We start from the raw sequence: 72,089 nt of genomic DNA on the forward strand, positions 1-72,089 counted from the left end.
GAATTGTAATAAAAAATATTTTTGGGGCCCCTATATGGATGAGATTGATGATGTTTCGAGAGTTTTAGTGTGGCTAGAAAGAGAATCCTAGAGTGAAAATCCTAGAGAGGGAAAACTAGAGAGATCCCCTACTTTTAGGGCCAAAAGTAGGCGTCATTATGAGGTTTGTCTCCTTAAGCCTCAATAAAATTAGTCTTAATTCCTTCAAATTAGGGATCCTTAATTACAAGGCCCTTTTTATGTTCAAATGCCCCCTAATGGTTATAAATGGTTTTTTATAACATTCCAACTGAGAGTAGATTCTTTGTTAAGAGGACTAAAGAAAAAAAAAATGTCATCATTTTATACATTGGCGACATGTTGCTCACATGTCCTAATGATGAGGAGAACATTTCAACCTCCAAGGCTGAATTACACGTGTGATTTGAGATGACATATTTAGGCTCATTGCATTATTATTTGAGGATACAATTTATGTAGCGTGATGGTGGTATTGTGATGCTGTAGTTGGCTAGCGAAACCATGTGAACCTACAGAGTAACCTACATGATAGTGAAAAAAATCTCATAAATAACCGTTGGTCAAAAGATAGCCCCGGCTATTTTTCTCGTTGTACAAGGGTGAAAAAACATGTGCAGCCAAGGTGTTATAAGAGAAAGTACATGAGATTTCTTATCCACCTCAATTGGATTCCACGATATATCCAAGTTGTATATATGCGCTTTAAAGAACCTTAGGCCATGTAAACCACGTTTGAGTATGCTTTGTTATATCACTACAAGACAATGCTGCCATACACGCGTTCCATACACGCGATAAATTACGGGCACGTGTATGGTTGCGCATGTATTTGACTAGTATCGGGCGCGTGTATATTAGCATTTAAATTCGCGTGTATATTGGCATTTATCAGCACGTGTATAAGCGCGTGTATATACACGCAATTATACACGCATTAATACACACATCAATACATGCATCAATACACGCTTTATTAAGAAAAACTAAATTCACCATCTCATAGTAAATTACAATATATATCATTACACAATCCCACTACATGCATTTACAACAATGAAATATATTCAAAAATAAATCATGAGATAATTAAAAGACAACATATACAATAGAAATGTCATCAATTTAGAACGATACAGTGATGGATTGGTTAGGGTTCGATCTCATCTTCAATAAGATCCATCCTTGCCAAACGATCAACATCAATATCCATTTGATCAATTTGTAAGGCTATGATTAAATTTATTCCACTATTGATATTCTGTCCATTGATAATGGTATCGATGTCCTGATCATCCTCGTCAACATCACCATCATCCTCAATGGTAGGGTCATTCTCATGATCATGAGAAATGGCACGCTTATCCTCATTATCATGATCATCTCTTATTTCTTGATCATCGATCACAACATCTTCATTGGCATGTTCGACATCATCTTCATTGTGGCTTGTTACATCCTCCATATGCTCCATATCAGTGAATGTATTATACATCACTTTGGAACGTGGTGCAATAGGGATGACGTACCACCATTTAATGTCATGCACCATTGGCAGATAGATAACCTACTTAAATACATATACTGCAGTACTTAATTAGCATATCAAAAATCAAGGGGTACGCGAGCTTAGATATCTATGTACATGAAACACATTAGTAAAAAAATGCATACCTGCTCACATTGTTGTGGCAATACGAGCCTATCTTTCTTTGTTTGCCAAAACTTTGTATAGTCAATAGTTACATAGCCACTTGCATGGCGTTTTATCGTTGCATTAGGCTTTTTTTCCACCACGTTCATTTGCCATTTGACATCCAAAATATACACAAAGAAGCAACGAAAGTCAAGCCTAAATATGTCTTGGATTGTGCCACAATAATCATCCATTTTTCCATTAGCTCCCTCAAAGCTACTAATGACACCGCAATCTTGTGTATTCCTCTTTTCATCAATTCTTTGTGTTCGAAAATGCTTGCCTTCATACCATATAGCATTGAACATAGTGCACTGGACCAAAATAGAAGCAATATTTGTGTAAGCAATGTGAATAAATATTAAAAGCAAATCACTTACAACTAATGCAAAACATTAGTTCTATGTACCTTTAACATGCATCCTCGTGCATACTCCCATTCTTCCGCCGTGATATGCAGCCCCTCGTCTCGCTCTCTGCTCTCTCCATTTCCTCATGCAACCAATCAACATGGATATCATTTGAAAGTGTTGCTAGATACTTAGGGTACGTCTTACGAGAGCCATGTTACCTCCAAAAGAGAGCTTTCTGCTTGCCTTTTTGTCTTTGCATCCTCATATCTTGTAACCCATCTGCTCATCACATCACTATTAAGGATGCAAGTGAAATTGAGATCATCAATCAATGTTCTGTCAATTACTTTACTCTGTCCTTTTCCTTGAGGCACAATAGAGGTCATCCTCAAGTCCTCTTCATTGCTCCATAGTCATGGCAAAGAGCTATCCACTTGACCAAGAAATTCTGAAATATATACAAGAGACTCTTGTATCAACCAACCCTCGGCCATGCTTCCTTCGGGCCTTGCACTTTGCCTCACAAAGTCTTTTAAGGTCTTCATGAAGCGCTCTAGGAAGAACATCCAACGTGCATGCACAATGCCACATAAAGCAATTTCGTCCACTAAATGCACAATGAGATATAGTTGACTTGTGAGAATGGTTCGCGGAAAAGTCTCCTCTACCAAACAAACCACCTCCACATAACATGCGCATCATCCAACATGGCTGGATCAATTGCTTTGGAACTAACATATCTGAAAAATAAATGAATAGTACGTTATACCTCATGCACGTTCATTTTGCAAGGTATAATGAAGGGTGATTTGACATGGGTTTTACATATCTCACAAGCTCGCCCATCTTATAAATACATTTTTTAAAACTCTTATTTGCACAATAGTCGATGCTAGTAGTAGGTAGTATGAACTGTGTACATAAGAGCACATGTACGTATGGTTTATGGCATTACAAAATTTAATTTCAACATACAAGACTTGGAAAACACTTACTTGGAGCATTTTGTGCCAATCGTGGGACTTCAACCCATATAGTTGCTCAACACCTCTTTTCTTAGTGGGTGTAAAGGCTCCCTTCAATGATCTCATGCATCCACCAGTGGGAGTACACAAAGTGGTGATGGCCTGCTTTACCTGCTTCTCCTCTTTCTTTGATATAGGCGGAAGACGAACGTGCCCACCCTCCTCTCGTGGCCAAGCTTGACGCATACGTCCTGTGACTCGCAAGTCCTCCCGTACGCTAACATTGTCTCGTTTACCAATAACATGTTCCCAAAATACCAGATCCCACGTTCTTGAAGATGTGCATGGGATCAAGAAGATGGTTGATCTTAAGATGGGTCCAATATGGTAGCCGAAAAAAAATGGAGTACCTACACAAGGGATTGCTCTATGTGACCTTTAATCCAATTAGAGACTACACAAAACAAGATTGAAAAACATTACTATACCTATTCTTACTAGCAGCATATTTAGGATGATCTGACGAGAGAAATCGATGATGATTATCGAATATGGTCTTACACAAACTGTCAGCATACTCATGTACTAACGAAGGGCCACATGCATGTTTACCCGATGTTTTCAAACCTGTTAAAATATAAATAAAAGTTAGAATAATAAAGTCAATATTTATAATTAATATAGCCAATAGTATTAGAGGAGGGAGGTAATTAGAATTATTACCTGAATAATCGTTGTATCCTGGAAAGTCAATAATGCGTCAAGACTTGCGTTGCTCCATCCATAAACTGTTTGTATATTGAGTAGTTCAAGTGAAGCACGTAAAATAGAGAATGTGCACCCTTCAAAAACCGGTGTCGATGAAGCCTTGTAAAGATGCTCTGGTTCCATATCATCGTCGTCCCCATACCTTTGGGATCATCCTTAAAAAGATACCGCACCATATCATCAAACACTTCCTCTTCCACAACTTCGTGGGGTGCAGGGCTATTGTCATCCCTTTCCCACTTATCTCTGACAATAGATCCCGAAGCTCTAGCATCATCTCGTCGACGCTTTGCGTGCTCTCATCGCACGTAGGGCACCATGTTAGGGTGTGGTACTGCATCCTGCTTCAATTAGAGTATATATATTACAACTCCATTAATTTAATTTGGATACCATGAGTCATTTGAATGCTATCAATTTACATCTACTCACCTCAATTTGGATACCATGAGTCACTATCAATTTACATCTACTCACCTCAAAACCTCTTTGATTCCATTCTCCATACATGGAGATGTGATTCAAGGTAATTTGACGTGCTCGTACAATGCATCCTTGACATCGATTACACATACACTTGATCTTTTGTCCCAACCACACAAACACCATATTGGGGAATATGGGAATTTCCCACAAGTTTGGGACACGTGGTCAAAAGTTTGGATTAACCATAACTTGAACACCACTAATCCAAAATGAGCGCTTTATAGCTCTTTAGATTCCATTTTTCAAGCGCTTTCCAATGATAGGTCATATGATAGGGTTTTGAGAAACTAAAAAACATGTTATCCATGTCCCCTTTTTTAAGTATTCAAAAATGGGAATTGGGAAATTCCCAAATTCACTAATATGGTGTTCACATCGCAATTATGATGACGCATTGTCTCATCCTCACCAGAACTGCTTGAGGAGGTTGATGACATCCTATGTACAAACCAGAAAACACAAAATCATAATTAGTTTTTAATGAAAGTGTAAAAATCGCGTGTATTAACGCGGCTAGATCCTAAAAATTACGTGTATTAACGTGGCTACATCCTAAAAATCGCATGTATCAACGCGGCTACATCCTAAAAATCGCGTGTATAAACACGGCTATCCTAAAAATCACGTGTATAAACGCGGCTATCCTAAAAATCACGTGTATAAATGTGGCTGATTTATTATACACGCAAAAATACACGCGATGACCTGTTCAATCTAAAAATAACCCGCCTTCCCCAAATAAACATTTTCAAAAAATAGATCTGCTCACCTTCGTCATCGCCTCTTCCAACAGAGCACTAAACCTAAGTGCAAGGAGCAGCCAAGGAGCACACACGGGTGAAGGAAATCGACGAAGGTGAGTCAGTTTGTCCTTTGCCCTGTCTCTTTTCTTAGATTTCTTTATGCTATTGTCTCTTGCCTTTATGGGTTTGTCTCCGTCCTTCTCCTTCTCTGGTTGCCATCTGGTGAACGATTGTGAGACAGGGGCGACAGTGGGCCTTTTATAAGGACGATTTGTCGGAGGTCGGTCGCTTTCAAAAAAAAAAATTGCAGGACGCATGTACGAACGCGTGTATGTCTGCGTGTACCCTGTCTGCACAGACTGTTCACGTGCATATACATGCATTTTTGGACGGGTGTATACACGCATTTCTGGATGGGTGTATACACGCGACTATGTTTTCCCATTCTATGGTCTTAGAGCTGATAGGTGGCTTGGATGATGGTGTTTGTGTGAGTCAAGAGATAGCCCATGATGTACATGAGGATGGTGAGTCATGCATGCAATAATGTGTGTGCAACCTTTGAAGATAACCACACAAGATGGATGTTGTGGTGATAATGATGTAGTTTTTGAGAAGAGTTGTAGGAGGATAACTCTATAGTTCTGAGTGTTGTTGAAGATGTGAATTCTCTAGATAGCGATGTCAGTTTGATGGTGGAAAGTCATATGTGCGCCTAGCTTGCATTTGTGCTTTGATGCAATCATGTATATACTTTTATTTTTGCAGATTCTTTATGGATATTCCAAGTTCTTCATCCGATCCATTTGCGTACAGCAATTGGCTGATGGAGATGCTAAATCATTTTGGGTGCCATCCTGGTCCAGTTGAGCTTACAGAGTACATGTATGCCCATCCCCCTCCTTCCATGCCTGGTGTCTATACCCCTACCGCGAGTATCCAGGGCACTCCACTGCCGTCTATGCCTACGAGTCCGACGAGACGGCATGCAGCTTCTCCTCTTCCACACCCACCGAGGAGACATACCTCGTCTCCCAGACACACTCACGCACACCCTCCCAAGCACCGTCACGTCAGGGCTCACAGCCACCATCACGTACTCCCTCAGAGCCACCGTCATGTCACGGCTCACAGCCATCGTCACGTAGACAATCCCCCAGTCGTGACTCCACCCGCAGCAGTAGGAAGAGTGGGAGTGGAGGATGCGGCGGGTGCTTTGGTGGGGGAGGTAGTAGGGCATGCGGTGAGAGAGGAGATAGAGGGAGAAGAGTTAGAGGAGACAGTTCGGATGAGGAGGAGATGAGAGAGGTGGAGGGAGTGATCTGCTACGATGTGATGGATAGGGGCGGGATAGTGATGGATGCGAGGAGGAAAGAGGTAATGGAGTACATGCATGGGGTAGTATCAAACTTGTATAGAAATTGTTTTATTAAATTTAAAGATCAAAATAGCCGATTAGTTGGGGAGGTGATAGAGGCTGTACATAGTCCGTACCCCAATCCCCCACATGCTACATTCTCGGATGTATGGGGAAGGACGCGAATAAGGGAGATCTTAAGTAATAAAAGATCTCACCTTAAAAAACTCGTGTACGATGATGGGCTAAATGTAGCTGCGGGTGGCTATCTTGCCGAGAAACCTGCCACCACCACTGCGCACAAACGCGAGTGGAAGGAGGTAAAGAAACGAGCAGAGGGTGGCGTGAAGAGAAAGCAGCATGTGGAGGCACGACAGATCCAGATGGAGACCATTGGATCTTCGCATTTCGGATCTGGAGGCGTCGAGTCATGGGAGACAGAGTTCGTAAGTATCTTGCCACTTTATTTAATTGTTTACTTAATTCATTGATTCTATGATTGTTTTAATCTTACAAATTGTGTTGATTATGATACAGCGACGGGTTACCGGGAGGAAGCCCACAGCCCACGATACTGGGTATGCTCGCCGACATAACAGACGTGACACGTGGGCCATCTTCAGAGCCGAGGGACATATTACGGACGCGCAGTTTGAGATGGCCATGAGACCATACGGTCGACAGGTACTTGAAAACTCTAAACGAATGATTTTGGTTTATTGAATTACATATATATATATACTTATATACTATATATTACTTGAACAGGCACAAGCTGCTGATGATCCACCCGCCGCCACTGCAGAGGGTGGACGTGAGCACTACTCATCGGACATTCTGACCGATGTGAGCTCATCTGAGCATGGAGGGAGCACCGAGTCATCATCTGGGTCTAAGTAGCACTCAGACTTATAGTATCACATTCCATATTGAGGATGTGGTTGTATATATATTTTTGTAACTGAAGCCATGGGCTACTTCGACATATGGACTCCCTTTTATATATGTGTACACATAAAATTTTGATAGTAATATTGAATCGTGAATCGATAGTATTGCATTCATGTCTGTCTTGAATCGTGTATTGACAATGTATGCATTCATGTCGTTCTTGTCTTAATCTTCCTCGTGGATGGTCCAATGCACCCAAAAAAAATTCCAGAGAGTGTTATTGGGTGCTGGAATGCTGGAACAACATTCAGGTACCAAATAGCACTCTCTGGTTTTTTTTTTTTGGCTCTCTATTCGCGTATATAAACTCGTCAGATCTGTAAAAAGTTACGTGTATATACGTGGATAATCTGTAAAACACACGTGTATAGATGCGTCAAATCTGTGAAATACGCATGTATAAGCGCACCTAACCTGACAAAACACGTGTATAGACGCGACTATGAGCACATCTAAGCGCAGCTGAACTGACAAAATGCGTGTATACGCCTGTGTATCAGCGCGTCTGAACGGTCCTATACACGCGCTTTTACACGCATGTCTGTGGCCGCGATTATACACGCGCTGATACATGGGTCCGCTACTTTTTTTCACGTCATTTTTAGCGGCTAGGAGCGTGGGTATGAGCCCGATCCCTTGTAGTGTATACGTGCTCAAATAGAGTTTATGCAATCACATCGCTACAAGTTTGTTTTGTGCTTTGATATGTTACACATGATGATTACTGGCTATATGATTGTGCCTCTCCAACCTGAGGAGTTCATGTGCATACTGTTATGGTAATGGAAAGCATCATGAGAGGGAGCATGTTATCAAGGCGAACCTTCTAAATCATCATCACTGGAGTTGTTCTTTGGGAATGGTGTGTGCTCATTTAACATGTTCCAATATTGTTATTATGAGGAGACGAGATGGCCACCAGGATGTCGCCATACACCAAAGCCAAATTAATTTAAGGCCGAAATGCTAATTACACAAATAAATGCTAATTTAAGGATGAAATGCTAATTACTCAAATATATAAAATCTAAAGGGAGAAGAGCAAATATATATATATATATTCTCAACAACAACGATGAGAGTAATAAGCCTTGCATAATATAATATGAGGATGTACTATTATTATAATACGACGGCGAAGAATAAGACACCATATCAACTTGGTACTTGACAAAGAATATTGCACATAAAGAAGTATTCTTCTTAAAGCTCTACGTGCAAAAGGAAAGAAGCATGTAGATTTCTAGGTTCAGGGAGGTCTATTCCCTCTTGACCCATCAACTGGTAAGCCTCCATCATTTAGCACTTTGCATGATCTTGTTCGATTCATTGGGGATGGTAGAGGGCACATACACATGCACTAAAAATATCAACACACACACATGGCTAAAAATATTCTTGGTGTAACAAGCAATCTATTAAAGGGCTAGAAGACATTGTGATCTCAGGAATTCAGTGTCTAAATCACTTAGAAAAAATACTTCGAAGTGGTAAGGGAGCTTAGACAAACTAAATTTTTTTTAGAGAAAGATGCACTCCAAAAAACCCATTTAAAAAGCACTCTTTTTAGGCTAATGCACTTGGGATAAGGAAAGGACAGCCATGCCGGTGTCGAAGAGTATGCCAAAATGGTTGGTGCAAACATTGCGAGATAGCAAATCAATACTCCTTTACCCTCTAGGAGGACACGTGCATAGCTTCCCTTTTGTTGATGATGCTCTCATTGCCAGTATATGTAATGAAGAGGGATCTAATTATTTTGAGGAAGCATAAGAAAGTGATCCATTGCATGCAAGCCAAGTAGGATGAGGAGAGGACAAGTAAGACTCAATCTTCAAAAATGACAGTTGGTATTTAGCAGATCTACCTTATGGTAAAAAGGCCATTGTTGTTGGTACAAAGTGGGTATATGAGCCTAAGTACGAAGTTGATGGTAATGTCGAGATCACTACAAGACAAGGCTTGCGACAAAGTGTTACGCTCAAGGGTTAAGGGTATAGATTTTGATGAGACCTTTGCATCCACATCTTGTATGACTACAATTAGGTGCATTATTACGTTGGCATCCCATCATGGTTTGAATGCACATCATTTGGATATCCACTCTGTCTTCTTGAATGGTGACTTGCATGAGGACGTTTATGTATCTCAACCTCATGGTTTTGTTGAGAGCAGGTAGAAATCTAAAGTATGCAAGTTAAGGTATGAGAAAATAAATGCATACTTGGTTATAAATGGTTTTTATAACATTCCAACTCAGAGTAACCTCTTTGCTAAAAATGAGGAGAAGATTTTAACCTCCAAGACTGAATTACACATGTGTGATTTGAGATGACATATTCAGGCTCATTGAATTATTATTTGAGGATACAATTTATGTAGCGTGATGGTGGTATTGTGATGCTCTAGTTGGCTAGCGAAACCATGTGAACCTACAGAGTAACCTACATAATAGTGAAAAAAATCTCATAAGTAACCATTGGTCGAAAGATAGCCCGGGCTATTTTTCTCGTTGTACAAGGGTGAGAAAACATGTGCAGCCAAGGTGCTAAGAGGAAGTACATGAGATTTCTTATCCACCGCAATTGGATTCCACGATATATCCAGGTTGTATATATGAGCTCTAAAGAACCCTGGGCCATGTAAACCAGGTTTGAGTATGCTTTGTTATATACGTGCTCAAATACGGTTTATGCGATCACATTGCTCTGCAAGTTTGTTTTGTGCTTCGATTTGTTGCACACATGATGATTAGTTGCTATATGATTGTGTCTCCCCAACATGAGGAGTATAATGTTATGGTAGTGGAAAGCATCGTGAGAGGGCAGCATGTTATCAAGGTGAACCTTCTAAATCATCGTCCCTGGAGTTGCTCTTTGGGAATGGTGTGTGCTCATTTAACATGTTCCAATTGATTGTTATAAGGAGAGGAGGTGGCCACCACGAGGATCAAAGCCAAATTATTTTAGGGCCGAAACGCTAATTACACAATTATAGGAAGTTTAAAGGGCGAAGACATATAGATATATATGTATATATATATATATATATTTTTTCTCAACAACGATGAGAGTAATAAGCCTTGCATAATATAATACGAGGATGCACCGTTATTATAATATGAGGGCGAAGAGCGATTCAACAACAACGATGAAAGTATGCACCTCCTCTACCCTACATAATATATGTATGAGGGCGCACCATGTTATTATATTGCAACATCATGTCCCGAGCGATGATGTTTTAAACAGCTGATGAGCTGAGGTATGAGTCAAGAGATTTGCAGATTCTCTCAAGTTCCTCCTTGATGAAGTCGTGGAAGGTGTGTTGTCCTATGTCCTGGTACTCCACGGTGAAGTGCGTGACGCAGGAGGAGCCATGATCAGAGCAAGGCAGGATCTGGAAGGAGTAGGCCAAGTGTGCGAAGTGTTTTCCGAGGGCGCCTCCAGCCACGAGCGTACACTTGAAGCAATGCTTGTCGTGGTCCATCTCGTCCCACCGCAGCTTGATGTAGCGATAGTGAGGGACGGCTATAAATAATACATATGAAACAACACAAAAACACGACATTATATATATTATATTATGTTTTGAGCTGCTTTTACAACAAGAGAGAATCGTCAAAGTGCAAGTGTGTGTGTGTGTGTGTGTGTTTATTATAGTAATGGTACTCACAAGGATGATATGTTGCTAGCAGGACTCCTCCCTTCGCCAGAGGCGGCCCTTCAAGGTACTCCACCTTGTCGAAGTGCCCAGAGAAAACAAGGGATGGCGCGTTCTGAAGGTTCTTCACATAAGTCTGCCACACCAAAGACGCCGGATGCTTGATGGCCACCTCCACATCGAAGGTTTGTATCTTTTGGGAGCCCATGATCTCAGTAGTAGTAGTTGTTGTTGTTGGCGCCGAACCTTGGGCTTTTAAAAACTCATATCGATGGGGGAAGGGCCTGTGCAGTGTCGGTGCTACGACGTCCAATCGTCTTACCAACACACGTTGACATTGTTGGTGCTTGCAATTCTAAATAAGACCCACCACCACCACGAGGGGAAAAATTATTACATGATGCCGTGCCGTAGATGAGATCGTTGAGCGAGAGTGAGGGTGCTACTTTTCAAATCACCAACCAATCTATCTAGCAAATTCATGTTAATATTGTGAGATATGGTACTCTGAAATTACAATGCCATCACATAGCACCTCTTGGGAGCTATCACATCGTACCTCTTGGGAGCTGGGTAGAGATTTTAACATACTACCTCTTGTTAGAATTGACGGTCGCCCTATTCACGTACAAAGATGTATAAACCCACCATGAGGGGTAGTGAGAGTGAGAGTGGGACGTTAAACAATGCCATCACCTTTAGATATATGGTACTCTGAAATTACAATGCCATCACATAGCACCTCTTGGGAGCTATCACAGCGTACCTCTTGGGAGCTGGGTAGAGATTTTAACATACTACCTCTTGTTAGAATTGACGGTCGCCCTATTCACGTACAAAGATGTATAAACCCACCATGAGGGATAGTGAGAGTGAGAGTGGGACGTTAAACAATGCCATCACCTTTAGAGGGACTTTCCATCGCTAGATTACAATACCATCACCTTTACATTGTGGCTCCTTTACAATACGTCCATCACCTTTACATTGTGACTTTACAAGGAAGCATATCTATGTGTAGATTAGTACCTCAAGACATGCACAGCTATACTTTTCACATGTGCATGTCTCCACTCACATATCTATGTGTATCTACATTAGTACCTCTAGACATGCACAACTATTGAGCAAGATATCATAGCTTCACTTTACAATCTATTGCTTAGTATTTAGGTGAAATTTCAAGTTGGATATCAATGCCCCACCCTCTTATTATATGACCAAGGCTTCGGCTAGCTCATGTTTGTATGGCCCTCATAACACTCCACACATCGAGTAAGTAGGTTTTTTTACTCTTGAACACCCTGTCTTGACATTACGAGGCCTGAACGGGGCCCAACATGAGCCCAATAGTTGGTTGTGTCTACATTGCACCTAGCCATGATTGTGCGCAAGTATACTTTTTTTCTCTCATAAGGGCACCCTGCCCGGACATTGCGGGCTCCGAACACGAGGCCTAAGATGAGCCCCATTGGCCATGTCTACACTACTACAAAGGGTGGCTCTGGCTATGATTATGAACCTATGCAGTCATGTCATGGGGCCATCTCACTTATACATGCCTATAGAGATACGCAGCCAACCCCTTCTCCACTCACATCAATGTGGCTTTTACTATGAACTTCTACTAGACAACCTCAATCTTAGCAATTCAAGATTAGCCATCGAAGCCTGTTGTTGAAACTCCCTTCAGAAGACCAATGATTGTGGAGCTTTGTCATCTATTATATCATACATTATTCTTCTCTACTAGGTAACTAGGTTTTTTACTCTTGGAAACCCTATCTTAACATTACGGGTCCCAAGATGAGCCCAGTAGTTGGCCATGTCTACATTACACATGATGGCCCTAGCCATGATTGTGAGCAAGTAGGATTTTTACTCTTAGATACCCTGCCTTGACATTGTGAGCCCCGAACACAAGGACTAAGATGAGCCTTATCGACCATGTCTGCACTACAACAAAGGGTGGCTGTGGCTATGATTATGAACCTATGCGGTCATGTCATGGCCATATCACTTATACATGCCTATATAGATACGTAGCCAACCCCTTCTCCACCCACATCACTGTGAGTTTTACTCCGAACTTCTACTATACAACCTCAATCTTGACAATTCCAGATTAGCCATCGAAACCAGTTGTCGAACCTCCCTTCACAAGAGAAACGATCATGGGACTTTGCCATCCATTGTATCATACATTATTATTCTCTAACTTTGTTATTATTTAATTTGAGTTTTAAGCATTTGGGATATGAAAGATCTTACTTCTTGTGAGTGTTCTCTTGTATACACTGCACTTTATATCCTCTTACAATTTATAAATAGTTGATGAGAGATGCACAACTTACATACAATTTCAAGGGTTTTATTAAAAATATATATATGATGTTACACCACATGCACAAGATACCACTTATTAAGTGTATATACAAGATTTATAGTTACAATTAGATACCATTTATTAAGTGTACATAGATGATTTATAGTTACAAGATACCATTTATTAAGTGTACATACATGATTTATAGTTACAAAGGGTATCACATTTAGCTACACATATGCCTAGCTCTTTTAGTAAAGGAATCAAATATTCATCCTAACACTAGTTTGGTACTTCAACATTCAAGTGTCATTATTTTTTCCTCAAAACCTCCTAGAGTTTCTCTACTATATCTTCTAAAAACTTTCTTATCCGAGTTTTATAGATATTAAAAATGGGTATTTGTTGTAAAAATATACTTTTTCATACCAATAAAATGACTCTAAAGCGACCAAGATATCACCCAAAATATGTCATTTTTATTCATTTATTTCATAGCATGATTGTTTCATGTACATAAAAGTGGTGTGAATAATTTCTTATCATAAAAAGGGATCATAAGAGATTTAGGACACTTAATAATAGTGTTTTTTTCTTCAAGTCTTCTCTTGTGAAGTCTCCATAAGAAAAACCCCTTCCACAACACTTTGTAGATTCCTAACCAACCCTCACTATGGAAGGCCACACTTGCACACAAAAAAGGAAGGTGATACAATAATGAATACATTAAAGTGTAGATGAACTTGGCATAAATCACTACTACAGGATGACCAATTTTCGACGCCTAGTTTTGATGGCCATGCCATCGAAATACACATTGAAATAAACATCAAAAATCACGTCCAAATAAGCGTCGATATAAGGGGCAAAAATTCAAAATTTGAATTTGAATTCGCATAAAAAAGTGAACTTAAGTGGGCATCGATATAACCATCCAAAATACGCGTCGAAAAATAATTTATCAATGCCTATTTCGAGGTTATATCGATGCTTAATTTGATGCCTATATCAATGCTTATTTCAACGCTTATACTGACCTTGGGAAATTTTAAGAAAAATAGCGGTGCCTCACTATTCTTGTTTTTGAAAACTAGAACAGGTCGAATCACTTTTCTCCCCAAAAATCTGTAGGTTCTCTCCTCTCACCCCCCCAATCCCTAAACCCTAAATCTAAGCCTTTTCCCCATCCTTTTCTTGCTTTCGATTTTGCATGTATGTTGGCTAACATGGTGTGTTTTTTGTTTGTTTTACAACTTCTAATTTGTTGAGATTCCAGGTAGCCCTTTTCCTTTTCTTTTGTTCTTAATTTATTATTTGCCTTGACTTTGATTATTGCACCCTTGGGTGCTGGGATTTAGGATTAGCTTAGGCTTAAGCATGCATGCATACATCTTAAGCTTCATGTATAGATTTTTCCCATCCTATTCTTGCTTCCGATTTTGCATATGTGCATGGGCTAACATGCTGTGTTTTTTGTTTGTTTTGCAGATTCTAATCTGTTGAGATTCCAAGTAGCCCTTTTCCTTTACTCTTATTTTTGATTTATTATTTGCCTTTCTTTTGATTAATGCACCCTTGGGTGCTGGGGTTTAGGATTAGCTTAGGCTTAAGCATGCATGCATAGAATGCTATGCATAGATTAAGCTCTATGCATAAAGCTTAATGCATGCACATTAATCTCTATGCATAAAGCCTAATATATGCATTAAGCTCTATGCATGGATCTTAATCTATACATTAATCTCTATGCATAGAGCTTAATGGATATATTAGGCTATATGCATAGAGATTAACCTTATGCAAAGAGAGCTTATGCATAAGCTTCAAGCTCTATGCATAAGCTTAAGCATAAGCGTTGAAATAGGTATCAAAAAACCTGTATCCATCGAAATAAGTGTCAAAATAAGCATCGATATTGCATCTAAATAAGCATCCAAATAACCGTTAAAATAAGCTTCGATATGCATGTCAAAATAATTATTGAAATAGGTATCGAAAAGTTTTGACGGTTTTAATGTTATGTATTTCAACGATTATACAAATGCGTATTTTGACGTGCATATCGACGATTTGATATCGACGCTTATTTTGACCCACATATTGATGCTTGCCAGAATTCTCCACATACTCAAATCCGTCGAAAAAAACGTCAAAAACTAACCCGCTCTGTAATAGTGAATCATCTAGAGGAATATGTACTTTTGAGACATTGGTCACTTTGTACATTTATTAATCTGGAATAAAAATACCTAATTTGGAAAATATATTTGTTCCTAACTTCTGACTTATATATATATATGAAGTCTCTATAACAAAAATCTCATAAGATGTAAAATATAAATGCTAGGGGTCTTTTTGAAAACCTCTTAAGAGAACACTTTTATGTCGTGTAAAAATACTAAACTAGTGTTGAAAGAATGTGTATTTACAAAATGACATTTATATTTACGAAAATCATAACCTAATTTTTGATATTCTTAGCATTTATTTGATATGGTTTTAATTTTTTAGTGATGAATCGAAGCTTGTATATAATGAATTAAAAAGTAGTTGAATGAAAAGCATGCATGTCTCCTAGCAATAAGGCCAAAAACGAAAAAAAAAAGGGCCGTGTATGGATTGGATTAACTTTCTTGATAAAAATGATTTAACTAAAATAGTAGAGACAAATCGCTATATTAAATGCGTCTTTTTTACCTATAATTTGAGGAGAGTGTCTTTAATATACCATCCATTACATATCTATAGTGTCTTTAATTCACGGATTTTTGGCAGTCATCTTACCTTCTTTAGTACACATTTTCTAAAATAAGCTTATTTTTAATATTCGAATCCATAAGATGCTTCTCTCTTCCATGGGGCGGCATGACGTAAGTTTCCCCCTCTATTTTCTTTTTACTATCTTTTTTTCTCTCCTTGCCATCTCTTGCTTTCTCTTTGACTCATTTTTACTACTATGGCTACTCCAAGGGTTGATTCACACTCAAAGAAAAGACACCATATCAACTTGTTTTGGTACTTAACAAAGACTATTGCACATGGAGAAGTACTCATCGTAAAGCTCTATGTACAAAAGGGAAGAAGCATGTAGATTTGTGGGTTCAAGGAGGTCTATACCCTCATGACCCATCAACTAGTAAGCCTCCACCATTTAGAACTTTGCATGATCTTGTTCGATTCATTGGGGATAGTAGAGAAGGCTTATTTGGATACTACTCAAGATTAAATAATCAAACTATTGTTTCCCATTATCAACACATACTCATGGTTGAAAATATTTTTGGTTTATACAAACAATCTGTTAAAGGGCTAGAAGACATTGCGATCTCACAAACTCAGTGTCTAAATGAGATAGAAAGAATACTTCGAAGAGGTAATAGATTTTAGACAAACTAACAGAAATTTAGAAGAACATGCACTCCAAAAAAACCCAAATAAAAAGCACTCTTTTTGGGTTAAGAGCGAGACCTATATAGTTTAAGAGTGTTACATGCCAACACCATATTAGATTATTTTGGGAAAAATCCCATTCCCATTTGAAAAATGGGAGCATGGTGAACTTGTCCAAAAGTTTTCAAAACCCCCTCACGTGACATATCATTTGGAAAGATCTTAAAGAGTAGAATCTAAATCTATGATCTCCGACAAATTTGGAGTTAGTATGTTTAAGATATGTCCAAAACTATATGAAGTAATTGATTCCCAAAATGTGAGATTTTTCCCAAATTACCTAATATTGACTTTGCCTAGCAACTCATAGGGGTACTAAGAAGAAACGAATGAGGCTTGCTCGAAGCTACATGAATAGCATGGGAGGTTTCTGCTTGGTTAATCCTCTAGATAGAATTGCTATAATAAATTGTGCTATCAAAAATAATGACTTGATTAAAGTGCTCAAGCTCTTGGAGTGTGCAAGGCTTCGAAGGAGGGTAGTCTAGGAAGTTTGCAATTACTTTCATGCCTTGTTCAAGCATGACGAGGTGGTGGAGGTTTGTGACAAGGTTTCAATAAGCAAGAAGGGATACAAACCCATATCAAAGATACTAGTCCGAGGTATGAAGCCTCATCGTCTTCGTGTGTTCAACTTACCCCAACCACCACATGTAAGGAAGAAAGGACAAAAGGACTAGATGTATGAGAGATCAGAACAAATCAACATAACATGAAATGGATGAATGAGTGTATATATGATGGTGAATGAAATCCTGTACAAGAGGCCATCTAATGTGAGGTGACTCTGAATAGAAGATTGACGAAGAAGAAAAGATGAGGACAGAGTTGAAGCACGGTCAGTGATTATGGCTTGCAAAATGATGTAAGGCGAAGGCACTCCATGAGGTGGTTGATGTCAAAGGCTCCTGTCTCGCCGTGGATGCAGAGGCACTTTGAGATGGTAGATATCTATAGTGGGCATAGTGGAAGTTGTAGTGGTGAAGACAAGGGTACTACGATACCTCATGGCTACACAAAAAAATGTTGATTTCGTGTGAAGACTTAGGCTACAGAGGTAGGCCAATAGTAGCAACAAAAGATCATGTGTATGATGTCGAATATAATGTGCAAAAAAATGCTAATATGGTGAAGACACATGCTGATGTATAGGTAGGCCAGTATCAGCACAGCAAAAGATCTTGTGTATGATGTCAAATATGATGTGGTGGTTGGAGTGGGCTACTAGGTCGGCCCACAATAGGGGGTTCAGCAAGCGCACAAGGTAAAAAACTCAAAAAAAAATAAAAAAAGAACCCCTTTTAGGGCTGGGAAAATTACCCATTTCACACACCCCCTCTCAGACCAAAAGGGGACCATAACAGAAGATGAGTTTAGAGAGGAGGATCGCGATGGCAAAGTGTAGAGGGTAAGAAGTTATAGATGGGTTGATTATCTCCCAATGTAAGACCTTAAAAAGGTCTCTCCATTGAGTAAGAAGTCCCATTCCTTGTCTGGTCCAAATCAAAGTAAGAAGAATCAACTTCTGGTGATAAAAAATGGTCCTCCTAGAATGGAGTTAGACGATCCATGCTATATGCACTTGAGGTCTTCAATCCTGCCATTTCATTCCCCTATTAAGCATTTCAGCTTTAAACAAGGAGTCCCTGAGGAGGGAAGCAAGGGCAAGGCAAAGAGGAAGCTTCCATTTGCAAGCAAGGGCAAGGACAAGGCAGGCAAGGTGCCAACAAAGGAGACAAAGGAGGAGGCCAAGGTTGAGTCAAAGGAGGAGGCCAAGGCTGAGTTAAAGGAAGAGGCCAAGGATGAGGCTACAGAGCCCGAAACCACTTAGAGGCATTTTGTATGTCCAGAGACCACGTTGTAAAGATTCTGTATTTTTATTGAGCTCGGCTCATATTTGTATAAACATTCTATATTTTTATTGAGCCCTACTCGTTATTGTATTTTGCTAGTATTGTGCTTTGCCATAATAAAATAGATTGTTGAGAATTTTTAGTCTCATAACTTATTTTTGGTTAAAACTGAATTTTAAAGACGTTTGCTTCGAGATTATTATGAGTACTGACACATGTCCATGTAGAAATTTTTCATCACATTAGTCATTGCTATGATACAATAGTTCAATACAAGTCTTACAAGGACTTCTATTGGGCCTAAGTCCATCGATTTAAGACCTTTCTAATTCTGCACGATAGATTTTTCCTCCGTCTTCTTCTCTGGGTTGTTCATCTTAGGAGTTCTTTGATGCACCTCTTTGGCTTCATCTATCAATTTGTCTTTATCTTCAAGGTCTTTTTTGAAACTTTGAGATATTTGGATAGGTTGGTCATCTGTATCCCCAATAGAGGAATAGGAGTCATCATTAGAAGAAACAACTAAAATAGTTGGCCTAGCAACCTTGCTAGGAACAATCCTCTCATTAGAAGAATTTGCATCCATGGTGGGCAGCTTTTGTATAGAGCTTATAAGTTGTAAGATATTATGTTCTCAATTCCCTTATATGGACTGGTCTTTATATGTTGGATAAATGTAATCCCAACTCCTTAGTCCAATTTAATATGTGGTTGATGGGCTAGTGGTCAGTGGTTGGTGTGTAAAGCCTACAAATAGTTGGTGCATGTTGTTCATGCAACTCATGCAACTAAAAATAGGGTAGAGGAGTCTCTAAATAAGGTACAAGTCGTGATCAAGTGATTATGTAAGTTTGTTTCATGTCTAATCACAATTAGTGTCTTCTTGTGTTAATCTCATATCAATTTTCTGCATATACAAGTTTTTGTCCCTCATATTTAGATGTTTTGTACAATCTTTGATCCACCTTGAGTATGTTTTTGATCAATCTTCATAGCTTAGTTATCATATCCAACATTTGGTATCAGAGCTTGACCCAATTAGGTTTAGTTTATTAGCAAAAACCCTAATCAATTTCTTAATCACCATAGCCAGTTTTTCTCTGTTTGAACCACATGCTGTAGATTGCTTCCGTGCTTGCACATGAGGGGATGAAACCTTAATATTATGATATATCCTTCTTGCCTTAGTCCCACGCATGCTCCAATTCAAAGCTCTCATGCCAATTTTGACGTAGCTCAACGAATTCGTTTCATGCCCATCAGCACAGCCTGTTTTCTGTTCATTCAAACAATTCTCCGTCGTCTCAACGAATTGGCCCAATTCCTTTTAGGTGCTCCAATTCCATCAAGTGAAGATTCAGCATATGAAATCTTGGAGCATATGGTCCACTGTAGCAGCTGTACGCATCGTTTTTCCAGTCAGTTTTCTATAGTTTTTACTCCAACAACATGGTGATACCTATTTTGATTTATATTGATGATATTTTTATTATTTGGACTTAAATCATCTATATGAGCAAGTTTTCAACATAAAGTATCATATTTCATCATCATGAGTTCTAAATTTCTTGAAAAATTCAATGGAACTGGGTTTCATACTTGGCAAATCAAGGTGAAGGGCTACCTCATGAAGAAAAATCTGTGGAGTACGGTCAAGCCACTTACTGAAGATGAAGCAGGTATTTCTGTTGCAAGAGCTACAACGGCTGTACTTCAAGCAAAAGATGAGCAAGCACTTGGTATTATCATTACTGCTTTAGAAGATGATTTTATTCATTATATTGATGATGTTGAGTCAGCTATGGAAGCTTGGGAATTATTAGAACGTACTTTTGGTGCAAAGGCAAAGCATTCCAAGATCAGTTTGAAGATGCAACTCTTTGATCTAACCATGGAGAGTAATGAAAATTTAGCAGCTTTGATTAACAGGTTGAAGAGCTTAATGACACAATTGGTTTATGTTAAATCTCCTCTTCTTGAAGAAGAAGATGCTATTGCTATCTCCTGCTTAAAAGCTTACCTTCAAGCTTTAGACAAATTGTGATGGTACTTAAAGAGAAGGAGCCAGTCCCTTCTTTGGAAAGTATCATAAATTCTTTGCAGGAAGAAGACAAGAAGATTACAAAGGATGTGATAGATCCTTATGCATATACTGTTACTACGATCTCGGCAAAGAAGAAGTGTACTATTTGTAGTCGTACAAATCATCTTACTAAGGATTGTTTCTCCAAACATCCTTGTGAGTATTGTGGAAAGATGAATCATCCATCCTCAAAGTGCTACCAAAAAGATCAAAAGCTAGCAAAAGGCACATGTGGTTGAAGAAGTCAATCAACAGGAAGAAACAAATCTTTGTTCTAGTCTTACTATAAAAGATGTAGATGAGGAGTATGCTTTTTAGATTATGTCATGTATGTGGTTGAGTCAAGACTTATGTTGTTCCAACTTAACGAGATGTAGAGGAGAGTACACTACCCTATGTTGTTATTAAGGGGAGACTCTTACTCATTGTGTCAAGGAGGTTTGTTAGATGTGATTCATGTTTTGTAAGAAGTTGGTCTTAAGGGGGGATTGTTGGATAAATGTAATCCCAACTCCTTACTCCAATTTAATATGTGGTTGATAGGCTAGTGGTCAGTGGTTGGTGTGTAAAGGCTACAAATGGTTGGTGCATGTTGTTCATGCAACTCATGCAACTAAAAATAGGGTAGAGGAGTCTCTAAATAAGGTACAAGTCGTGATCAAGTGATTATGTAAGTTTGGTTCATGAACCCATGTTTTTATGCAAGAAAATAATAAAATCTATGCTCACAAGATATATTTGATATAATCCTACCTTTGTAAAATAATGAGTAGCCCCATCTATGAAGCAAGTGATTGCTAAAAAAGCTTCTACAAATCAATTCATACTAGGTGAAAATCAACTCGAATTTAAGCCCATAGATGACTCTACTGGATAAGACAATTGTGGATGCCGAAAGGGAACCCGTATAGGACAATGCAGTTGAGATAAGGAAAGGACAACATGCAGGTGTCCAAGAGTATGCCAAAATGGTTGGTGCAAACATTGCAAGATAGCAAATCAATACTCCTTTACCTAGCAGGACACGTGCATGGCTTCCCTTTTGTGGATCATGCTTACATTTCCAAGATATGTAATGAAGAGGGATCTATTTCCCTTGTGGAAGCACAAGAAAGTGATCCATTGGATGCAAGCCAAGTAGGACGAGGAGAGGACGAGTGTTTAGTAGATCTACCTTATGGTAAAATGCCATTGTTGGTACAAAGTGGGTTTATAAGCTTAAGTACAAAGTTGATGGTAATGTTGAGATCACTACAAGGTAATGTTGAGATCACTACAAGGTAAGGATTGCTACAACGTGTTACACTCAAGGGTTAAGGGTACATATTATGATGAGACATTTGCATCCACATCGTGTGTATGACTACAATTAGGTGCATTATTGCATTGGCATTCCATCATGGTTTGAATGCACATCATTTGGATATCCAATCTGTCTTCTTGAATGGTGACTTGCATGAGGATGTTTATGTATCTTAGCCTCATGGTTTTGTTGAAAGCAAGTAGAAATCTAAAGTATGTTGAGAGTAGGTAGAAATCTAAAGTATACAAGTTAGGGTATGAGAAAATAAATGCATACTTGGTCATTAGGGGGCATTTAGACATATTTTGGGCCTTTTACTAATGAAAGTAATTAGAAACAACGGACCAAAGGAATAGAGGATTGTGCACATTTGGTCTCCTTTGAATATAGGGAGGGAGACTAGGCTATAGGGAGGGGGACTAGGCTTTCAGTACATATAATTACACTTGTCCCTTTAAAAAGGTGGGGGGTTTAGGGTAGGTATGGTCCCACCATTTTCGCTGCTCAAAAAATCCTTAAATTTTTGAAATTTTTGAGATCCCCCAAAAAACCCATCTCAAATTTCATTGTAATCAAAAATCTCATTTTCAAGTCCGCTTTCCCTCTTGAACGTCGTAATTAAACTCTTCCTCCTTTTCTCTTCCATCTCTATCTCATTTTCCCAACCCTAATGAAACCATCAAGGCCCGAAACCCTAAAATTTCTCCTCCATGTTAATCTCTCTCCCTTCTCGGAGCTCCATCTCTTTCATCTTCAAGGCTCTCGTAAAACCCTAGTCTGCACATCTCTTTCCTTTTTATTCTAAACATAACCTTTTTACGCTAGCTTCCAAGAAGATATGGCCGCACAAGGAAGACCAAAAGATGAGATTGAGGAGATATCCTTGCACAACAAGAAGGACGATGATGGTGCTTGGGTGGAAGAGGCATTTTGTAAGAGCGCTTGGGGGTGGTTGCAAGATCAGGGTGCCCAGTTTTGTCCACTCAGGCACCCTGTAAATAGTTAAAAAACAAGCATTTGTTTACCTTTAGTGGCTAATCTCTCCTAGTAAATGAAGGAATTTCGTTTCAAGTTCTTTTGTTGGAACATCATATTCAAAGTTGAAAATATAGTTGCATAATTTGATTAAGCATTAGATAGTCAAAAGTCCTCATTTTCTTAGGTACAAAGTCAATGTATACACCCTGTCCCAAATTTGAACTGATTCCATAAAATGCTAATATCTTTTATATATAAACTCATATGAGATTCCCACTTTGTACCTTAGATCTTCACATAATATGGAGCTTAACTTGATTTTTTGAGAAAATTTTAAGATATTTGTCTATTTTCTTTAAATATTTCAAGGTCTTTAAAGTGTTATAATATACGCCACTTTTTGTACCCACAATAGCTACCACTTAAAATCCTTAATCTTGTAGATCAAAAGAGTGGGTAGGTACTGAGACATTAGTAGAATGTGGTGGTTAGTAAAAATTACAAATCCAATGGTTGGATTTTTAATGATCTCTTTTTCAAAATTCTTCCAGGCTATCAGAAGGCCTGCAAATATTAATAATCTAATTAGTAAAATTACATTTATGATGTAAATCATCTAAAAACTATAGGGACTAGTGTACTTGTAATGGTGCATCTATGGAAAAATAAATTGGATCACTCTAAGTATGGAAAGATCATTTGTTTATCATTTCATCATATTTTTGATGAATTTTGATTAATTAGACTAATTTACATTAATTTAAGTTATATTGGGTTATTTTAAGGGCAAGCGTATTTTCTATTATTTGCTTGATCTCATTTTACATACCTTGCCCCCCAAAATTTTCTCTCCAAGCATTGTCCCAGTCCAGCATAAACTGGATAAAACTGGACACCCTGATCTTGCAACAACCCTTGGGTTTATTTACAGCCTATTGTAATCGGGCCTCACCGAGTTGTTCGACGGGGTGAAATGTACTGGAGCACCATTGGAAAGGTCGTTGACAAGGCTTCAAGAAGGCAAGCAATGGAAAACTAGTGGCCATAGTACAACATGTTTATACAGCACGAGATATCCATCTTCGCCTAATAAACTCGATTTTCATACAATTACAAGTATCGCAGAGGTAGAAAGGGGCATGTGAGATTTTGTGATAGAGATGTTTCAATCTAAGTCAACTTATTTCTTGTTTGCATATATTTTTCCTTCAAACATGGTAGAGGAGTAGCCATTGGAAAGCCTTACCGGAACATTTAAAGCATTGCATGCAGACATTGGTCATGCAATGTTTTCTTCTAAAACAAGTGCAGAACTTCTTAAGGAAAAGGTCTTCTTTTACCGGCACTCCTATTTGGTGCCAAAACAAGACGGTGGGTTTGGTAAGCTACCGATAATCACATCTCCACCCCTATCTTCTAAAGAATGGCCAATTCTAGATGCTTGTACTGTAATGGTCATGAAATCAAAGATGCTTTGTGATATACACAAGGGTCTTTGAAGTTTGAAAAGCCCTCTCGATCTGTGAGTCTTAGTTGGGTATGCCCAATATATCTTTTTGCCAAGATGTTCAATCAATTTTGTTTCTCACAAACACCTACCATGCTTGTGTGCAAGAAGGTATTAGGTGATGACATGGTAGCCTTGCTTAGAGACCAATGGAGGACTATAGAAGGGATACATAAGGATGACACATTCAAGTGAAATATAGTAGAATCTAGTGTCTCAAAGCTCATGCCACACTACACATACGCTTCTATTATGAGCGGTGGATGAAAAAGAATAGTTGTTGGGTCCCAGGGCGGTTGCAAGATGAGGGTACTCACTTTCGTTCACTCTCTCTAAAATTGGGACATCCATGCATCTCGGGCGGAGTACCTCGATCGTGATAGTGCCGTGAATTAAAACACGACACATGCCTCCCGAGCCTAAATCAACATATCTCGATCGAGATGCCAACTAATGCTACGCTAGCAGGTCCGGGTTTCCAGGCATCATCCATATCACCATTACATGTGACCGCCACCACATTATCTCGATCGAGATATCTATGCCACTCGGATCCACATCAGGGCCACGCTGTATCCCCCCTAGGCGTATTTGACTAGCACATCTCCATCGTCCACGTATCTCGAAACAAGAAATTAACATCAAATTGTGACCATTCATTGTTCGAGGTAATGGGATACAATCTCCACCGTCCCCCGTATCTCGAACGAGATACTAAGATCAAATCTACACCGTCCAAATAGCTCGTTCGAGATACAGAGATACAATCTCCACGGTCCAAATATCTCGTTCGAGATATGTAGATGCAATATCCACCGTCCAAATATCTCGTTCGAGATACGTAAACGCAATCTCTACCGTCCATTTAGGTACGTTGGAAGATGCGATCTTAGCCGTTTAAATATCTCGATCGAGGTATATAATGAATCTTGACCGTCGACATACCATGTCGTGGTAATAACGTTAAATCGTAGCCATCCATGTACCTCGAACGAGATAGTAATACCAAATCTCAGCCATCGATCCCTCACCAACCCTAAAATTAAGTGTGTATCTTGGCCGTATGTTGCACTAACCCTAATATCCAGAGCGTTAATCTTGCAAACCCTAAATTGCATGATGCTACCGAACCTCGATCGAGGTTATAAAACCGAAAAACTTTTTTTTTTGCCTCATTGTCACAAGTCGTTTTCACTCTCCTTGCTCTCTTGATTTGGATTAGCATTAGTGAGCCCATTAGCATTGTTTTATAGCTTCATTAGTGCTACTTAGCACTAAGCATTAGACCCTTCACATTAGACCCTTCACATTGGACCCTTCACATTGGACCTTTGTGTTTGGCTTAGGTTTTAGCATGGAGTCACACGAGGAGGGCCGCTCATCTATTGCGGACCTCATCGTGGAGATAGACCATGAGTTAGCGGCTATCCGTAGTAGTAGGAGTGCTAGAGACACACCGTCTACATTACATATCGTGGTAGACTTGGAGGCGATGCTTTCGTCCCTTCGTAGCCTTCACGATATTGTTTATGTAGATGAGTGGATAGCCCACCATCGCACTGCTCCTGTGTCACATGGCCTGACATATCGTCAGGTCTGTGATCTTGCTCCGATTAGGGATGGAGCCTACTTAGATCTTTTCCTCAATAGTCGTGGGATGAGGCCTAGGGCGTGCAAGCCCCTTACTATTTCGCGGTGTTCGCATCCTTGTATGGCGGCACATATCTATAGTCGATATGTTGCCGCATATGGGAGGATGTCGAACAACCGCCAGATTCCCATATACTTCGCAAAGCAATTATATGCGGAGTTTGTCTTAGGAGAGGAGGTGGATTACACCAGCCACCATCGGCCGTGTGGTGGTGCTGGCCGCCGAGGCCGTCTCCAGGACCAGGGTAGGCGGCCTCCACCCGCCCTTCGTGTAGCACCTACTACAGATCCTTCATTTGTGCCATTATCGACAGTAGAGGCTCTTGGCACCCAGGTCGGCATCGACGTACGGAGTACCACAGAGAGCATCCAGCACGTGGTGCGCCTGTTCTCACGATCTATACCGACCGACAGATGTCGAGGTATTTACATATATATTACTTCTTAAGTTTTTTTAGTCATTTATTTACATGTTTATATGTACTTTTCTATATTTTTACATGAGCGGCAAGGTTGATTGTGTCACGTAGGGTCCCACACCTACCACTGAGAGACTCACTCAGGAGTTGGTAGAGGCGAGAGCGGAGATTGACTCCTCAGAGCTGCATTACAGATAGCAGAGGCAGCTACTGCAGAGGCACAGCATCTGAGAGAGTCCGACATCCAGCAGGTAGGTTTCTCTTGCACGTAAAAGAGTTATAATTAAGGTCCTAAGTTATAAATTTCTTCAAGTAATACCTAATGAGAGACTAATGAATTATTTTAATGCTTTACTTTTTTGCGTAGGCTCGGACCGAGGTAGAGAGCTCTAGAGCTGAGGCACAGCATCATCAGATTATGGAGCAGATTGCCCAGCATAGGGCAGAGCAGTTGATGCTGCATGTTCGAGAGTTTCGCAGATCCTCGGACGTGACAGTGCCTTACCTACCTTTATATCCACGGCCTGTCATCACAGAGGTTTTTCAACGACCTCTCCCGCAGGATGCACCACCCTTCCTACGTGATGCGTGCTGCGCTTTATGTATCGAGGACATTGATAGTACTGGCTGATATGCCCTGGGATGTGGACATTTTTTCCATTTGTCTTGCATCACACCCAGGAGCTAGTACGGTTCTCAGCATGCCCCTCCTCCTGTGTACACGTCGACCTAGCGACATACAGAGTTCTGGGCATCGATGATCTTCACCCAGGCCTCGTTCGAGTAGATGCTAGGACAGGCAGGCCTATTGATTTTACATCAGCTATTGACTTGGGACTCGATGCCTTCGACGATAGAGATCAGGAGCCTGAGGTGCCTCCAGAGATTGAGTGGAGCTCACATGAGTTTATGCATACCAGAGAGTCCTACATGAGAGCCATATCACAGCATATGAGCGCATGGGTGGTGCTGGTCCTAGTGGCACCTCGGGTGATGGTGCTAGCAGTAGTGCATGCTTCTCATGAGCAGCGTGTCCTTACAGCAGAGGAGCTTACACGAGCAGAGTGGCAGACACGTACTCTTGCAGATTATAGATTTTGGGTTTACAAAAAGAGACGTCTTGCATTAGCACGACGTAGAGAGAGAGAGAGGGCTATAGCAGTTTTTGGGACTCGTGAGCTCCCGAGTACACCAGCACCAGTTCACGATCCTGCCTTTGAGGCAGACCTCCCCGCAGACATTCGACGACCCCCGCAGCTGGCACAGCCTCCCCTCGACGTGCACAGCAACCTCCACGCGCACGTCGACCGACAGTTAGAGATGACGATTTTGATTGGGTTGCCGTTTATAGTGACTAAACTCAGACTAGCTGGGTTAGCTCACTTACATTGTACTTAGATTTTTGGGCAGTGACTAACCTCAGACTAGCTGGGGTAGCTCATTTTCATTCTGATGTACTTATTTGATGTTTATATCATTATGAGTTTTTTCATTATTGAGTATCATTACATTTTAGTTGATGTTCTTCATTTTATTATATTTTTTAACACTTTGGCTATCATATTGTTTGTTGAAAATCTCCATGCCATCGTACCCAAACATGCTCCGATGGTGGGGACCAAACTTTGCAAGCATGGGGGGGGACCCAGCCCCACATGCTTGCAAAGTTTGGTCCCCATCAAAGCATGTTTGGATTGGTAATTAGCGCCCAGTGTGGGTTTTTGAAGTCTCTTGGTGCTTAAGAGGCCAAGGAAAATCCGGGCCTTCCCCATACCATCGTACCCAAACATGCTCCGATGGGGAACCAAACTTTGCAAGCATGGGGGGGGACCCACCTCCACATGCTTGCAAAGTTTGGTCACAATCAAAGCATGTTTGGATTTGTAATTAGGGCCCAGTGCGGGTTTTTGAAGTCTCTTGGTGCTTAAGAGGCCATGGAAAATTCGGGCCTTCCCCATACCATCGTACACAAACATGCTCCGATGGGGACCAAACTTTGCAAGCGTGTGGGGGTGGGTCCCCCCCACATGCTTGCAAAGTTTGGTCCCCATCGGAGCATGTTTGGATTGGTAATTAGCGCCTAGTGTGGGTTTTTGAAGTCTCTTGGTGCTTAAGAGGCCAAGGAAAATCCGGGCCTTCCCCATATCATCGTACCCAAACATGCTCCGATGGGGACCAAACTTTGCAAGCGTGTGGGGGTGGGTCCCCCCCACATGATTGCAAAGTTTGGTCCCCATCGGAGCATGTTTGGATTGGTAATTAGCGCCCAGTGTGGGTTTTTGAAGTCTCTTGGTGCTTAAGAGGCCAAGGAAAATCCAGGCCTTGCCCAAACGATCGTACCCAAACATCTCCGATGGGGACCAAACTTTGCAAGCATGGGGGGGACCCACCCCCACATGCTTGCAAAGTTTGGTCACAATGAGAGCATGTTTGGATTGGTAATTAGCGCCCAGTGTGGGTTTTTGAAGTCTCTTGGTGCTTAAGAGGCCAAGGAAAATTCGGGCCTTTCCCATACAATCGTACCCAAACATGCTCCGATGGGGACCAAACTCTGCAAGCATGGGGGGCGACCCACCCCCACATGCTTGCAAAGTTTGGTCATAATCAGAGCATGCTTGGATTGGTAATTAGCGCCCAATGTGGGTTTCTGAAGTCTCTTGGTGCTTAAGAGGCCATGGAAAATTAGGGCCTTCCCCATACCATCGTACCCAAACATGCTCCTATGGGGACCAAACTTTGCAAGCATGGGGGGGGACCCACCCCCACATGCTTGCAAAGTTTGGTCACAATCAGAGCATGTTTGGATTGGTAATTAGCGCCCAGTGCGGGTTTTTGAAGTCTCTTGGTGCTTAAGAGGCCATGGAAAATTCGGGCCTTCCCCATACCATCGTACACAAACATGCTCCGATGGGGACCAAACTTTGCAAGCGTGTGGGGGTGGGTCCCCCCCACATGCTTGCAAAGTTTGGTCCCCATCGGAGCATGTTTGGATTGGTAATTAGCGCCCAGTCTAGATTTCTCAAGTCTCTTGGTGCTTAAGAGGCCATGGAAAATTAGGGCCTTCCCCATACCATCGTACCCAAACATGCTCCGATGGTGGGGACCAAACTTTGCAAGCATGGGGGGGACCCACCCCCACATGCTTGCAAAGTTTGGTCATAAAATCAGAGCATGTTTGGATTGGTAATTAGTGCCCAGTGCGGGTTTTTGAAGTCTCTTGGTGCTTAAGAGGCCATGGAAAATTCGAGCCTTTCCCATACAATCGTACCCAAACATGCTCTGATAGGGACCAAACTTTGCAAGCATGTGGGGGTGGGTCCCCCCCACATGCTTGCAAAGTTTGGTCCCCATCGGAGCATGTTTGGATTGGTAATTAGCGCCCAGTCCAGATTTCTCAAGTCTCTTGGTGCTTAAGAGGCCATGGAAAATCCGGGCCTTCCCCATACCATCGTACCCAAACATGCTCCGATGGGGACCAAACTTTGCAAGCATGGGGGGGACCCACCCCCACATGCTTGCAAAGTTTGGTCACAATCAGAGCATGTTTGGATTGGTAATTAGCGCCCAGTGCAGGTTTTTGAAGTCTCTTAGTGCTTAAGAGGCCATGGAAAACTCGGGCCTTCCCCATACCATCGTACCCAAACATGCTCCAATGGGGACCAAACTTTGCAAGCATGGAGGGGGGACCCACCCCCACATGCTTGCAAAGTTTGGTCCCCATCGGAGCACGGAGATTTTTAACAAACAATATGATAGCCAAAGTGTTAAAAAATATAATAAAATCAAGAACATCAACTAAAATGTAATGATACTCAATAATGAGAGAACTCATAATGATATAAACATCAAATAAGTACATCATAATGAAAATGAGCTACCCCAGCTAGTCTGAGGTTAGTCACTGCCCAAAAATCTAAGTACAATGTAAGTGAGCTAACCCAGCTAGTCTGAGTTTAGTCACTCTATCAAGATAGAGATCTAGTCAGCAGCACCCTCTCTAGCTCTCAACTGCTCTAGAATGCTCTCATGGTCATCCACTCGAAGCCGAAAACGAGGGTGAGAACTGTGTTTTTGGCTCTGTACTCGAACAAGAGTGAGCCTGGTAGCAACCACTAGATGAGAGAGCTGAAATGCCTCTAACTCCCACTTCCACTGCTGGAACTCAAGACACCCCCGATGAAGTCGAATTTGCTGGTAGAACCAGCCTGCCACAATCATGCTATGGGCATCATAAGAAAACCCATGATCATCCATTGTATCTTGGTCAAGGATGCACTTTGGCCTAGTGCAACTCATCAGATAGTAGTCTACTCCCTCGCTATTTCCCTCATTGGCAATAACAGCAAATACATCACCCTCCTGTAGCAAATCTGTGAGGTCATCATAACTGACCATGAACGCAGGACCTGTGTGCTCATCAGACACAGCACTGGATGTGAAGGAACCTTCCATACATCACATATACTTAACCGTTTGCAATATCCAAGGAGCCCATTCTCACCCTCTCCAACAAAATGAATGAATGAGGATAGGTCTGTGAAAGTTGGAGAGAAATTTGAAGAAGGACCATTAGGATATAAATACCCATCAACCCAAAGATCCACATTACAATGACCCTGCTGTCTTCTTTCTTGCTTCTCCTGTGCATTTAGACGTTCTTTTCTGATAGGTGCATATTCATTCAAGATGCGAATATGCAAGTCTACCTTCCTCACTCATGATGAATTTGAGGTGTTTTTTATTTCTGTGAGTGCCGTAGTAGACACAATGGAAGATGGTAGATAGCTTGGATCCCAAAGAGAAGCTTAAAAGAGAGATCTACTGCAATGAGACAAGGGCTTGGGAGGGAGAGGTTGAGAGAGAGAGCGAGAGAGAGAGAGAGAGAATCTTTTAGTTGTTGAGTCGAGGAGACGTGATAGTAATCAAAGAAGCAAACAGATTTAGGTGAGTTTGCTATAAAATATAAATTTTAAATTTCTAGCCTATTTGAAAATTTAAATTTAAATTAAACTTTTAAATAAAAAAATGTAAGTTTTCCTTGTCTTTTAATGACTTGATTTAGAATTTGTGGGAACTTTAAAAATGCAATGAAAGTGTATTAAACGAGATTGTCTTTTAATGACTGTTGATATGAAATTTAGAGGGAACTTTAGAAACACAATGAAAGTGGATTAAATGCGATTGAAAGTTATTTTCAAACAATTATTTTGAATTGTAATAAAAAATATTTTTGGGGCCCCTATATGGATGAGATTGATGATGTTTCGAGAGTTTTAGTGTGGCTAGAAAGAGAATCCTAGAGTGAAAATCCTAGAGAGGGAAAACTAGAGAGATCCCCTACTTTTAGGGCCAAAAGTAGGCGTCATTATGAGGTTTGTCTCCTTAAGCCTCAATAAAATTAGTCTTAATTCCTTAAAATTAAGGATCCTTAATTACAAGGCCCTTTTTATGTTCAAATGCCCCCTAATGGTTATAAATGGTTTTTTATAACATTCCAACTGAGAGTAGATTCTTTGTTAAGAGGACTAAAGAAAAAAAAAATGTCATCATTTTATACATTGGCGACATGCTGCTCACATGTCCTAATGATGAGGAGAACATTTCAACGTCCAAGGCTAAATTACACGTGTGATTTGAGATGACATATTTAGGCTCATTGCATTATTATTTGAGGATACAATTTATGTAGCGTGATGGTGGTATTGTGATGCTGTAGTTGGCTAGCGAAACCATGTGAACCTACAGAGTAACCTACATGATAGTGAAAAAAATCTCATAAATAACCGTTGGTCAAAAGATAGCCCTGGCTATTTTTCTCGTTGTACAAGGGTGAGAAAACATCTGCAGCCAAGGTGCTAAGAGAAAGTACATGAGATTTCTTATCCACCTCAATTGGATTCCACGATATATCCAAGTTGTATATATGCGCTTTAAAGAACCTTGGGCCATGTAAACCACGTTTGAGTATGCTTTGTTATATCACTACAAGACAATGCTGCCATACACGCGTTCCATACACGCGATAAATTACGGACGCGTGTATGGTTGCGCATGTATTTGACTAGTATCGGGCGCGTGTATATTAGCATTTAAATTCGCGTGTATATTGGCATTTATCAGCACGTGTATAAGCGCGTGTATATACACGCAATTATACACGCATTAATACACACATCAATACATGCATCAATACACGCTTTATTAAGAAAAACTAAATTCACCATCTCATAGTAAATTACAGTATATATCATTACACAATCCCACTACATGCATTTACAACAATGAAATATATTCAAAAATAAATCATGAGATAATTAAAAGACAACATATACAATAGAAATGTCATCAATTTAGAACGATACAGTGATGGACTGGTTAGGGTTCGATCTCATCTTCAATAAGATCCATCCTTGCCAAACGATCAACATCAATATCCATTTGATCAATTTGTAAGGCTATGATTAAATTTATTCCACTATTGATATTCTGTCCATTGATAATGGTATCGATGTCCTGATCATCCTCATCAACATCACCATCATCCTCAATGGTAGGGTCATTCTCATGATCATGAGAAATAGCACGCTTATCCTCATTATCATGATCATCTCTTATTTCTTGATCATCGATCACAACACCTTCATTGGCATGTTCGACATCATCTTCATTGTGGCTTGTTACATCCTCCATATGCTCCATATCAGTGAATGTATTATACATCACTTTGGAACGTGGTGCAATAGGGATGACGTACCACCATTTAATGTCATGCACCATTGGCAGATAGATAACCTACTTAAATACACATACTGCAGTAATTAATTAGCATATCAAAAGTCAAGGGGTACGCGAGCTTAGATATATATGTACATGAAACACATTAGTAAAAAAATGCATACCTGCTCACATTGTTGTGGCAATACGAGCCTATCTTTCTTTGTTTGCCAAAACTTTGTAGAGTCAATAGTTACATAGCCACTTGCATGGCGTTTTATCGTTGCATTAGGCTTTTTTTCCACCACGTTCATTTGCCATTTGACATCCAAAATATACACAAAGAAGCAACGAAAGTCAAGCCTAAATATGTCTTGGATTGTGCCACAATAATCATCCATTTTTCCATTAGCTCCCTCAAAGCTACTAATGACACCGCAATCTTGTGTATTCCTCTTTTCATCAATTCTTTGTGTTCGAAAATGCTTGCCTTCACACCATATAGCATTGAACATAGTGCACTGGACCAAAATAGAAGCAATATTTGTGTAAGCAATGTGAATAAATATTAAAAGCAAATCACTTACAACTAATGCAAAACATTAGTTGTACCTTTAACATGCATCCTCGTGCATACTCCCATTCTTCCGCCGTGATATGCAGCCCCTCGTCTCGCTCTCTGCTCTCTCCATTTCCTCATGCAACCAATCAACATGGATATCATTCGAAAGTGTTGCTAGATACTTAGGGTACGTCTTACGAGAGCCATGTTACCTCCGAAAGAGAGCTTTCTGCTTGCCTTTTTGTCTTTGCATCCTCATATCTTGTAACCCATCTGCTCATCACATCACTATTAAGGATGCAAGTGAAATTGAGATCATCAATCAATGTTCTGTCAATTACTTTACTCTGTCCTTTTCCTTGAGGCACAATAGAGGTCATCCTCAAGTCCTCTTCATTGCTCCATAGTCGTGGCAAAGAGCTATCCACTTGACCAAGAAATTCTGAAATATATACAAGAGACTCTTGTATCAACCAACCCTCGGCCATGCTTCCTTCGGGCCTTGCACTTTGCCTCACAAAGTCTTTTAAGGTCTTCATGAAGCGCTCTAGGAAGAACATCCAACGTGCATGCATAATGCCACATAAAGCAATTTCGTCCACTAAATGCACAATGAGATATAGTTGACTTGTGAGAATGGTTCGCGGAAAAGTCTCCTCTACCAAACAAACCACCTCCACATAACATGCGCATCATCCAACATGGCTGGATCAATTGCTTTGGAACTAACATATCTGAAAAATAAATGAATAGTACGTTATACCTCATGCACGTTCATTTTGCAAGGTATAATGAAGGGTGATTTGACATGTGTTTTACATATCTCACAAGCTCGCCCATCTTATAAATACATTTTTTAAAACTCTTATTTGCACAATGGTCGATGTTAGTAGTAGGTAGTATGAACTGTGTACATAAGAGCACATGTACGTATGGTTTATGGCATTACAAAATTTAATTTTAACCTACAAGACTTGGAAAACACTTACTTGGAGCATTTTGTGCCAATCGTGGGACTTCAACCCATATAGTTGCTCAACACCTCTTTTCTTAGTGGTTGTAAAGGCTCCCTTCAATGATCTCATGCATCCAGTGGGAGTACACAAAGTGGTGATGGCCTGCTTTACCTGCTTCTCCTCTTTCTTTGATATAGGCGGAAGACGAACGTGCCCACCCTCCTCTCATGGCCAAGCTTGACGCATACGTCCTGTGACTTGCAAGTCCTCCCGTACGCTAACATTGTCTCGTTTATCAATAACATGTTCCCAAAATACCAGATCCCACGTTCTTGAAGATGTGCATGGGATCAAGAAGATGGTTGATCTTAAGATGGGTCCAATATGGTAGCCGAAAAAAAATGGAGTACCTACACAAGGGATTGCTCTATGTGACCTTTAATCCAATTAGAGACTACACAAAACAAGATTGAAAAACATTACTATACCTATTCTTACTAGCAACATATTTAGGATGATCTGACGAGAGAAATCGATGATGATTATCGAATATGGTCTTACACAAACTGTCAGCATACTCATGTACTAACGAAGGGCCACATGCATGTTTACCCGATGTTTTCAAACCTGTTAAAATATAAATAAAAGTTAGAATAATAAAGTCAATATTTATAATTAATATAGCCAATAGTATTAGAGTAGGGAGGTAATTAGAATTCTTACCTGAATAATCGTTGTATCCTGGAAAGTCAATAATGCGTCAAGACTTACGTTGCTCCATCCATAAACTGTTTGTATATTGAGTAGTTCAAGTGAAGCACGTAAAATAGAGAATGTGCACCCTTCAAAAACCGGTGTCGATGAAGCCTTGTAAAGATGCTCTGGTTCCATATCATCGTCGTCCCCATACCTTTGGGATCATCCTTAAAAAGATACCGCACCATATCATCAAACACTTCCTCTTCCACAACTTCGTGGGGTGCAGGGCTATTGTCATCCCTTTCCCACTCATCTCTGACAATAGATCCCGAAGCTCTAGCATCATCTCGTCGACGCTTTGCGTGATCTCATCGCACGTAGGGCACCATGTTAGGGTGTGGTACTGCATCCTGCTTCAATTAGAGTATATATATTACAACTCCATTAATTTACTTTGGATACCATGAGTCATTTGAATACTATCAATTTACATCTACTCACCTCAATTTGGATACCATGAGTCACTATCAATTTACATCTACTCACCTCAAAACCTCTTTGATTCCATTCTCCATACATGGAGATGTGATTCAAGGTAATTTGACGTGCTCGTACAATGCATCCTTGACATCGATTACACATACACTTGATCTTTTGTCCCAACCACACAAACACCATATTGGGGAATATGGGAATTTCCCACAAGTTTGGGACACGTGGTCAAAAGTTTGGATTAACCATAACTTGAACACCACTAATCCAAAATGAGCGCTTTATAGCTCTTTAGATTCCATTTTTCAAGCGCTTTCCAATGATAGGTCATATGATAGGGTTTTGAGAAACTTAAAAACATGTTATCCATGTCCCCTTTTTTAAGTATTCAAAAATGGGAATTGGGAAATTCCCAAATTCACTAATATGGTGTTCACATCGCAATTATGATGACGCATTGTCTCATCCTCACCAGAACTGCTTGAGGAGGTTGATGACATCCTATGTACAAACCAGAAAACACAAAATCATAATTAGTTTTTAATGAAAGTGTAAAAATCGCGTGTATTAAAGCGGCTAGATCCTAAAAATTACGTGTATTAACGTGGCTACATCCTAAAAATCGCATGTATCAACGCGGCTACATCCTAAAAATCGCGTGTATAAACACGGCTATCCTAAAAATCACGTGTATAAACGCGGCTATCCTAAAAATCACGTGTATAAATGTGGCTGATTTATTATACACGCAAAAATACACGCGATGACCTGTTCAATCTAAAAATAACCCGCCTTCCCCAAATAAACATTTTCAAAAAATAGATCTGCTCACCTTCGTCATCGCCTCTTCCAACAGAGCACTAAACCTAAGTGCAAGGAGCAGCCAAGGAGCACACATGGGTGAAGGAAATCGACGAAGGTGAGTCAGTTTGTCCTTTGCCCTGTCTCTTTTCTTAGATTTGTTTATGCTATTGTCTCTTGCCTTTATGGGTTTGTCTCCGTCCTTCTCCTTCTCTGGTTGCCATCTGGTGAACGATTGTGAGACAGGGGCGATAGTGGGCCTTTTATAAGGACGATTTGTCGGAGGTCGGTCGCTTTCAAAAAAAAATTTTCGCAGGACGCATGGACGAACGCGTGTATGTCTGCGTGTACCCTGTCTGCACAGACTGTTCACGTGCATATACATGCATTTTTGGACGGGTGTATACACGCATTTCTGGATGGGTGTATACACGCGACTATGTTTTCCCATTCTATGGTCTTAGAGCTGATAGGTGGCTTGGATGATGGTGTTTGTGTGAGTCAAGAGATAGCCCATGATGTACATGAGGATGGTGAGTCATGCATGCAATAATGTGTGTGCAACCTTTGAAGATAACCACACAAGATGGATGTTGTGGTGATAATGATGTAGTTTTTGAGAAGAGTTGTAGGAGGATAACTCTATAGTTTTGAGTGTTGTTGAAGATGTGAATTCTCTAGATAGCGATGTCAGTTTGATGGTGGAAAGTCATATGTGCGCCTAGCTTGCATTTGTGCTTTGATGCAATCATGTATATACTTTTATTTTTGCAGATTCTTTATGGATATTCCAAGTTCTTCATCCGATCCATTTGCGTACAGCAATTGGCTGATGGAGATGCTAAATCATTTTGGGTGCCATCCTGGTCCAGTTGAGCTTACAGAGTACATGTATGCCCATCCCCCTCCTTCCATGCCTGGTGTCTATACCCCTACCGTGAGTATCCAGGGCACTCCACTGCCGTCTATGCCTACGAGTCTGACGAGACGGCATGCAGCTTCTCCTCTTCCACACCCACCGAGGAGACATACCTCGTCTCCCAGACACACTCACGCACACCCTCCCAAGCACCGTCACGTCAGGGCTCACAGCCACCATCACGTACTCCCTCAGAGCCACCGTCACGTCACGGCTCACAGCCATCGTCACGTAGACAATCCCCCAGTCGTGACTCCACCCGCAACAGTAGGAAGAGTGGGAGTGGAGGATGCGGCGGGTGCTTTGGTGGGGGAGGTAGTAGGGCATGCGGTGAGAGAGGAGATAGAGGGAGAAGAGTTAGAGGAGACAGTTCGGATGAGGAGGAGATGAGAGAGGTGGAGGGAGTGATCTGCTACGATGTGACGGATAGGGGCGGGATAGTGATGGATGCGAGGAGGAAAGAGGTAATGGAGTACATGCATGGGGTAGTATCAAACTTGTATAGAAATTGTTTTATTAAATTTAAAGATCAAAATAGCCGATTAGTTGGGGAGGTGATAGAGGCTGTACATAGTCCGTACCCCAATCCCCCACATGCTACATTCTCGGATGTATGGGGAAGGACGCGAATAAGGGAGATCTTAAGTAATAAAAGATCTCACCTTAAAAAACTCGTGTACGATGATGGGCTAAATGTAGCTGCGGGTGGCTATCCTGCCGAGAAACCTGCCACCACCACTGCGCACAAACGCGAGTGGAAGGAGGTAAAGAAACGAGCAGAGGGTGGCGTGAAGAGAAATCAGCTTGTGGAGGCACGACAGATCCAGATGGAGACCATTGGATCTTTGCATTTCGGATCTGGAGGCGTCGAGTCATGGGAGACAGAGTTCGTAAGTATCTTGCCACTTTATTTAATTGTTTACTTAATTCATTGATTCTATGATTGTTTTAATCTTACAAATTGTGTTGATTATGATACAGCGACGGGTTACCGGGAGGAAGCCCACAGCCCACGATACTGGGTATGCTTGCCGACATAACAGACGTGACACGTGGGCCATCTTCAGAGCCGAGGGACATATTACGGACGCGCAGTTTGAGATGGCCATGAGACCATACGGTCGACAGGTACTTGAAAACTCTAAACGAATGATTTTGGTTTATTGAATTACATATATATATACTTATATACTATATATTACTTGAACAGGCACAAGCTGCTGATGATCCACCCACCGCCACTGCAGAGGGTGGACGTGAGCACTACTCATCGGACATTCTGACCGATGTGAGCTCATCTGAGCATGGAGGGAGCACCGAGTCATCATCTGGGTCTAAGTAGCACTCAGACTTATAGTATCACATTCCATATTGAGGATGTGGTTGTATATATATTTTTGTAACTGAAGCCATGGGCTACTTCGACATATGGACTCCCTTTTATATATGTGTACACATAAAATTTTGATAGTAATATTGAATCGTGAATCGATAGTATTGCATTCATGTCTGTCTTGAATCGTGTATTGACAATGTATGCATTCATGTCGTTCTTGTCTTAATCTTCCTCGTGGATGGTCCAATGCACCCAAAAAAAAATTCCAGAGAGTGTTATTGGGTGCTGGAATGCTGGAACAGCATTCAGGTACCAAATAGCACTCTCTGGATTTTTTTTTTTGGCTCTCTATTCGCGTATATAAACTCGTCAGATCTGTAAAAAGTTACGTATATATACGTGGATAATCTGTAAAACACACGTGTATAGATGCGTCAAATCTGTGAAATACGCATGTATAAGCGCACCTAACCTGACAAAACACGTGTATAGACGCGACTATGAGCACATCTAAGCGCAGCTGAACTGACAAAATGCGTGTATACGCCTGTGTATCAGCGCGTCTGAACGGTCCTATACACGCGCTTTTACACGCATGTCTGTGGCCGCGATTATACACGCGCTGATACATGGGTCCGCTACTTTTTTTCACGTCATTTTTAGCGGCTAGGAGCGTGGGTATGAGCCCGATCCCTTGTAGTGTATACGTGCTCAAATAGAGTTTATGCAATCACATCGCTACAAGTTTGTTTTGTGCTTTGATATGTTACACATGATGATTACTGGCTATATGATTGTGCCTCTCCAACCTGAGGAGTTCATGTGCATACTGTTATGGTAATGGAAAGCATCATGAGAGGGAGCATGTTATCAAGGCGAACCTTCTAAATCATCATCACTGGAGTTGTTCTTTGGGAATGGTGTGTGCTCATTTAACATGTTCCAATATTGTTATTATGAGGAGACGAGATGGCCACCAGGATGTCGCCATACACCAAAGCCAAATTAATTTAAGGCCGAAATGCTAATTACACAAATAAATGCTAATTTAAGGATGAAATGCTAATTACTCAAATATATAAAATCTAAAGGGAGAAGAGCAAATATATATATATATATTCTCAACAACAACGATGAGAGTAATAAGCCTTGCATAATATAATATGAGGATGTACTATTATTATAATACGACGGCGAAGAATAAGACACCATATCAACTTGGTACTTGACAAAGAATATTGCACATAAAGAAGTATTCTTCTTAAAGCTCTACGTGCAAAAGGAAAGAAGCATGTAGATTTCTAGGTTCAGGGAGGTCTATTCCCTCTTGACCCATCAATTGGTAAGCCTCCATCATTTAGCACTTTGCATGATCTTGTTCGATTCATTGGGGATGGTAGAGGGCACATACACATGCACTAAAAATATCAACACACACACATGGCTAAAAATATTCTTGGTGTAACAAGCAATCTATTAAAGGGCTAGAAGACATTGTGATCTCAGGAATTCAGTGTCTAAATCACTTAGAAAAAATACTTCGAAGTGGTAAGGGAGCTTAGACAAACTAAATTTTTTTTAGAGAAAGATGCACTCCAAAAAACCCATTTAAAAAGCACTCTTTTTAGGCTAATGCACTTGGGATAAGGAAAGGACAGCCATGCCGGTGTCGAAGAGTATGCCAAAATGGTTGGTGCAAACATTGCGAGATAGCAAATCAATACTCCTTTACCCTCTAGGAGGACACGTGCATGGCTTCCCTTTTGTTGATGATGCTCTCATTGCCAGTATATGTAATGAAGAGGGATCTAATTATTTTGAGGAAGCATAAGAAAGTGATCCATTGCATGCAAGCCAAGTAGGATGAGGAGAGGACAAGTAAGACTCAATCTTCAAAAATGACAATTGGTATTTAGCAGATCTACCTTATGGTAAAAAGGCCATTGTTGTTGGTACAAAGTGGGTATATGAGCCTAAGTACGAAGTTGATGGTAATGTCGAGATCACTACAAGACAAGGCTTGCGACAAAGTGTTACGCTCAAGGGTTAAGGGTATAGATTTTGATGAGACCTTTGCATCCACATCTTGTATGACTACAATTAGGTGCATTATTACGTTGGCATCCCATCATGGTTTGAATGCACATCATTTGGATATCCACTCTGTCTTCTTGAATGGTGACTTGCATGAGGACGTTTATGTATCTCAACCTCATGGTTTTGTTGAGAGCAGGTAGAAATCTAAAGTATGCAAGTTAAGGTATGAGAAAATAAATGCATACTTGGTTATAAATGGTTTTTATAACATTCCAACTCAGAGTAACCTCTTTGCTAAAAATGAGGAGAAGATTTTAACCTCCAAGACTGAATTACACATGTGTGATTTGAGATGACATATTCAGGCTCATTGCATTATTATTTGAGGATACAATTTATGTAGCGTGATGGTGGTATTGTGATGCTGTAGTTGGCTAGCGAAACCATGTGAACCTACAGAGTAACCTACATAATAGTGAAAAAAATCTCATAAGTAACCATTGGTCGAAAGATAGCCCGGGCTATTTTTCTTGTTGTACAAGGGTGAGAAAACATGTGCAGCCAAGGTGCTAAGAGGAAGTACATGAGATTTCTTATCCACCGCAATTGGATTCCACGATATATCCAGGTTGTATATATGAGCTCTAAAGAACCCTGGACCATGTAAACCAGGTTTGAGTATGCTTTGTTATATACGTGCTCAAATACGGTTTATGCGATCACATTGCTCTGCAAGTTTGTTTTGTGCTTCGATTTGTTGCACACATGATGATTAGTTGCTATATGATTGTGTCTCCCCAACATGAGGAGTATAATGTTATGGTAGTGGAAAGCATCGTGAGAGGGCAGCATGTTATCAAGGTGAACCTTCTAAATCATCGTCCCTGGAGTTGCTCTTTGGGAATGGTGTGTGCTCATTTAACATGTTCCAATTGATTGTTATAAGGAGAGGAGGTGGCCACCACGAGGATCAAAGCCAAATTATTTTAGGGCCGAAACGCTAATTACACAATTATAGGAAGTTTAAAGGGCGAAGACATATAGATATATATGTATATATATATATATATATTTTTTCTCAACAACGATGAGAGTAATAAGCCTTGCATAATATAATACGAGGATGCACCGTTATTATAATATGAGGGCGAAGAGCGATTCAACAACAACGATGAAAGTATGCACCTCCTCTACCCTACATAATATATGTATGAGGGCGCACCATGTTATTATATTGCAACATCATGTCCCGAGCGATGATGTTTTAAACAGCTGATGAGCTGAGGTATGAGTCAAGAGATTTGCAGATTCTCTCAAGTTCCTCCTTGATGAAGTCGTGGAAGGTGTGTTGTCCTATGTCCTGGTACTCCACGGTGAAGTGCGTGACGCAGGAGGAGCCATGATCAGAGCAAGGCAGGATCTGGAAGGAGTAGGCCAAGTGTGCGAAGTGTTTTCCGAGGGCGCCTCCAGCCACGAGCGTACACTTGAAGCAATGCTTGTCGTGGTCCATCTCGTCCCACCGCAGCTTGATGTAGCGATAGTGAGGGACGGCTATAAATAATACATATGAAACAACACAAAAACACGACATTATATATATTATATTATGTTTTGAGCTGCTTTTACAACAAGAGAGAATCGTCAAAGTGCAAGTGTGTGTGTGTGTGTGTGTGTTTATTATAGTAATGGTACTCACAAGGATGATATGTTGCTAGCAGGACTCCTCCCTTCGCCAGAGGCGGCCCTTCAAGGTACTCCACCTTGTCGAAGTGCCCAGAGAAAACAAGGGATGGCGCGTTCTGAAGGTTCTTCACATAAGTCTGCCACACCAAAGACGCCGGATGCTTCATGGCCACCTCCACATCGAAGGTTTGTATCTTTTGGGAGCCCATGATCTCAGTAGTAGTAGTTGTTGTTGTTGCCGCCGAACCTTGGGCTTTTAAAAACTCATATCGATGGGGGAAGGGCCTGTGCAGTGTCGGTGCTACGACGTCCAATCGTCTTACCAACACACGTTGACATTGTTGGTGCTTGCAATTCTAAATAAGACCCACCACCACCACGAGGGGAAAAATTATTACATGATGCCGTGCCGTAGATGAGATCGTTGAGCGAGAGTGAGGGTGCTACTTTTCAAATCACCAACCAATCTATCTAGCAAATTCATGTTAATATTGTGAGATATGGTACTCTGAAATTACAATGCCATCACATAGCACCTCTTGGGAGCTATCACATCGTACCTCTTGGGAGCTGGGTAGAGATTTTAACATACTACCTCTTGTTAGAATTGACGGTCGCCCTATTCACGTACAAAGATGTATAAACCCACCATGAGGGGTAGTGAGAGTGAGAGTGGGACGTTAAACAATGCCATCACCTTTAGATATATGGTACTCTGAAATTACAATGCCATCACATAGCACCTCTTGGGAGCTATCACAGCGTACCTCTTGGGAGCTGGGTAGAGATTTTAACATACTACCTCTTGTTAGAATTGACGGTCGCCCTATTCACGTACAAAGATGTATAAACCCACCATGAGGGATAGTGAGAGTGAGAGTGGGACGTTAAACAATGCCATCACCTTTAGAGGGACTTTCCATCGCTAGATTACAATACCATCACCTTTACATTGTGGCTCCTTTACAATACGTCCATCACCTTTACATTGTGACTTTACAAGGAAGCATATCTATGTGTAGATTAGTACCTCAAGACATGCACAGCTATACTTTTCACCTGTGCATGTCTCCACTCACATATCTATGTGTATCTACATTAGTACCTCTAGACATGCACAACTATTGAGCAAGATATCATAACTTCACTTTACAATCTATTGCTTAGTATTTAGGTGAAATTTCAAGTTGGATATCAATGCCCCACCCTCTTATTATATGACCAAGGCTTCGGCTAGCTCATGTTTGTATGGCCCTCATAACACTCCACACATCGAGTAAGTAGGTTTTTTTACTCTTGAACACCCTGTCTTGACATTACGAGGCCTGAACGGGGCCCAACATGAGCCCAATAGTTGGTCGTGTCTACATTGCACCTAGCCATGATTGTGCGCAAGTATACTTTTTTTCTCTCATAAGGGCACCCTGCCCGGACATTGCGGGCTCCGAACACGAGGCCTAAGATGAGCCCCATTGGCCATGTCTACACTACTACAAAGGGTGGCTCTGGCTATGATTATGAACCTATGCAGTCATGTCATGGGGCCATCTCACTTATACATGCCTATAGAGATACGCAGCCAACCCCTTCTCCACTCACATCAATGTGGCTTTTACTATGAACTTCTACTAGACAACCTCAATCTTAGCAATTCAAGATTAGCCATCGAAGCCTGTTGTTGAAACTCCCTTCAGAAGACCAATGATTGTGGAGCTTTGTCATCTATTATATCATACATTATTCTTCTCTACTAGGTAACTAGGTTTTTTACTCTTGGAAACCCTATCTTAACATTACGGGTCCCAAGATGAGCCCAGTAGTTGGCCATGTCTACATTACACATGATGGCCCTAGCCATGATTGTGAGCAAGTAGGATTTTTACTCTTAGATACCCTGCCTTGACATTGTGAGCCCCGAACACAAGGACTAAGATGAGCCTTATCGACCATGTCTGCACTACAACAAAGGGTGGCTGTGGCTATGATTATGAACCTATGCGGTCATGTCATGGCCATATCACTTATACATGCCTATATAGATACGTAGCCAACCCCTTCTCCACCCACATCACTGTGAGTTTTACTCCGAACTTCTACTATACAACCTCAATCTTGACAATTCCAGATTAGCCATCGAAACTAGTTGTCGAACCTCCCTTCACAAGAGAAACGATCATGGGACTTTGCCATCCATTGTATCATACATTATTATTCTCTAACTTTGTTATTATTTAATTTGAGTTTTAAGCATTTGGGATATGAAAGATCTTACTTCTTGTGAGTGTTCTCTTGTATACACTGCACTTTATATCCTCTTACAATTTATAAATAGTTGATGAGAGATGCACAACTTACATACAATTTCAAGGGTTTTATTAAAAATATATATATGATGTTACACCACATGCACAAGATACCACTTATTAAGTGTATATACAAGATTTATAGTTACAATTAGATACCATTTATTAAGTGTACATAGATGATTTATAGTTACAAGATACCATTTATTAAGTGTACATACATGATTTATAGTTACAAAGGGTATCACATTTAGCTACACATATGCCTAGCTCTTTTAGTAAAGGAATCAAATATTCATCCTAACACTAGTTTGGTACTTCAACATTCAAGTGTCATTATTTTTTCCTCAAAACCTCCTAGAGTTTCTCTACTATATCTTCTAAAAACTTTCTTATCCGAGTTTTATAGATATTAAAAATGGGTATTTGTTGTAAAAATAGACTTTTTCATACCAATAAAATGACTCTAAAGCGACCAAGATATCACCCAAAATATGTCATTTTTATTCATTTATTTCATAGCATGATTGTTTCATGTACATAAAAGTGGTGTGAATAATTTCTTATCATAAAAAGGGATCATAAGAGATTTAGGACACTTAATAATAGTGTTTTTTTCTTCAAGTCTTCTCTTGTGAAGTCTCCATAAGAAAAACCCCTTCCACAACACTTTGTAGATTCCTAACCAACCCTCACTATGGAAGGCCACACTTGCACACAAAAAAGGAAGGTGATACAATAATGAATACATTAAAGTGTAGATGAACTTGGCATAAATCACTACTACAGGATGACCAATTTTCGACGCCTAGTTTTGATGGCCATGCCATCGAAATACACATTGAAATAAACATCAAAAATCACGTCCAAATAAGCGTCGATATAAGGGGCAAAAATTCAAAATTTGAATTTGAATTCGCATAAAAAAGTGAACTTAAGTGGGCATCGATATAACCATCCAAAATACGCGTCGAAAAATAATTTATCAATGCCTATTTCGAGGTTATATCGATGCTTAATTTGATGCCTATATCAATGCTTATTTCAACGCTTATACCGACCTTGGGAAATTTTAAGAAAAATAGCGGTGCCTCACTATTCTTGTTTTTGAAAACTAGAACAGGTTGAATCACTTTTCTCCCCAAAAATCTGTAGGTTCTCTCCTCTCACCCCCCCAATCCCTAAACCCTAAATCTAAGCCTTTTCCCCATCCTTTTCTTGCTTTCGATTTTGCATGTATGTTGGCTAACATGGTGTGTTTTTTGTTTGTTTTACAACTTCTAATTTGTTGAGATTCCAGGTAGCCCTTTTCCTTTTCTTTTGTTCTTAATTTATTATTTGCCTTGACTTTGATTATTGCACCCTTGGGTGCTGGGATTTAGGATTAGCTTAGGCTTAAGCATGCATGCATACATCTTAAGCTTCATGTATAGATTTTTCCCATCCTATTCTTGCTTCCGATTTTGCATATGTGCATGGGCTAACATGCTGTGTTTTTTGTTTGTTTTGCAGATTCTAATCTGTTGAGATTCCAAGTAGCCCTTTTCCTTTACTCTTATTTTTGATTTATTATTTGCCTTTCTTTTGATTAATGCACCCTTGGGTGCTGGGGTTTAGGATTAGCTTAGGCTTAAGCATGCATGCATAGAATGCTATGCATAGATTAAGCTCTATGCATAAAGCTATATGCATGCACATTAATCTCTATGCATAAAGCCTAATATATGCATTAAGCTCTATGCATAGATCTTAATCTATACATTAATCTCTATGCATAGAGCTTAATGCATATATTAGGCTATATGCATAGAGATTAATGTATAGAGCTCTTAACCTTATGCAAAGAGAGCTTATGCATAAGCTTCAAGCTCTATGCATAAGCTTAAGCATAAGCGTTGAAATAGGTATCAAAAAACCTGTATCCATCGAAATAAGTGTCAAAATAAGCATCGATATTGCATCTAAATAAGCATCCAAATAACCGTTAAAATAAGCTTCGATATGCATGTCAAAATAATTATTGAAATAGGTATCGAAAAGTTTTGACGGTTTTAATGTTATGTATTTCAACAATTATACAAATGCGTATTTTGATGTGCATATCGACGATTTGATATCGACGCTTATTTTGACCCACATATTGATGCTTGCCAGAATTCTCTACATACTCAAATCCGTCGAAAAAAACGTCAAAAACTAACCCGCTCTGTAATAGTGAATCATCTAGAGGAATATGTACTTTTGAGACATTGGTCACTTTGTACATTTATTAATCTGGAATAAAAATACCTAATTTGGAAAATATATTTTTTCCTAACTTCCTACTTATATATATATATGAAGTCTCTATAACAAAAATCTCATAAGATGTAAAATATAAATGCTAGGGGTCTTTTTGAAAACCTCTTAAGAGAACACTTTTATGTCGTGTAAAAATACTAAACTAGTGTTGAAAGAATGTGTATTTACAAAATGACATTTATATTTACGAAAATCATAACCTAATTTTTGATATTCTTAGCATTTATTTGATATGGTTTTAATTTTTTAGTGATGAATCGAAGCTTGTATATAATGAATTAAAAAGTAGTTGAATGAAAAGCATGCATGTCTCCTAGCAATAAGGCCAAAAACGGAAAAAAAAGGGCCGTGTATGGATTGGATTAACTTTCTTGATAAAAATGATTTAACTAAAATAGTAGAGACAAATCGCTATATTAAATGCGTCTTTTTTACCTATAATTTGAGGAGAGTGTCTTTAATATACCATCCATCACGTATCTATAGTGTCTTTAATTCATGGATTTTTGGCAGTCATCTTACCTTCTTTAGTATACATTTTCTAAAATAAGCTTATTTTTAATACTCGAATCCATAAGATGCTTCTCTCTTCCATGGGGCGGCATGACGCAAGTTTTCCCCTCTATTTTCTTTTTACTATCTTTTTTTCTCTCCTTGCCATCTCTTGCTTTCTCTTTGACTCATTTTTACTACTATGGCTACTCCAAGGGTTGATTCACACTCAAAGAAAAGACACCATATCAACTTGTTTTGGTACTTAACAAAGACTATTGCACATGGAGAAGTACTCATCGTAAAGCTCTATGTACAAAAGGGAAGAAGCATGTAGATTTGTGGGTTCAAGGAGGTCTATACCCTCATGACCCATCAACTAGTAAGCCTCCACCATTTAGAACTTTGCATGATCTTGTTCGATTCATTGGGGATAGTAGAGAAGGCTTATTTGGATACTACTCAAGATTAAATAATCAAACTATTGTTTCCCATTATCAACACATACTCATGGTTGAAAATATTTTTGGTTTATACAAACAATCTGTTAAAGGGCTAGAAGACATTGCGATCTCACAAACTCAGTGTCTAAATGAGATAGAAAGAATACTTCAAAGAGGTAATAGATTTTAGACAAACTAACAGAAATTTAGAAGAACATGCACTCCAAAAAAACCCAAATAAAAAGCACTCTTTTTGGGTTAAGAGCGAGACCTATATAGTTTAAGAGTGTTACATGCCAACACCATATTAGATTATTTTGGGAAAAATCCCATTCCCATTTGAAAAATGGGAGCATGGTGAACTTGTCCAAAAGTTTTCAAAACCCCCTCATGTGACATATCATTTGGAAAGATCTTAAAGAGTAGAATCTAAATCTATGATCTCCGACAAATTTGGAGTTAGTATGTTTAAGATATGTCCAAAACTATATGAAGTAATTGATTCCCAAAATGTGAGATTTTTCCCAAATTACCTAATATTGACTTTGCCTAGCAACTCATAGGGGTACTAAGAAGAAACGAATGAGGCTTGCTCGAAGCTACATGAATAGCATGGGAGGTTTCTGCTTGGTTAATCCTCTAGATAGAATTGCTATAATAAATTGTGCTATCAAAAATAATGACTTGATTAAAGTGCTCAAGCTCTTGGAGTGTGCAAGGCTTCGAAGGAGGGTAGTCTAGGAAGTTTGCAATTACTTTCATGCCTTGTTCAAGCATGACGAGGTGGTGGAGGTTTGTGACAAGGTTTCAATAAGCAAGAAGGGATACAAACCCATATCAAAGATACTAGTCCGAGGTATGAAGCCTCATCGTCTTCGTGTGTTCAACTTACCCCAACCACCACATGTAAGGAAGAAAGGACAAAAGGACTAGATGTATGAGAGATCAGAACAAATCAACATAACATGAAATGGATGAATGAGTGTATATATGATGGTGAATGAAATCCTGTACAAGAGGCCATCTAATGTGAGGTGACTCTGAATAGAAGATTGACGAAGAAGAAAAGATGAGGACAGAGCTGAAGCACGGTCAGTGATTATGGCTTGCAAAATGATGTAAGGCGAAGGCACTCCATGAGGTGGTTGATGTCAAAGGCTCATGTCTCGCCGTGGACGCAGAGGCACTTTGAGATGGTAGATATCTATAGTGGGCGTAGTGGAAGGTGTAGTGGTGAAGACAAGGGTACTACGATACCTCATGGCTACACAAAAAAATGTTGATTTCGTGTGAAGACTTAGGCTACAGAGGTAGGCCAATAGTAGCAACAAAAGATCATGTGTATGATGTCGAATATAATGTGCAAAAAAATGCTAATATGGTGAAGACACATGCTGATGTATAGGTAGGCCAGTATCAGCACAGCAAAAGATCTTGTGTATGATGTCAAATATGATGTGGTGGTTGGAGTGGGCTACTAGGTCGGCCCACAATAGGGGGTTCAGCAAGCGCACAAGGTAAAAAACTCAAAAAAAAATAAAAAAAGAACCCCTTTTAGGGCTGGGAAAATTACCCATTTCACACACCCCCTCTCAGACCAAAAGGGGACCATAACAGAAGATGAGTTTAGAGAGGAGGATCGCGATGGCAAAGTGTAGAGGGTAAGAAGTTATAGATGGGTTGATTATCTCCCAATGTAAGACCTTAAAAAGGTCTCTCCATTGAGTAAGAAGTCCCATTCCTTGTCTGGTCCAAATCAAAGTAAGAAGAATCAACTTCTGGTGATAAAAAATGGTCCTCCTAGAATGGAGTTAGAGGATCCATGCTATATGCACTTGAGGTCTTCAATCCTGCCATTTCATTCCCCTATTAAGCATTTCAGCTTTAAACAAGGAGTCCCTGAGGAGGGAAGCAAGGGCAAGGCAAAGAGGAAGCTTCCATTTGCAAGCAAGGGCAAGGACAAGGCAGGCAAGGTGCCAACAAAGGAGACAAAGGAGGAGGCCAAGGTTGAGTCAAAGGAGGAGGCCAAGGCTGAGTTAAAGGAAGAGGCCAAGGATGAGGCTACAGAGCCTGAAACCACTTAGAGGCATTTTGTATGTCCAGAGACCACGTTGTAAAGATTCTGTATTTTTATTGAGCTCGGCTCATATTTGTATAAACATTCTATATTTTTATTGAGCCCTACTCGTTATTGTATTTTGCTAGTATTGTGCTTTGCCATAATAAAATAGATTGTTGAGAATTTTTAGTCTCATAACTTATTTTTGGTTAAAACTGAATTTTAAAGACATTTGCTTCGAGATTATTATGAGTACTGACACATGTCCATGTAGAAATTTTTCATCACATTAGTCATTGCTATGATACAATAGTTCAGTACAAGTCTTACAAGGACTTCTATTGGGCCTAAGTCCATCGATTTAAGACCTTTCTAATTCTGCACGATAGATTTTTCCTCCGTCTTCTTCTCTGGGTTGTTCATCTTAGGAGTTCTTTGATGCACCTCTTTGGCTTCATCTATCAATTTGTCTATATCTTCAAGGTCTTTTTTGAAACTTTGAGATATTTGGATAGGTTGGTCATCTGTATCCCCAATAGAGGAATAGGAGTCATCATCAGAAGAAACAACTAAAATAGTTGGCCTAGCAACCTTGCTAGGAACAATCCTCTCATTAGAAGAATTTGCATCCATGGTGGGCAGCTTTTGTATAGAGCTTATAAGTTGTAAGATATTATGTTCTCAATTCCCTTATATGGACTGGTCTTTATATGTTGGATAAATGTAATCCCAACTCCTTAGTCCAATTTAATATGTGGTTGATGGGCTAGTGGTCAGTGGTTGGTGTGTAAAGCCTACAAATAGTTGGTACATGTTGTTCATGCAACTCATGCAACTAAAAATAGGGTAGAGGAGTCTCTAAATAAGGTACAAGTCGTGATCAAGTGATTATGTAAGTTTGTTTCATGTCTAATCACAATTAGTGTCTTCTTGTGTTAATCTCATATCAATTTTCTGCATATACAAGTTTTTGTCCCTCATATTTAGATGTTTTGTACAATCTTTGATCCACCTTGAGTATGTTTTTGATCAATCTTCATAGCTTAGTTATCATATCCAACATTTGGTATCAGAGCTTGACCCAATTAGGTTTAGTTTATTAGCAAAAACCCTAATCAATTTCTTAATCACCATAGCCAGTTTTTCTCTGTTTGAACCACATGCTGTAGATTGCTTCCGTGCTTGCACATGAGGGGATGAAACCTTAATATTATGATATATCCTTCTTGCCTTAGTCCCACGCATGCTCCAATTCAAAGCTCTCATGCCAATTTCGACGTAGCTCAACGAATTCGTTTCATGCCCATCAGCACAGCCTGTTTTCTGTTCATTCAAACAATTCGCCGTCGTCTCAACGAATTGGCCCAATTCCTTTTAGGTGCTCCAATTCCATCAAGTGAAGATTCAGCATATGAAATCTTGGAGCATATGGTCCACTGTAGCAGCTGTACGCATCGTTTTTCCAGTCGGTTTTCTATAGTTTTTACTCCAACAACATGGTGATACCTATTTTGATTTATATTGATGATATTTTTATTATTTGGACTTAAATCATCTATATGAGCAAGTTTTCAACATAAAGTATCATATTTCATCATCATGAGTTCTAAATTTCCTGAAAAATTCAATGGAACTGGGTTTCATACTTGGCAAATCAAGGTGAAGGGCTACCTCATGAAGAAAAATCTGTGGAGTACGGTCAAGCCACTTACTGAAGATGAAGCAGGTATTTCTGTTGCAAGAGCTACAACGGCTGCACTTCAAGCAAAAGATGAGCAAGCACTTGGTATTATCATTACTGCTTTAGAAGATGATTTTATTCATTATATTGATGATGTTGAGTCAGCTATGGAAGCTTGGGAATTATTAGAACGTACTTTTGGTGCAAAGGCAAAGCATTCCAAGATCAGTTTGAAGATGCAACTCTTTGATCTAACCATGGAGAGTAATGAAAATTTAGCAGCTTTGATTAACAGGTTGAAGATCTTAATGACACAATTGGTTTATGTTAAATCTCCTCTTCTTGAAGAAGAAGATGCTATTGCTATCTCCTGCTTAAAAGCTTACCTTCAAGCTTTAGACAAATTGTGATGGTACTTAAAGAGAAGGAGCCAGTCCCTTCTTTGGAAAGTATCATAAATTCTTTGCAGGAAGAAGACAAGAAGATTACAAAGGATGTGATAGATCCTTATGCATATACTGTTACTACAACCTCGGCAAAGAAGAAGTGTACTATTTGTAGTCGTACAAATCATCTTACTAAGGATTGTTTCTCCAAACATCCTTGTGAGTATTGTGGAAAGATGAATCATCCATCCTCAAAGTTCTACCAAAAAGATCAAAAGCTAGCAAAGGCACATGTGGTTGAAGAAGTCAATCAACAGGAAGAAACAAATCTTTGTTCTAGTCTTACTATAAAAGATGTAGATGAGGAGTATGCTTTTTAGATTATGTCATGTATGTGGTTGAGTCAAGACTTATGATGTTCCAACTTAACGAGTTGTAGAGGAGAGTACACTACCCTATGTTGTTATTAAGGGGAGACTCTTACTCATTGTGTCAAGGAGGTTTGTTAGACGTGATTCATGTTTTGTAAGAAGTTGGTCTTAAGGGGGGATTGTTGGATAAATGTAATCCCAACTCCTTACTCCAATTTAATATGTGGTTGATAGGCTAGTGGTCAGTGGTTGGTGTGTAAAGGCTACAAATGGTTGGTGCATGTTGTTCATGCAACTCATGCAACTAAAAATAGGGTAGAGGAGTCTCTAAATAAGGTACAAGTCGTGATCAAGTGATTATGTAAGTTTGGTTCATGAACCCATGTTTTTATGCAAGAAAATAATAAAATCTATGCTCACAAGATATATTTGATATAATCCTACCTTTGTAAAATAATGAGTAGCCCCATCTATGAAGCAAGTGATTGCTGAAAAAGCTTCTACAAATCAATTCATACTAGGTGAAAATCAACTCGAATTTAAGTCCATAGATGACTCTACTGGATAAGACAATTGTGGATGCAGAAAGGGAACCCATATAGGACAATGCAGTTGAGATAAGGAAAGGACAACATGCAGGTGTCCAAGAGTATGCCAAAATGGTTGGGGCAAACATTGCGAGATAGCAAATCAATACTCCTTTACCTAGCAGGACACGTGCATGGCTTCCCTTTTGTGGATCATGCTTACATTTCCAAGATATGTAATGAAGAGGGATCTATTTCCCTTGTGGAAGCACAAGAAAGTGATCCATTGGATGCAAGCCAAGTAGGACGAGGAGAGGACGAGTGTTTAGTAGATCTACCTTATGGTAAAATGCCATTGTTGGTACAAAGTGGGTTTATAAGCTTAAGTACAAAGTTGATGGTAATGTTGAGATCACTACAAGGTAATGTTGAGATCACTACAAGGTAAGGATTGCTACAACGTGTTACACTCAAGGGTTAAGGGTATATATTATGATGAGACATTTGCATCCACATCGTGTGTATGACTACAATTAGGTGCATTATTGCATTGGCATTCCATCATGGTTTGAATGCACATCATTTGGATATCCAATCTGTCTTCTTGAATGGTGACTTGCATGAGGATGTTTATGTATCTTAGCCTCATGGTTTTGTTGAAAGCAAGTAGAAATCTAAAGTATGTTGAGAGTAGGTAGAAATCTAAAGTATACAAGTTAGGGTATGAGAAAATAAATGCATACTTGGTCATTAGGGGGCATTTAGACATATTTTGGGCCTTTTACTAATGAAAGTAATTAGAAACAACGGACCAAAGGAATAGAGGATTGTGCACATTTGGTCTCCTTTGAATATAGGGAGGGAGACTAGGCTATAGGGAGGGGGACTAGGCTTTCAGTACATATAATTACACTTGTCCCTTTAAAAAGGTGGGGGGTTTAGGGTAGGTATGGTCCCACCATTTTCGCTGCTCAAAAAATCCTTAAATTTTTGAAATTTTTGAGATCCCCCAAAAAACCCATCTCAAATTTCATTGTAATCAAAAATCTCATTTTCAAGTCCGCTTTCCCTCTTGAACGTCGTAATTAAACTCTTCCTCCTTTTCTCTTCCATCTCTATCTCATTTTCCCAACCCTAATGAAACCATCAAGGCCCGAAACCCTAAAATTTCTCCTCCATGTTAATCTCTCTCCCTTCTCGGAGCTCCATCTCTTTCATCTTCAAGGCTCTCGTAAAACCCTAGTCTGCACATCTCTTTCCTTTTTATTCTAAACATAACCTTTCTACGCTAGCTTCCAAGAAGATATGGCCGCACAAGGAAGACCAAAAGATGAGATTGAGGAGATATCCTTGCACAACAAGAAGGACGATGATGGTGCTTGGGTGGAAGAGGCATTTTGTAAGAGCGCTTGGGTTTATTTACAGCCTATTGTAATCGGGTCTCACCGAGTTGTTTGACGGGGTGAAATGTACTGGAGCACCATTGGAAAGGTCGTTGACAAGGCTTCAAGAAGGCAAGCAATGGAAAACTAGTGGCCATAGTACAACATGTTTATACAGCACGAGATATCCATCTTCGCCCAATAAACTCGATTTTCATACAATTACAAGTATCGCAGAGGTAGAAAGGGGCATGTGAGATTTTGTGATAGAGATGTTTCAATCTAAGTCAACTTATTTCTTGTTTGCATATATTTTTCCTTCAAACATGGTAGAGGAGTAGCCATTGGAAAGCCTTACCGGAACATTTAAAGCATTGCATGCAGACATTGGTCATGCAATGTTTTCTTCTAAAACAAGTGCAGAACTTCTTAAGGAAAAGGTCTTCTTTTACCGGCACTCCTATTTGGTGCCAAAACAGGACGGTGGGTTTGGTAAGCTACCGATAATCATATCTCCACCCCTATCTTCTAAAGAATGGCCAATTCTAGATGCTTGTACTGTAATGGTCATGAAATCAAAGATGCTTTGTGATATACACAAGGGTCTTTGAAGTTTGCAAAGCCCTCTCGATCTGTGAGTCTTAGTTGGGTATGCCCAATATATCTTTTTGCCAAGATGTTCAATCAATTTTGTTTCTCACAAACACCTACCATGCTTGTGTGCAAGAAGGTATTAGGTGATGACATGGTAGCCTTGCTTGGAGACCAATGGAGGACTGTAGAAGGGATACATAAGGATGACACATTCAAGTGAAATATAGTAGAATCTAGTGTCTCAAAGCTCATGCCACACTACACATACGCTTCTATTATGAGCGGTGGATGAAAAAGAATAGTTATTGGATCCCAGGGCGGTTGCAAGATGAGGGTACTCACTTTCGTTCACTCTCTCTAAAATTGGGACATCCATGCATCTCGGGCGGAGTACCTCGATCGTGATAGTGCCGTGAATTAAAACACGACACATGCCTCCCGAGCCTAAATCAACATATCTCGATCGAGATGCCAACTAATGCTACGCTAGCAGGTCCGGGTTTCCAGGCATCATCCATATCACCATTACATGTCACCGCCACCACATTATCTCGATCGAGATATCTATGCCACTCAGATCCACATCAGGGCCACGCTGTATCCCCCCTAGGCGTATTTGACTAGCACATCTCCATCGTCCACGTATCTCGAAACAAGAAATTAACATCAAATTGTGACCATTCATTGTTCGAGGTAATGGGATACAATCTCCACCGTCCCCCGAGATACTAAGATCAAATCTACACCGTCCAAATAGCTCGTTCGAGATACAGAGATACAATCTCCACCGTCCAAATATCTCGTTCGAGATATGTAGATGCAATATCCACCGTCCAAATATCTCGTTCGAGATACGTAAACGCAATCTCTACCGTCCATTTAGGTACGTTGGAAGATGCGATCTTAGCCGTTTAAATATCTCGATCGAGGTATATAATGAATCTTGACCGTCGACATACCATGTCGTGGTAATAACGTTAAATCGTAGCCGTCCATGTACCTCGAACGAGATAGTAATACCAAATCTCAGCCATCGATCCCTCACCAACCCTAAAATTAAGTGTGTATCTTGGCCGTATGTTGCACTAACCCTAATATCCAGAGCGTTAATCTTGCAAACCCTAAATTGCATGATGCTACCGAACCTCGATCGAGGTTATAAAACCGAAAAACTTTTTTTTTTGCCTCATTGTCACAAGTCGTTTTCACTCTCCTTGCTCTCTTGATTTGGATTAGCATTAGTGAGCCCATTAGCATTGTTTTATAGCTTCATTAGTGCTACTTAGCACTAAGCATTAGACCCTTCACATTAGACCCTTCACATTGGACCCTTCACATTGGACCTTTGTGTTTGGCTTAGGTTTTAGCATGGAGTCACACGAGGAGGGCCGCTCATCTATTGCGGACCTCATCGCAGAGATAGACCATGAGTTAGCGGCTATCCGTAGTAGTAGGAGTGCTAGAGACACACCGTCTACATTACATATCGTGGTAGACTTGGAGGCGATGCTTTCGTCCCTTCGTAGCCTTCACGATATTGTTTATGTAGATGAGTGGATAGCCCACCATCGCACTGCTCCTGTGTCACATGGCCTGACATATCGTCAGGTCTGTGATCTTGCTCCGATTAGGGATGGAGCCTACTTAGATCTTTTCCTCAATAGTCGTGGGATGAGGCCTAGGGCGTGCAAGCCCCTTACTATTTCGCGGTGTTCGCATCCTTGTATGGTGGCACATATCTATAGTCGATATGTTGCCGCATATGGGAGGATGTCGACAACCGCCAGATTCCCATATACTTCGCAAAGCAATTATATGCGGAGTTTGTCTTAGGAGAGGAGGTGGATTACACCAGCCACCATCGGCCGTGTGGTGGTGCTGGCCGCCGAGACTGTCTCCAGGACCAGGGTAGGCGGCCTCCACCCGCCCTTCGTGTAGCACCTACTACAGATCCTTCATTTGTGCCATTATCGACAGTAGAGGCTCTTGGCACCCAGGTCGGCATCGTCGACGTACGGAGTACCACAGAGAGCATCCAGCATGTGGTGCGCTTGTTCTCACGATCTATACCGACCGACAGATGTCGAGGTATTTACATATATATTACTTCTTAAGTTTTTTTAGTCATTTATTTACATGTTTATATGTACTTTTCTATATTTTTACATGAGCGGCAAGGTTGATTGTGTCACGTAGGGTCCCACACCTACCACTGAGAGACTCACTCAGGAGTTGGTAGAGACGAGAGCGGAGATTGACTCCTCAGAGCTGCATTACAGACAGCAGAGGCAGCTACTGCAGAGGCACAGCATCTGAGAGAGTCCGACATCCAGCAGGTAGGTTTCTCTTGCACGTAAAAGAGTTATAATTAAGGTCCTAAGTTATAAATTTCTTTAAGTAATACCTAATGAGAGACTAATGAATTATTTTAATGCTTTACTTTTTTGCGTAGGCTCGGACCGAGGTAGAGAGATCTAGAGCTGAGGCACAGCATCATCAGATTATGGAGCAGATTGCCTAGCATAGGGCAGAGCAGTTGATGCTGCATGTTCGAGAGTTTCGCAGATCCTCGGACGTGACAGTGCCTTACCTACCTTTATATCCACGGCCTGTCATCACAGAGGTTTTTCAACGACCTCTCCCGCAGGATGCACCACCCTTCCTACGTGATGCGTGCTGCGCTTTATGTATCGAGGACATTGATAGTACTGGCGGATATGCCCTGGGATGTGGACATTTTTTCCATTTGTCTTGCATCACACCCAGGAGCTAGTACGGTTCTCAGCATGCCCCTCCTCCTGTGTACACGTCGACCTAGCGACATACAGAGTTCTGGGCATCGATGATCTTCACCCAGGCCTCGTTCGAGTAGATGCTAGGACAGGCAGGCCTATTGATTTTACATCAGCTATTGACTTGGGACTCGATGCCTTCGACGATAGAGATCAGGAGCCTGAGGTGCCTCCAGAGATTGAGTGGAGCTCACATGAGTTTGATGCATACCAGAGAGTCCTACATGAGAGCCATATCACAGCATATGAGCGCATGGGTGGTGCTGGTCCTAGTGGCACCTCGGGTGATGGTGCTAGCAGTAGTGCATGCTTCTCATGAGCAGCGTGTCCTTACAGCAGAGGAGCTTACACGAGCAGAGTGGCAGACACGTACTCTTGCAGATTATAGATTTTGGGTTTACAAAAAGAGACGTCTTGCATTAGCACGACGTAGAGAGAGAGAGAGGGCTATAGCAGTTTTTGGGACTCGTGAGCTCCCGAGTACACCAGCACCAGCTCACGATCCTGCCTTTGAGGCAGACCTCCCCGCAGACATTCGACGACCCCCGCAGCCGGCACAGCCTTCCCTCGACGTGCACAGCAACCTCCACGCGCACGTCGACCGACAGTTAGAGATGACGATTTTGATTGGGTTGCCGTTGATAGTGACTAGACTCAGACTAGCTGGGTTAGCTCACTTACATTGTACTTAGATTTTTGGGCAGTGACTAACCTCAGACTAGCTGGGGTAGCTCATTTTCATTCTGATGTACTTATTTGATGTTTATATCATTATGAGTTTTTTCATTATTGAGTATCATTACATTTTAGTTGATGTTCTTCATTTTATTATATTTTTTAACACTTTGGCTATCATATTGTTTGTTGAAAATCTCCATGCCATCGTACCCAAACATGCTCCGATGGTGGGGACCAAACTTTGCAAGCATGGGGGGGGACCCAGCCCCACATGCTTGCAAAGTTTGGTCCCCATCAAAGCATGTTTGGATTGGTAATTAGCGCCCAGTGTGGGTTTTTGAAGTCTCTTGGTGCTTAAGAGGCCAAGGAAAATCCGGGCCTTCCCCATACCATCGTACCCAAACATGCTCCGATGGGGAACCAAACTTTGCAAGCATGGGGGGGGACCCACCTCCACATGCTTGCAAAGTTTGGTCACAATCAAAGCATGTTTGGATTTGTAATTAGCGCCCAGTGCGGGTTTTTGAAGTCTCTTGGTGCTTAAGAGGCCATGGAAAATTCGGGCCTCCCCTATACCATCGTACACAAACATGCTCCGATGGGGACCAATCTTTGCAAGCGTGTGGGGGTGGGTCCCCCCCACATGCTTGCAAAGTTTGGTCCCCATCGGAGCATGTTTGGATTGGTAATTAGCGCCCAGTGTGGGTTTTTGAAGTCTCTTGGTGCTTAAGAGGCGAAGGAAAATCCGGGCCTTCCCCATATCATCGTACCCAAACATGCTCCGATGGGGACCAAACTTTGCAAGCGTGTGGGGGTGGGTCCCCCCCACATGCTTGCAAAGTTTGGTCCCCATCAGAGCATGTTTGGATTGGTAATTAGCGCCCAGTGTGGGTTTTTGAAGTCTCTTGGTGCTTAAGAGGCCAAGGAAAATCCAGGCCTTTCCCATACGATCGTACCCAAACATCTCCGATGGGGACCAAACTTTGCAAGCATGGGGGGGACCCACCCCCACTTGCTTGCAAAGTTTGGTCACAATGAGAGCATGTTTGGATTGGTAATTAGCGCCCAGTGTGGGTTTTTGAAGTCTCTTGGTGCTTAAGAGGCCAAGGAAAATCCGGGCCTTTCCCATACAATCGTACCCAAACATGCTCTGATGGGGACCAAACTCTGCAAGCATGGGGGGGGACCCACCCCCACATGCTTGCAAATTTTGATCATAATCAGAGCATGCTTGGATTGGTAATTAGTGCCCAGTGTGGGTTTTTGAAGTCTCTTGGTGCTTAAGAGGCCATGGAAAATTAGGGCCTTCCCCATACCATCATACCCAAACATGCTCCTATGGGGACCAAACTTTGCAAGCATGGGGGGGGACCCACCCCCACATGCTTGCAAAGTTTGGTCACAATCAGAGCATGTTTGGATTGGTAATTAGCGCCCAGTGCGGGTTTTTGAAGTCTCTTGGTGCTTAAGAGGCCATGCAAAATTCGGGCCTTCCCCATACCATCGTACACAAACATGCTCCGATGGGGACCAAACTTTGCAAGCGTGTGGGGGTGGGTCCCCCCCACATGCTTGCAAAGTTTGGTCCCCATCGGAGCATGTTTGGATTGGTAATTAGCGCCCAGTCCAGATTTCTCAAGTCTCTTGGTGCTTAAGAGGCCATGGAAAATTAGGGCCTTCCCCATACCATCGTACCCAAACATGCTCCGATGGTGGGGACCAAACTTTGCAAGCATGGGGGGGACCCACCCCCACATGCTTGCAAAGTTTGGTCATAAAATCAGAGCATGTTTGGATTGGTAATTAGTGCCCAGTGCGGGTTTTTGAAGTCTCTTGGTGCTTAAGAGGCCATGGAAAATTCGAGCCTTTCCCATACAATCGTACCCAAACATGCTCTGATAGGGACCAAACTTTGCAAGCATGTGGGGGTGGGTCCCCCCCACATGCTTGCAAAGTTTGGTCCCCATCGGAGTATGTTTGGATTGGTAATTAGTGCCCAGTCCAGATTTCTCAAGTCTCTTGGTGCTTAAGAGGCCATGGAAAATCCGGGCCTTCCCCATACCATCGTACCCAAACATGCTCCGATGGGGACCAAACTTTGCAAGCATGGGGGGGACCCACCCCCACATGCTTGCAAAGTTTGGTCACAATCAGAGCATGTTTGGATTGGTAATTAGCGCCCAGTGCAGGTTTTTGAAGTCTCTTAGTGCTTAAGAGGCCATGGAAAACTCGGGCCTTCCCCATACCATCGTACCCAAACATGCTCCAATGGGGACCAAACTTTGCAAGCATGGAGGGGGGACCCACCCCCACATGCTTGCAAAGTTTTGTCCCCATCGGAGCACGGAGATTTTTAACAAACAATATGATAGCCAAAGTGTTAAAAAATATAATAAAATCAAGAACATCAACTAAAATGTAATGATACTCAATAATGAGAGAACTCATAATGATATAAACATCAAATAAGTACATCATAATGAAAATGAGCTACCCCAGCTAGTCTGAGGTTAGTCACTGCCCAAAAATCTAAGTACAATGTAAGTGAGCTAACCCAGCTAGTCTGAGTTTAGTCACTCTATCAAGATAGAGATCTAGTCAGCAGCACCCTCTCTAGCTCTCAACTGCTCTAGAATGCTCTCATGGTCATCCACTCGAAGCCGAAAACGAGGGTGAGAACTGTGTTTTTGGCTCTGTACTCGAACAAGAGTGAGCCTGGTAGCAACCACTAGATGAGAGAGCTGAAATGCCTCTAACTCCCACTTCCACTGCTGGAACTCAAGACACCCCCGATGAAGTCGAATTTGCTGGTAGAACCAGCCTGCCACAATCATGCTATGGGCATCATAAGAAAACCCATGATCATCCATTGTATCTTGGTCAAGGATGCACTTTGGCCTAGTGCAACTCATCAGATAGTAGTCTACTCCCTCGCTATTTCCCTCATTGGCAATAACAGCAAATACATCACCCTCCTGTAGCAAATCTGTGAGGTCATCATAATTGACCATGAACGCAATACCTGTGTGCTCATCAGACACAGCACTGGATGTGAAGGATGCTCGGGGGGGAGAGGAATGTCTGTATCCATGCATCTGCCCATCCGCTCAAGGCATAATGTGACCAATCGCCATCCATACATGCTCCATAGAAGCATGCAAACCGTTGTGTGTAAATCGTGGGGGCTGCCATGCACTTGCTCCTCATGGAATGTAAGCCTAAGGTGCCAGGTACTGTGTCACAATCATGGGAGGATCTACGGTCAATCATGCCACCATCCACATGCCAAAAAAATCTCCTGACAATCCGAGCATCACGTTTGGGGTACGATGATGCTGCACTCCCACACAAATGTTGGGAGCACCACTCGACTACGTGGCCTGCATCTCTGAACCGCTGAGCATCCTGCCGCAGCTGATGATGCCTCAAGGCACGTTTCACACATGTGCCCGCACCATCATGCTCTCCCTTCCCGTGACCAGTCTCAAAGAATGACCAAATCACTGGGATACTAGACTGCACATGCCACCTATAAATCCATAAAAGATAGTCTTAGTTATTCTTTTCTTTAAGATGTTCTAGTGAATTTAGTTTAATTGTAAATGTAAGAAAACCATAAGTACTACCTATAGAGCCAATAGAATTATCGTGATGACTTGAACTGTGTGCCACAACCATCCGACCAAACCCATTGCTGGACATGTTTGATCCCACAATCTCCTAAAAAATCGTCATGGAGACGAAACAGTGTTGCACAAAATGTGCATCATGTGAACGATCATCACTGATATAGAAATGATACTCTCGAATAATGACACGGGTCTCGGGGTACTCGCTATCCCATCTACATGAGCCTCTGCATGTCGATAGATAATGTGGACCATAATAGCAACCTGGTGAGGTAAGCAATACATACGTTTAGGACACAAAAAATCAAATAAGTAATGTAGCTCAAACATAAAACAAATATTACAAAATATAACCATTACCTGCTCTGAGAAGTAATACTCAGATTGTATCTCCTGAAAAGGTGTGAAAGTGTAGTTCTCTGCAAAATCAATCACAGAGACGACCACACCAATAGGAAACTCTGCTAGGCATGCTCGGAACTGACGATCTTGCCACTTGGCACAATGACTGTGCCGTATGTAGGGGTAGATCTGCTCCCTAAATGTGGCTGTGAAGTGACAACGTGGTGTATGTTTGTCCACGAGCTGCAACTTCCTGGACTGTCCACCACTCTGGAGCTCGTCTCTCACATACTCATAACGTTGCCATGCCACTATCTCTTGGTCACTTGCATCAAGATCTACCATCTGTAGATGTGCAAGTGAACCACATGATGTGCAATTTCTCTCCACACAAGGCATCCTATGGAACTGGGCATCCTCCGTGCGTGCACACAAAAGAGAGTGGATGAAATCACGTGGACTACGAGGCAACTCTCTATGCCCACTAAAAGAACGGAACACATCATAAAAAAGTTTGAACTCAACATGGTAGCGACAACAACATGTGTCACGCTGACGTGAGTACCTCACAAACCAAGGCTTACACCCCTCAAATGACCTTTGCCCAATTTTAAGCTCTGGATACGAAGCCACAAACTGAGAATACAACTCAATTTGGGTCATTTCAAGAAAGCAAGCACTGTGCTCAATGAACACTCCTCTTGTCACTCTCTTACGCAAAGTTTTCTTGAAAACTGGCGAGGCACGACAATTCTCCTCCCAAAAACTTTCTATCAAGGTTCTAGTGGTTTCATCTAGTAGGCGATCATGCCTAGCTACACGACCACTACTCGCCCACAAAGCACCAACCTCATTGGCATCTAAACTTTGTCGTCTAATAGACCCAACTCTAAGTGCGTGTGGTGCTATGGAAAGGATGCAAGATGTGGCACTAACCTTACCCTTCATTTGGGAGCTACTTATGGCTGCCACAATAGCCCGTCGAGCAGCCAAAGTGTTCGCAGAGTTCCTCTTCTTGTTAACTATATAGGAATGACGAACACTTTGTAGCACCGCCATGCCAGCTCTCCTCTCTCTTCGACCTCCAATGTCGAAAAGTGCCCTGCAGTTGGCCATGTTGGGTAGATCAATCAAAGCATCAAGCACACATGCCTGTGATGAAGGCGTGAGGTCTTTGAAATAGGAATGGAAGATTGCATGAGCACGACGATGTGCCCCTGTCTTTGATAGTTCTTTCCTATCCACACGAAGGGCGCCCAAAGGAGGGGGGTGGGTTCTTGTAGAAGAGAGGACTCAAGAAGGGCGGGTTCATGTGGATTATCTAAACTAAGGGGTAGTGGGGGGGAAGAGGGCAAAGGGAGAGGAAGTGGAAGAGGAGGAGCAAGGCTTGGATCATCGCCCAACGGAAGGTGTTGCTCGTTGACGTGCTCTCCACTCTCTCTTTCTCTCACGAGCTACCCTTCTCCTCTCCTCCTCTTGAACTTGGTGGATGGGGGGGAGTCTAGTCCTATCACGTTTCTGACTCCTACGACTTTGAGAACCCATTCTCAAGGAAGCTAAGAGAGAAAATATTATAAAGGCTCAATGATGGGATAGTACTAGAGATAAGTGTGGGATAGTACTAGAGATGTGTGATTATATAGGAAAAATAGGTTATCCACTTCAAATCTCATTGGATTTCCTATCTAAGATTGATTGGATAACTAAAATAAACATAAAGATAATTAAAGATAAACTATTATCCACTTAAAAATCAATATTATTAATAATATTTATTAACAAGTCTAAATATTTATCATTACTAGATATATAAATATATCTTTAAAGATATCTTTTATTTTATAATTATGTAACTGCTTTTTTTTATTAAAGTATTTTTTTCAAATTTTATTCAAAGGTTTATTCTACATAAAAAAATTTCAAGAAATATTAAATTTAATTTTTTTAAAAAAAATTTAATAATATGATCTTTAATAATATTATTATTGATCTAATCTAAAAATATAATCCTTTAAAATTAGTGATTTTAAATTCTTTTATTTAATAAGTTACATATATTTTATTATTTAAATTTTTATATTCTATTTCTCTAAATTACTAAATTATCTTTTTCAAAAATATGTTTTTGAAAAAAGAGGGGAGGTGGGAAGGAGGTGCCACGTGTCACATGCGTGCATGACATGTGGCATTCTCTTGACATGTGGCACTATTATGGTTGATGTGGCAATTCCATGATATGGCATGCCATGTCACCAAGTGCGAGGTGGCATGCAAAGGTGGCAAGATGATGTGGCATTAATGATGACTAGGATGATGAGATGGAAAGTCAACTAGGTTGACCATGTTGACATGGAGGGTGGAGGTGGCAAGCTGAGGTGGCAAGCTGCTTATGTGGATCCTCTCGATGCTCATGTGGACATAAAGTGGCATGCATATATAAGATTTGTGCCTACCCAAGCCTCACACATGGAATGAAACCTAAGCTGTGAAGTTTACCAAGCCTATATTTCCAAACCTAAAAACTAGGATTGGTTTTAGGCTTGAAAAGGGGAGAGTGGACACAATATGGGAATTTTCACTTGGGAGGATTGAAAATGACCTTCCCATACTCAAATCAAGCTAATTTTTTTTTACTAAATTCATGGTAACAAGAGTATTGATCCCTTGAGTTTTTAGATTGAAAGATTCAATATTTAATTTTCTAGAATTAAATTACTATTGATTTAATGGACCTCTGACAGTCATGATAAATTTTCCAAAGTAAATCTACAAAAATCCAACCGTTAGATTTGTAATTTTACCTTATACCCACATTATACTAATCTTTCCCAATCTAATCATCACTAGATCCATACAATTTGAGCATTTTAAATGGTAGATGTGGTGGGAGGATAAAATAGTATGTTTTTTAACAATTCTAATACATTTTAAATAATATAGAAAATAGTAGAACACATAAAAAATTACTCCATAAATCAAGTTAAGCTCTATGTTATTTGTATTTGTGATATGCAAAGTGGGAACATCATATGAGTAATAATGTAAAAGTTATAGGCAATTTACTCACATTCACTGTACCTGTCTAAACCTACGACAGGGCCTGTATACAAACTTGGTTCCCAAAGAAAAGGGGATTTGCTATTATTGGATATTTGATCAGATTATAGTTTTAGGTGCCCAACTTTGCATATGATGTCTCATTAGAAGACCTTGAAGTGAAACTCCTTGGCTAACTATGAGAGATTGGCTATTCTTCTTGAAAAAATGCATGTTTTCCAGCTAAAGCCAAGGGCACCCACTACATGAAACTACATAACCTCATCTTGCAACCACCGCCCAATGGAGGCAAATGAACAAGTTGTTTTGTCTCTCGATATATGCGTTCGGTTGCCCAGTGGTGCAGTGGAAGTTGTAGGTGCAAGTAGACATTGGAGCCTCCTAAATATTAGAGAGCACCTCAATATCGTGAGAGGTGAGGACATTAGCAGAGCACAATTCAAGGTGAACAATAGGAAGAGTCAAAAACGACTAGAGCCAAAGACCTTGGTAGATCCCGATTGGGATGTTGATGGTATATCACTCATTCAATGGGGATTTTGAATTTTTTGAATTTTGAAGCTACTTCAAGTATGCTAATTTTGTAAAGTCCTTGCCCTCAAAAAAGTGTACTGAGCAATGAATTTTTATCTTGTAACAGCTATATGAATTTAGATTTTTATATTAAAGTTATAACTCAACAAATTTACTCTAAAGTTGTCTTGTATGTGCAGCACAATAATGGTCACCTCAGTGTAGGTACTAGGGTTCCTATTCCAAAAAGGTTTAGTGGCACACAGATTTACAGCACATGGTTTTTTTATGTCGATGGTTTCGGAGTCCATCCAAAACTATATATATAAGACCAGTCCATAAGGGAATTGAGAACATAATCTCTTACAACTTATAAGCTCTATACAAAAGCCGCCCATGGATGCAAATTCTTCCAATGAGAGGACTGTTCCTAGCAAGGTTGCTAGGCCGGCTATTTTAGTTGTTTCTTCTGATGATGACTCCTATTCCTCTATTGGGGGAATACAGATGACCAACCTATCCAGATATTTGAAAGCTTCAAAAAAGACCCTGAAGATGTAGACAAACTGATAGATGAAGCCAAAGAGGTGTATCAAAGAATTCTTTAGATAAACAACCAAGAGCCAAAAACGGAAGAAAAATCTGTCATGCAGAATTAGAAAGGCTTAATCGATGGACTTAGGCCCAATAGAAGTCATTGTAAGACTTGTACTGAACTGTTGTATCTTAGTAATGACTAATGTGATGAAAAAATTCTACATGGACATGTTTCTACTCTACAAAGTACTCATAACGATTTTGAAGCAAACGTCTTTAAAATTCAATTTTAACCAAAGATAAGTTATGAGAATAAAAATTCTCAACAATCTATTTTATTATGGCAAAGCACAATACTCACAAAATACAATAATGAGTAGGGCTCAATAAAAATATAGAATGTTTATACAAATATGAGCCGAGCTTAATAAAAATATAGAATCTTTACAACGTTGTCTCTGGGGACATACAAAATAGGGGAATGAAACGACATCTTTTTTCTCTTCTTTGATGCACTAGTGCTACCAGCAACAACTGGTGGAAGTGGCGAGTCAGGGTCATCAGGCATAATTACATTATTGAGGATAATGTTTATTGCCTTTGCCCGCACACTCCACAGCCAGAACTCGTCTAAGAGAACATACTACACAACAACATAAAAGTCAATTAGAATAATGCGTGATCTCTCATGAAATGAACATAGAGAAATTATATTATAGTGACACAAGAAACTTACACAGCTATAAAAATTAGTGTACTTGGAAAGGAGGAACTTCCAGAAATTTGCGACTACGTGCCAGCCACAAGAGTGCGAATCCTTTTGCATAGGAATGGGTTGGTTGAGAAATTTCCACTCTATATCCTTTCTCAATTTAGGACATATAGTTTCAATCAATGCAATCACCCTCTTACATGCCCCATAGTCAACAATATAAAGAATCAACAATTAGGAAGCAAGAAGGAAACGATATAAAGTATAATGACTTACAATTTAGACTGTCCATGCATTCCGAGAAGGCTATTCATAAAAATTGTCCGACATTTAACCACATTTATTAAACAAGCAGACCTGTGCCCTCTGAAATTGAGAAAGTAAACAAAAAATATAAGAAACCTAACACAGGCAACTAATAACTAAAATTCCTTCAACAGCCTAAAATCCAAAGAAAATACATACTTCTCTATATATGGCAGCACACAACGACGCAGGTACCCAAACTAACTTCCTAGAAATAAGGAGCAAGGTCCTCATTAGACCTCAACGGGTCAATCAAGATAGTTGATATACCAAAGGATCACAAATATATACTTGCTTTGCTTGGTCTACCAAAAGCTCTTTCATTAGTACCCTGCAGATTGAATTAAAAACATTAGGAAAGGGAAAAAAATCAACATAAGAAAGCATTCAAAAAAGGCAAAGAGTACACACCTTAAACAAGTAAGCACATAACTATCATTGATCTTTCTATTCTTTTCAACGAGCATATAAACATTCATTGGAGCGATATGGAGGTACTCCTCCTACTCAACGCTGTACAAGACATTGCATATAATCTGACTAGGCACTGCCTTAAGTCTATCGTGATTCTCTCCCTCCAACTTTAGAGAAGGTTTTCTACCAAATCATCCCTATTGACATTCTCTTCTAATGTCTCCTTTCCTTTCAGATCCGCCCCCTTTACAATAACCACCTTGTTAGAAGCCTTGTTCCTCTTCAAAAAGCAAGAGGAATGGAGAGGATTTCTGCTGCCTTCCTATCCCTGAATGGTAGAGGTCGCATGAACTTATCATACCTATACCTAACTCTGCTTACTAATGTCACGTCCTTGTCCATTAGTGTGATCCTCCTGGCCTGGGCAGCACAAATGTTACTATCATTGAATAAGTCTATAAGGAAGTCCTTGCATGACTCTTGAAGACATGCGATGGCGCTACTTTGCCATTTAAAGTAATCTTTCCACTTTATTCTATCGCTTATGGATCTGACAATCCTCAAGAAAGGAGCTTTGAGGATGAGGAGATTGGTAGCTCCTTGCGCTTCTTTGCCTCTACAAAGTGACCCTGGCCTTTGAAATGTTCTTGCTGGTGTGCTGGGTTTGACATCAAAAAGCATAGGTTCACTTTAGATGTCCTTTGGAATTTTCTCTGGAATATTTGGAATCGAAATTGGATTCGGTGCTAATTGGAACTGGATTCAACGCTGGATCTGGCTCTGGCACAACTGAAACTCTCTTGATGGTCTGTTTTGTGCATGCCGTTATAGCACTAGAAAAGAGAAGGCATAGTAATTAGCCAAGTCACATGACCACCATCCACCGCGCGATAAGGGGAATCCAAATCTAGAACAACGTTCTTTTCATTTCAATTCAAAAACATGGAGAATAGATATATCGCACGGTGAATGAAACAAGAACTTATCTCAATAAAAAAAATTTCAGACCCATCCACAGAGCAATATTTCAATTCGAAAACATGGAGAATAGATATATCGCACCATGAACAAAATCTCTTATCAATAAAATTCACCCAACCATCCACGGAGCAATATGTCGATTCGATTTCACATGGAGAATAGCCATATCGCACCGTGAACAAAATCAGCGAAAGAAATGGGCAAGAGAGAGAGAAAAACTTACGGGCGCTTGAAACAAGGGCTGGGATGGATTGATTCAGCGAGCTACATGAGAAAAATGTAGAGAAACACAATTAAAAAACCCTTAACTGTAAAAAATAAAATATTCCTCCTTTTTATAGAGCAAAACACACTCATGCGTTGACTGCGTCATCCCTACACGTGGCAATTCATGAATCGATGATGACATAAGCCCTTCGACATGTGGCATTCGATCCTCAATCATGTGACGTCAGCCCTATTATTTGACCTATATAAATATGGTGGGAGTTTTTTTTAATGCTTTTCTCTGTGCTTGAAATTTTCTTGCTTTCCATACCATCCACGGTGCATCCACGTTGGTGCGAGTCATTCAAGGCCATACCATCCACGGTGCGATAGGTGCATTCCGGCGTTGTTTCTTTTCCCTTATCGCACGGTGAACGGATTCCACCTGAACATCTCATTCAAGGTTGGTCACTAAATCGAGGCTACATTGATTATTACTACAATGTCTTTCTGAGTAAGCTAGTCGTATTTTTTGATCAATGGGTAATCGATGGAATTATCAATGGAACTGGTGTTTCAAGCCTTTTTGGTGGGGAGGGTGCAAAATACGGGGGAAGTGGTAGAATATCTTATTATTCATTTGAATTAATTACTAGAATTCTCCCACTACTATTACTAACAGTTGTCGCTTCTCCAGTTACTTATTAAGAAAGGCTCCAATTCGTGTTCATTTCTTCCGACTACTCATCTTCCCCGGATCAGAGAAGCGATGGAGGTTAAGGTTTCTCACTTGTACAATGCTACAGATCATGTGGATAATTTATTGCAAGAGGAGATTAAGGACGAGCCTAGTGCCACAGAGCATCTCTTCGATCTGCTGAGGAGGGATGGGCAGGAGAAGTCCCTTTGCCATGTATAGCCTATGTTCAACGTTCCTTCAGTCTAGAGGAGATTATCAAGGACATGGCAAGGACATACCTGGAGGGAGAGTGGAAAGACTATTGCATGTTGGTCAGTGGAGGGACCGTCTCTTATGGGTCCATTACATATGTCCACATGTGAAGCCTCAGAGTCACATCATCTCAGAATTCAAGCATGTCGAAAGGGTGGGACACTTACTCATATGATCAACATATCAAGATTTGTGTTAACATGTGCCCAGTGCATGGCAGGAAATGCAGGTTGCTAGAATATCATTTTGGGTTTGTTGCCTATCTCTTTCTTCATGTGCTGTGATAAGGAGGATTAGACAAAAGAGGAGCTCAAAGGAAGGACTGATAAATCAGAACACTCCTTTATTTGAAGTGCTTAGTCTACAAAAGAAGAGGTCCTGGACCTTGTGTCCGAGAAGGAGGAGGAACTTCTCAGCACAAATTTTGATGTGGCAGAGCTTAAGGTCATCTGTCCATGGGTAGCCACTGACATCCAATTTTGTCATGCCTGGGCTACCCTCCTTCCTAATTAATGGAAAGTATTACCTCCTCCTCTCCCATATTCAAAAAATCTACAATTTTAGGGGGTTATTGTCTTGTTATAATAGCAGATGGTTGTGAAGCTGCGGCCGGTGTTCTCGATGTAGAGAATGAGCATAATGATGAATTTCTTGCATTGGATACAAAAGTGAAAGAAAACTTCTTAGAGGCCCCAAAAGCAATGTCCTTGTGCTTAAAAAAGCCAAGGAGATTGAAGCTTCTCTTCCTTCAACAAAGGAAGAATTTCAAGCCCTTCAGCAGGATATGGGCATTTCAGAGTTTCGTAAGGAACCTGTTCCCAAACTTGACCAAGAAAATTAAGAGGGCTCCATCAACCTTTAGGGTGCAGCAAAGTTGGAGGAGGATGAGAACCATAAGGTAAATTATTGCTTCTGTTCTGAGTTAATTATTTCTTTTGTTTGTCCGGTTTAATTCTTATTGCTTCAGTCTGCTTGAATTATTTCTTACTTTAGCCCTCCTGGTTCTTTGTCAATGCAGATAGAGCTTGACGATGCCGATGGATTTCTTAGACGAGGTGGTGTTGGTCATGTAAGAGCTGGGCAAGATGCCGCTCTTACACACTACATATCCTCTATCGATAAAAATATATTTATTATATATCATAGCAAGTACTCCAAGGATGCAGAGATTCCACTCCTTACACCACTGAAAGCCCTATCTAGGTAAACAGGGTATGCATTTATACCTTATAGTATACATAAAGTTATGCTTATAGAAAAGTGTGCTACCATCCGTATCTTTGGATACGGTCGTGGTTTTTGGCCTTCTGGAGAGCAGGTTATTTTCTATGTTATTCAAGCTATGTCCTAGGTGTAGGAGTGGAGGATGTAAAGTCACTCAAGGGCTATAGTCGTAAGAGGTTTTTGCGTTATAGAGGGAAAATGCCTACCGAAGAGGGGGAGCCAAGAAGAGAAGAGACTCGAGAGCGATTAGCTCTTTTCATTGTAAATATTTTCACTGTAAATCTTCAATATAATGGAATGGTGCAATTATTTTTTATTTTCAAGTCAAAAGGCTTTTCAACTTTCTTCTAAATGTTATTTCCTAAGTCAAAAATGTTTACAACTTTATTCCAAATACTTTCAATTTCAAAGGGCTGTTTCCACTTCCAAATTCTTCAT

The 72,089-nt window shown here is 40.5% G+C and overlaps 2 protein-coding genes across 3 annotated transcripts; both read right to left on the reverse strand.

The window, feature by feature from the left end:
- Positions 1–10,404: 10,404 nt before the first annotated feature.
- LOC147606523 (major pollen allergen Bet v 1-M/N-like) lies at positions 10,405–11,256 on the reverse strand. Its single transcript, XM_086791906.1, has 2 exons — positions 11,013–11,256; positions 10,405–10,867 (listed from the first exon to the last, which is right to left on the reverse strand). The coding sequence occupies exons 1-2, from the start codon at positions 11,206–11,208 to the stop codon at positions 10,581–10,583; spliced, it is 483 nt and encodes a 160-aa protein (XP_086648032.1). The 5' UTR covers positions 11,209–11,256; the 3' UTR covers positions 10,405–10,580.
- Positions 10,405–43,030, reverse strand: LOC147606524 (major pollen allergen Bet v 1-M/N-like). Of its 2 annotated transcripts, XR_015264960.1 has the most exons (3): positions 42,782–43,030; positions 42,256–42,636; positions 10,405–10,511 (listed from the first exon to the last, which is right to left on the reverse strand). XR_015264960.1 is itself a non-coding variant. In XM_086791907.1 (2 exons), the coding sequence occupies exons 1-2, from the start codon at positions 42,975–42,977 to the stop codon at positions 42,350–42,352; spliced, it is 483 nt and encodes a 160-aa protein (XP_086648033.1). In that variant the 5' UTR covers positions 42,978–43,030; the 3' UTR covers positions 42,174–42,349. The 2 variants fall into 2 exon arrangements, 1 of the variants encoding a protein (XP_086648033.1); XM_086791907.1 differs by lacking the exon at positions 10,405–10,511 and having other exon boundaries at positions 42,174–42,636.
- Positions 43,031–72,089: the final 29,059 nt, after the last annotated feature.

This window comes from Cibotium barometz, chromosome 57 (genome assembly GCF_041138505.1).
Source record: "Cibotium barometz isolate CiBa-2024 chromosome 57, ASM4113850v1, whole genome shotgun sequence".
Taxonomy (NCBI): domain Eukaryota; kingdom Viridiplantae; phylum Streptophyta; class Polypodiopsida; order Cyatheales; family Cibotiaceae; genus Cibotium; species Cibotium barometz.

What these genes read in the sequence shown, in the direction of transcription:
- LOC147606524 (XM_086791907.1), bottom strand. Translation starts at nt 42,977, where the DNA reads ATGGGCTCCCAAAAGATACAAACCTTCGATGTGGAGGTGGCCATGAAG. An exon ending in GCTAGCAACATATCATCCTT is followed by an intron (nt 42,637 to 42,781) that starts GTGAGTACCATT and finishes TATTATTTATAG; the next exon opens with CCGTCCCTCACTATCGCTAC.
- LOC147606523 (XM_086791906.1), bottom strand. Translation starts at nt 11,208, where the DNA reads ATGGGCTCCCAAAAGATACAAACCTTCGATGTGGAGGTGGCCATCAAG. An exon ending in GCTAGCAACATATCATCCTT is followed by an intron (nt 10,868 to 11,012) that starts GTGAGTACCATT and finishes TATTATTTATAG; the next exon opens with CCGTCCCTCACTATCGCTAC.